Below are 72089 nucleotides of genomic sequence, written 5' to 3' on the forward strand. Positions count from 1 at the left end.
AAATCAGAAAAAAATAATATTTTAAATTGCGTTCTGCAATGACTAGTGCTCGACTGAGTGTAGCTAGGTGGTTAGGTTTTGCTTGTGTTACACCAGTATTCTGTTTGATTTGGATTGGCTAAAGCTGTTAGGGTTGTTAGTTCTCTGTTAGCCGATCCATGGTTGCTTCTCCTTGTATATAACTAGCCATGTTCTCCTTGAGAATATTACGGGTTTTGATCAATAAAATCTATGAGAGTGTTGTCTCTATTTCCCTATCTCTAGCATGGCATCTTTCACATTCGTTTCTTTGGGATTTTGTTGTGTATCTCTTATTGGGTGTTTTTTTTTCTTTTGCTTGCTTCATGGTCGTTTCGTCTTCTTCCTTAGTGGTGGTCCAATAGTTACCTAATTTGGACACTGTAAAGCTTTCATAAAACAATTTTATGTTGGATTAAAATCCATATGTGGGCATATTTATATATGATGTTATCATAAAACATGACTTAATTAAGTGACCAATTAGGTTATAAAGTCATAAGATATTAGAGTGTCATAGAAATAAAAGTGTAGATGCTATTAAAGTTGTATTAATAATTTGATGAGGGACAAAGTTATAAGTACATATAATAATTTATTCTTAAATCAATTATATAAAGGGTTTATGATCCCAAGGAATAGACAATCTCGTATTTTATATTCAAGAGAATTATATATTCTTGAAAGATTACAACCAAAGAAAAATTTAAGTATTTTAACCTATAAATTAAATCATGTATGCTTATGTATTTAGTATTTTATTCTTGATGATTTGAAATAATTACATCTAGTTAATTTTTATATTTAATAATTTTTGGTTCTATCATTTACTCCGGAAGCACCAAGTCTTATTGATCATTGACAGTTTTAGGTTGTTGAAATATGTTTCCTATTATTTGCAGTCTCCTGATGAATTTATCAACACATGTGAGTGGTTGTTGGTTGAGAACCCTCAGTTTCTTGTTCATCGGCAGCATTACAAGCTGCTTGTCTCGTGGCCAGTGGCGAAAATATGTGGTTCTTTAGGGAGCCGCTACACACCCATTAGTGTTAAATTCAGTTTAATTTGTTAACGAGAATAGAAAAAAATAAAAAAATTACATACCTAAAATTTTCAGTATAAAGTATAAAAGATTTTGGATCCCCATTTTTTAATTTCTAGATCCGCTAATGCTCGTGGCTGCTTTCGACTGTTTCATTAATAGTTATCCCATACCTGATTGGCCTCTCGACTACTAGTGATATTTGGGAGGCAGCTCCAAGTTGTTTGAAGCTCACTCGAGTGCCAAGATCTCTACCTTGAGGCATTCTCTTCACTCTCAGAAGATGCACGAACTCTTGGTTAGTGAATTCTTGGCCAAATCAAGCTTATTTATGATAAGCTTTTCGCTGCTGATGTTGTTATCACAGAATAGAAACACGTTAGTGTCATTCTTGCAGGACTTTTTATTGATTTTGAATTTTTTTTGCTATTGCTTCGAAGGAGAAGATGACATTGTCCACTCTAATGGACATACTTCTCAGTTGTAAAACAAGGCATAAGAAGTTTTTCAATAATAGTGCATTGGTTCATGCAAATGTTGCCTCACATAATGAGAATGGTGGTTATGCTGGGAAGAACTCATCTGAGTTTCATCTCTCCTTTGAATCGACAGATGTGTCTCAGATAAATAGTTGTGATGGTGGTTGTGGTCGCGGTCGTGGATGTTTAATAATGAACCACAATGTTAGTTAAGTGGAAAATATGGGCATCTAGTACAAAAGTGTTACTATCGATTTGATCATACGTTTCAAGGGCATTCCTCGAGGAACTCTCGCACCGATGGTAGTCAGAGTGATGATTGATAAACTCTGTTCACGGTAGCTCCGACAATTCTTACTCAGGTGTTGACTCATGTGCTTTATCCAGCTGGATTTTTTGGGGTTGATGGTCTGAGTGTATACAAGCCTTTTGTTATTTCTGTGAGTTCATATGTGACACAAAGTTTAGGCCCATATTCTGCTATGTATTTAAAACCCTTGGCCATGTCTGATTAAGGTTTTAGGGTTTATACCACTTTGGTTTTTCAAGGAATCTCTTTAGGTGGCTCGTTATTCTTTAATTCTCCGTTGGGTGTTGGAACCAGTGGTTTTAGTGCTAAGTTAGAAATTGGAAACGACGGTATTAATGCTTATATTTCCTATAAATCTGCTTACACCTCTCATGGGTTTACTAGTTTTTCTCATCCTACTTCTGCTCCTATTATTTCGACTTCTCATATTCCTTTTGTCTCACAGCAACAGTCTGGTTCTGGGTTCTCAAGTGCTTTTGCTTCCACTATGGATAAAGATGTCTGTTGGTATCCAAATTCTAGTGCTACGCATCACATTACCAACGATCGGGCCAATCTTTAGTCTGACATGCTTTATACAAGTAACAACTCTCTTCTTATGGGTAATGGTGAGGAAGTTTCAATCACTCATATTGAGCGTGGTAAGTTGGTTACTAAGTCTAGGGTTTTGCAGTTAGACAATGTTTTGTGTGTTCCTTCCATAAAGAAAAACTTACTTTCTATCTCACAGTTGACTCGTGAAAACAATGTTTTTGTTGAATTTCATTCATCTGAGTGCCTTGTGAAGGATTCCCAGCCTCATGCTACGTTACTACGCGGGAAGCGCACTTCTGATAGGTTGTATAAGTTTCAACCTCTGTTTTTCGAGGTTTATGATATTGATGGTCAGTGTGTGGAGAACAATATTTCCCAAACTCAAGGGTCTCTGGTATTGTGGCATCAGCGTTTTGGTCACCCATCGTTGGGTGTTCTTAAGAATGTTCTTAGTTCATGTAATATTCATGTTACTGATAATAAGTTACTTGCAGTTTGTGTGTCATGTTTACAGTACAAAGCTCACAAGTTTTCATTTTCTTCTTGTGAAACAGTATAAATTTTTCCTTTCTAGTTGATTGTATCTGATGTTTAGGGACCTACCCCTGTTGTTTCATATGGCTTTTGTTATTATGTCAATTTTATTGATGTGCACTCTCGACATACTTGGCTATACTTAATTCTACATAAATCTAAAGATTTTGGTGGTTTGTTAATTTTTATAAACTTGCTGAGGTTAGTTTGGATGTCAAGTGAAGGCTTTGCAGACTAATGGAGGAGGAGAGTTTCAAGGTATGCATCGTTGGTTAGTAGAGCATGGTGTTCAACATCACTTGTAATGTCCTCACACGTCTGAGCAGAATGGCGGGGCATAGCACAAGCATATGCATTTTGTGGAGATGGGACTTACCTGCTTAGTCTTCCTTATCAATTAAATTCTGGAGTCATGCTTTTATCACTACAACCTTCTTGATTAACAGGTTACCTACTAGGGTTTTAGACAACAAGTCTCCTTTCAAGGTTTTGTATGGTACAAAGCATGATTACTTGTTCTTTAAAGTTTTTGGTTGTTCATGTTATCCTATTTTACGCACCTATAGTCAACATAAGTTAGATTTTCGCTCGAAGTAGTGTGTGTTTCTAGGGTATAGTTTTCACATAAAGAGTGCAAATGTCTTGATGAGAATTATCGTATTTTTATCTCAAGACATGTTATTTTTGACAGTTTATTTTTCCTAGTCAAGAAACTTTTATGCTGTTAAAGTCGCTGATGAAAGACCCTATAATGCCTTGAGAATTGTTTCTTTCAATTCTTCAAGTACAACCAAGCGACACATTCTCATTGAAGAACATGTTGATAGTTTCCCTATGGATCTACCTGGTTCGTTTGAAGAATTGTTAGTCGATTCTATGAGGTAGTGCGTTGGACAACTTGATGGCACTAATGTTCATTTTAAGTCACTAGTTGGTTGTTTCTCTGATGTGGTTGGTAATGACGAGGTGTTCACTACTGCTGATGGTGATCCATGGGTTGTTCCTGATATGGCTACAGTATATGGAACTCATTTGGGTCATGAGGTTGTTCCTACTAGTAATGTATTGGTGACCCCATGGTGACAAGGAGTAAGAATGAGATTCAAAGCCCAAAGTGTTGCTTACCACTCAACAGATTGGGTGTGATGTTGAACCTTACACATTTGATGAAGCCTTTCAAATTCCTTAGTGGAAGGTTGCTACTCAGCTGGAGCATGATGCTTTTAGGAACAACACTTGGTTTCTAGTTAATCTCCCTCCACATCGCAAGGCAGTAGGTTGCAAGTGGATCTTGAAAATCAAAAGGAATGACGATGACACAGTTGCTCGACATAAGGTTCATCTTGTTGCAAAGGTTTTTATAGTAGGCAGGGTTTGATTATCGTAAAACGTTCAGTCCAGTAGTTAAACCAGCAATTGTAAGAACAATTTTGTCCATTGCTATTTCAAAGAAATGATTTCTTAATGGACATTATGGAGAGCTTACAGAGGAGGTCTACATGAAACAATCTCTTAATTTTGAGCTTGGTGATCGAAGACGAGGGTTTGCAAGCTTAACAAGGTGATTTATGGTTTAAAACAAGTTCCTAGAGCTTGGTTTGAGAAATTAAGAGATTTTTTTATCTGTTGGTTTTTTTATCAAATCTGATACCTCTTTGTTTGTCAAGAAGTAGAGGGTCAACTCATCTATCTTTTGGTGTATGGATGATATTATTGTCACATGTAACTCTGGAACTGAAGTTGATAGATTTCTGACTTAAACAAACGTTTTCTTTGAAAGATTTTGGTAAATTGATTTATTTTTTAGGGATTCAGGTTACTTATACAAAGAATGGGTTTTTTGTATCAACACAATTACATCAAGGAACTTTTATGCATGTGCGGTCTTGACAGAGCTCGAAGTTTACCCACTCCTATGGTGTCGAGTTGTAAACTTTATGCGCATAAGGAATCTTCTAAATCTAACTGAATATCGTAGAATTGTGAGTGCTTTGCAGTATGTATTATCACTAGGCCTGACATTACTTTACTGTGAATCGAGTTTGTCAATTTTTACAATCTCCTCTAGATGAACATTGTCGCTGTCAAGAGAATATTGAGGTATCTTCAAGGTACGTTGGATTATGACATGAGTTTACTAATGCTTCTCGATTGTCTATTATTGGTTTTGCAGATGCTAACTGGGATTTTGACGTTGATGATAGACGATCACCTCTGGGTATTGTATATTCCTTGGCAATAACCCTATGTCTTGGGCGTCACGAAACAACAAGTTATTTCTCGGTCCACTACTAAGGCTGAGTATCGGAGTGTAGCATGTGCTGTTACTGAAGTCATCTGGCTTGAGTCTCTACTACAAGAATTGCAAGCAGTTCCGACTGTGAAGTCTTTTTGGTGGTGTGATAATACTAGCTCTGTAGCAGTCTCTTTTAACCCGGTGATGCACTCCAAGTTTAAACATGTGGAGATTGACTTATTTTTGTTCGAGAGAGGGTTGCTTCTGGACAACTTTTGGTTAATGAAGTCCTTGCATGTGAGCAGGTTGCTGACATCTTGACTAAGCCTTTGTCTGGGTTTTTTTGCTCGTCTTCGGAACAGAATAAGGGTTTTGCCTATCCCAGATGCTAGCAAGTATGTTTAATTGTCTTTTGACGGTTTGTCTTGTGTTTCTTTTGTGTGCAAGTTTATAGAAGGTTTTGAAAACCTAGAAAATAGGATGAATGTAATAATAGTGTTCTACTGAGTGCAGCTAGATGGTTAGGCTTTGGTTGTACTACAACAACATTCTGTATGTGGTTGGATTGATTAGAGCTGTTATGGTTTTAGGTCTCTGTTAGTTGATCTATGGATGTTTCTCCTTGTATATTAACCCAGTTCTCTTTGAGAATATTACAGGTTTTGATCAATAAAATCTATGGTGTTGCCTATCTTTTCTTACCTCTAGCACGTTCAACATAAATATTATACTTTTTGTTATATTTTTTATTACGTTTATTTCCGTCATTTTTAACCTTAAATTAAATTCTCGTGCCATACAATTACACTAATAATTTAATTTTGGGGAATACAAAAATAGTTGTGAGAAGAAACATGACTGAAAAATGAAAAGGAAGGAACATGATGTTTTAATGTTAATGTTTGTGAATAACTAATAATTTTCTATCTTGATTTGATGAATTTTGATTGGATTCGGTTGTTTTAAATTTAAATATTATCGGATTGATTTTTTTAAAACATAGTTGGATAAGGTTGAGTTTAAATTTATTATTAAATAAACTTGGTTTGATATAATATTATAATAATACTTTATGTATTCAAAGATAATTAAATAATATTTATTTATATATTTTTAATTAAATTATTATTTTATTTAATAAAATAATTATATATATATTAAGTCAATTCAATTCGATTGAATACGGGTTTGAATTTAAAAATCACGTCAAATTTTAAATCAGATAAAATCTTTTTATATCAAGATTAGACAGAATGTAAATAAAGAAATTTTAATTTTTGGGTCACATTCAAATAACTAAAAATTCAACTTAATCTGACCCGTCCCGTCCCGTCGTGTTCCTTTGTATGATGAAAATGAAAGTAAAATGGAGGATGGTGGTAGGACTGTAAATGAAAGAAATGAAAACTTCTATCTGTTTATGTTACTTTTTTTCGTAATGCCTCATTCGTAGTCTTTGTAAGCAGCCGTGATTAACTTTGTGCTTATAGTTGCATTTTAGAGAATGCAGTTCAAAGTCCTGAAAATGCTCCTTATCCTGTTTTTATTTGCATGCAGGCTGTCAACCTTAGGAGTTCTATAGCTTCTACTACTCAAAGCTTAAAGGTAAGTTGTCGAGTTTACGGAATACATTTAATTGCTAAGAGTTTTAAACTTGTTCTTGCACTTACGGGTTAGATTTGTGTTTTATCAGGCTTACAATAATTGCTACCAAGCCGCCTTACCCGAGATCAAAGAACTTTTGAGGTGTGCCTGTGAGACGCACAGATTACCGCTAGCTCAGGCTTGGGTTTCTTGTATCCAGCAAGGGAAAGAGGGTTGTTGGCATTCGACCGAGAACTATGTTCATTGCGTGTCTACGGTGGATGATGCTTGCTGCGTTGCTGATCCTAATATCCGGGGTTTTCACGAGGCTTGCTCCGAGCATCACTTGTTAAAAGGTCAGGGTGTTGTCGGAGAGCATTCATGACTAACCAGCCGTGCTTCTCGCCCGACATAACTTCCTTTAAGAAGACCGAATATCCTCTTGCTCACCATGCAATAATGTTTAAGTTGCATGCTGCTGTTGCGATACGTTTCAGATGCATTCACGCTGGCAAAGCGGACTTTGTCTTAGAGTTCTTTTTACCCACGCATTGCAGAGATCCTGAGGGACAAAGGAAGATGCTTAATTCGCTATCCATCATCATACAACAAGTATGTCACAGCTTACGGGTTGTGACGGATAAGGAGCTAGAGGAAGAAACCAATTTGGCAGTTAGCGAAGTTATAGCCCCTTCGGATAACATACCTATTAGAGAGGAGCTATTGAAAGAGCGGTACACTCACCGTTCGCAGAAGTTCTCTCGAGAAAGTTTGTCTTGCCTCACTCAGGTGCAACAGAGTTGTGACACTGCCGTGATACTCGAAAAAGAAAAGCCGGGGGCATTATCAGATGAAAAACTATCTGATATGAAGCTGCATCAAGAACTTATTAGCTTAAGTGAAAGTGTAGAATATGGAGATTCCGCTTTTAATGAGATTAGCTTTTCGAGTATGGCTACAGGAAAAACAGGAGAGAAGAGGCTTAGCAAGGCAGAAAAAACAATCACTTTGCAAGTTCTCCGTCAGCATTTTGCTGGAAGCCTAAAAGATGCAGCAAAAGGCCTTGGTGGTAAGTGTTATTCCGTGTTGCTCAAGTTTATTCGGTGAACGTGTTTCAGAAAGTATCCTTGTAATTTGACGACTTCTCTTGTTTTCCTTCAATTTTCAGTGTGTCCCACAACCTTGAAACGAATCTGTAGACAACATGGAATAAAACGCTGGCCATCTCGAAAAATCAAGAAAGTTGGACACTCCTTACAGAAACTCCAACATGTCATTGACTCGGTACAAGGTGCCTCTGGTGCCTTTCATATTGGTAACTGCTATGCAAATTTTCCCGAGTTGGCATATCCAAAATTGGTAGGAAACAATCCATTATGGACCTCACCATGGACCGATAAGCCAAAGCAAATAAGCATACAGCCCGAGGGTGGTAATTTTGTGTCCCAAGCTGCTACTTCAAATTCGCCTTCCTCCTCATGTAGTCAGAGTTCGAGTTCGAGTCCGAGTCAATGCTTTTCGAGTGGAACACATCAACCTTTGAACTTTAACATGTTTGGTAATGAAGAGCTTAAAATAGGAGACAGCTCTAGGAACAGTGAGCTGAAAAGGGTGAAAAATGATGTAGAGTTGCATGCCTTAAATCAAGAACCGAAGCTGTTCCCAAGATCCCAGAGCCTTATATCTCTTAAAGAACAGGTTAACCTTGATAGTCTTCAACCAATGTCGAAGACTCCTAGCCGAATCGCTCGAGATTTAGAAGCTCAAAGGGTAAAGGTCACGTATGGAGATGAGAAGATCCGGTTCCGCATGCAGAGCAAATGGCGGTTTAAAGATTTATTGCAAGAAATTACAAAACGGTTTAACTTGGATGATATAACTAGATTTGATCTGAAGTACATGGATGATGATTCCGAGTGGGTGTTAATAACATGTGACGAAGATTTGGAGGAGTGCATTGATGTATGCGGATCGACGCAGGGCAACACAATTAAACTCTCATTGCATGCCTCTCATCATCATTTGGACCAGTTTTCGGGCACCGGTCCTTGACGAAGGAGTGCATCGATGTATACGACCGTATTCTCTCTCTGATTCGGAGTTGGCTCTTGTCTCGCTTGTATCCGTAACATTTCTTTGATGTTTCCAAGAGCAGAAACCTTAATGCTCCTCAGTGACGGTAACGAAAACGCTTTCGGATGCAGTGGTCTGCCGAAGGAGTTCATTGTGAATACCATGAAAGCAACTTTTCTGTTACCATTGCAATAGCTGCTGACTGCAGACAGTTTGAAATCTCTTTGTGCTCTTTGTTATTTTCTTCCTTCTCAGAATGAGATCTGCTGTATATTTTAGCAATGACAAGGGCAGCAAAAGCTGCTATGTCAAAAAGAATATTGGTAATGGTAATGTAGAAATTTTAGGAAGCGAATAATATTGTGTTTTATTCTTAAACATTATGGGTATATACACAAGTACAAAAGTCTTATACTATACTCTTTTTCCTATTTTCGCTCTTAAATTTTTTTCGGTCAATCAGGTTCTTAACGTTTTCAACATTATACTTTTAGGTGTCTGGACCGTTACTGTTGCTAAATTATGCCGTTAAATGACACGTTTGACACCTATATTGACTGGAAAAAATTTAAGCGTTTAAATGAAACACAATATAATTTAGACACTGATTTTACATAAAATGATATCTTACATGAATTACGTAATATCATATATTAAACATAATTCATATCAACTCTAATATTTAGTCTATAAATATATCGATAATCAATCTAGATTATGTAAAATTACAAGCCCGTGTAAGAAACCTAGAAGGACCAACGCAAGGTACATCTGGAAGTAATAGACCTACAAAACACAAGAGATGAGGGTAAAGATTTAAAAAATCTACAGGACAAAATGAATGGTCCCATAATTAAAAAGTCAGTAAAGGAATAGGTACCACAAAAACTTCCGTCTTTGAGAAGCAAAGAACCAGCACCCCTACTAGCTTTGTCAAAGTGATTCCACTGCAATAATTACATCGGATAACGACGGTAAAGAACGAATAGATGGCTCAAACATGGTGTTTCTTTCTTCATTTATCGCACCCCCAACGTAAAAGACGGAAAGGAGCGGCGGTGGATGGTGTGCTTTATAAGAGAAGGAAACGAACCTGAAGACAGAAGCTCCCATCGTACCCAGAGCTTCCTTTACCCTTTCATCTCTATTCCCGCTGCTTACCTGCACGAGGAACTTAGACTATTATAATGATGAATATGGTAAATATCCACACAGCAAATGGGGGTGGATAAACCATATGATTAAACTAAAAGCTGAACGATACTAACCGAAAATGCATGTGTTATATGCACGCAGAACTCAACAGCAATGCCAACTGACATAACAACGTTAACAACAGAGACCGCATTGAGTTGAATTCCGAGAATGGCCATCACACCCTGAACAGTTTAACTTTGTAAGAGGGTATAACATGCTCAAATAGAAAACCAAAGTAAAACCAGTTCAAACGAAAGAAGTATTAAGGTGACGGTCAGAGAATAGATTACCATGAGATGAACGAGAATCATTGCCAACACCAGCATGAAGATAGCTGAGGTCCACAAACTATATTTGGGGGGAGAATGTCAAAGAGATTAGCATACAGGTAAAACCCTACCGATAAAGACTTTAAATCAAGGAACAAATTAGGAAGCTAACCTGCATGTAATAACTAAACAAACAACACCTGAAAGCAATCAAACAGAAGAAAAACAATACTGTTAGAAATAACTTCAAAATTACAAGCCATTGTAATAATGCCTGCTAAATACCAAGTCAAATACATGTGTAAAATTCAGGTAACACAAAAGACGCAGATCAAAATTAAATAACATCAGCAGATATCTTGCAATCTACCCTTAGGTTTTGGTAATCACTTTTGAATCGTTAATGTGTACCAGAAATGCCTAAAAAATAAGTTCTGGGAAAATGTTTGTACTAATTTATGACACTTGAGTAGGTTTCTGCAAATTACTAACCAATTGCAATTGCAAGGTTGATGAGAGCCGTCTTCCATATATCAAGGTATTGCTCAAAGAAAATATAAAACACGGAATATGGGAAGATTTCCATCTGCACCAGAAAATGTCAGTTAACGAACACATATCATGACGTCAATGGTATGCATCTAAATCTGTAAATATATTCCGAAAAAGTGACTGCTTGCATGAGAAGCTAAATAAGTTCCCATGCAATGCTGGTGTAAGAGAATTAATGAGGACCATAAAGTTGTACAATAAGGAGTAACAATTGTACCATGCAAAAGAAGGGCTAGATAAGGATACCCAATTACGTAGAAAAAAAAAACAGGTTTTCTACTGAAGTACAAATATGAATCAAATCATTTAAAACGGGCAATTACGATTGATATCTTACCTTTAAAGAATCTGAAACTCTTGAAGCAAATTGTCGAGCAGCCCTCATTGAGTTAACATAATCAATCTAAAACAATTGAAAGCCAATTAATGGTGTTGCTATTGGAAATGAAACACTCACACAAACAACTTTTATTGAAACTCAAACAAATATTACAAGAGCACTCTCACTCAAAACCAAGAACTACAACTCACTCTTATAAGACTTTGCTTCTTCACTCACTTAGAAGCTCTTAATTTTTCTTGATGCTTAAAACTAAAATAGGGAGGGGTATTTATACTACTCAAGAACAATCCTACACCACACAAATAAACTAATTTAAACCATTACAAATTCAACAAATACCTAACTCTCACCTAACTAAATTGATGTAAGCAATGACATCATTACTTAAATGATGTAAGCAATGGCATCAATTTAGTTTGGGTTTAGACTCTCATAATGGATCAAGTTTATGATCCAACACCCCCCTTAAACTTGATCTTGTGACCCCTAGTAAGTTCCTTAATCTATGAAGTCTTTACTTTTCAGTGGCTTGGTAAAAATATCGGCAACTTGATCTTGTGACTTCACGTATTCAACTTCCACATCGTTTCTTGCAACACACTCCCTTATATAGTGGTAGCAAATGTCGATGTGCTTGCTTCGATCATGGAATACTGGATTCTTTGATAAGGCAATGGCTGATTTGTTGTCGACACAAACCTTGGTAGGCTCTTCTTGTATCAAACCTATCTCCTTCAATAGATTTCTAAGCCAAATTGCATGACAAACACATGAGGTAGCAGCAACATATTCCGCTTCACAAGTGGACAATATGAATATCAGTTGTTTCTTTGACATCCATGTGAACGCAATATCTCCCATGAAAAATATGAATCCAATAGTGCTCCTTCGATTATCTATGTCTCCACCCCAATCACTGTCACTATATCCAACAAGCTTGTAATAATTAGAAACTGAATAGAACAAGCCAAAGTCAATTGTACCTTTCAGATAGCGAATAATTTTCTTTGCGGCTTTAAAATGGGTGGTTGTTAGAGATTCCATGTAGCGACTAACCAATCCAACTGCGTGAAGAATATCGGGTCTCGTGCAAGTTAGATAGCGTAGACTTCCTATCAAACTTTTGAAGAATGTTGGATCTACACTTTCGTCTTCTTCATGTTTGGTCATCTTGATCCCGTATTCTGTCGGTGTGCTTATTGGCTTACAGTTCTCCATCTTGAACTTCTTCAGTATCTCCTTTGCATAGATTTCCTGTAAAATGAAAATTCCATCCTTTTGTTGCTTAACTTCAATGCCAAGGTAGTACGCCATGAGCCTCATATCTGTCATCTCGAATTCTTTCATCATCACATCTTTGAATTCATTAAACATGCTTTGGTTGCTTCCGGTGAAGATCAAATCGTCCACGTAGAGGCACACGATCAAAATATCTTCATCTTTGATCTTGATATATAAAGCATACTCGTAGGGACATTTGTTGAAGCCATTCTCTTGGAAGTACTTGTCGGTTTGGCTATTCCATGCCCTTGGTGCTTGTTTTAGCCCGTAAAGAGCATTCTTCAACTTCAACACCTTATCTTCGTGCCCTTTGACTTCATAGTCTGATGGTTGCTGAATGTAAACTTCCTCTTCAAGAACTCCATTTATGAAGGCAGACTTTAAATCCATCTTTTGTATCTTCCACTTGTTTTAAGCTGCCAAAGAAATGATTAGTCTGATAGTCTCTAATCGAGCAGCAGGAGCAAATACCTCATCATAGTCAATTCCAGCCTTTTGACTATAGCCTTTAGCAACTAGCCTCGCCTTGTACCTTTCAATCTCTCCTTTGGCATTTTTCTTTGTTTTGTACACCCATTTGACACCTATCACCTTATGTCCATTGGGAAGTGAGGTAAGGTCCCATGTGTCATTTTTCTCGATGGCCTTGATTTCTTCGTCCATTGCATCTCTCCATTTCTTTTCTTGTACCGCTTCTTGAAAGCTCACTGGTTCACAATCGCAAACAGACAAAATAATGTAAGATTATCTTGTCGTTCAGTTACCTCATAGAGATCTCTAAGGCTTCTTGTGCGTTGCACAACTCTTTCACTTTGACTCCCACTTGACGACGACGAAGGTGATGAGTCTCCTTGAGTGGTTGATGTTGGTGAAGTGGGTGGAGTTGCAAGCTCTTGTTGAGATTCATCTAGTTGTTCCTTCATTGTCTGCTCATCTTCTTCAAACTGATGAAAGAAATTGAAGTCATCTGTATGAGACTTAAAATCCTATTCTCTTTCTTCGTTGAAGACCACATCTCGACTAATCACAAACTTCTTATTGTTTGGATTGTACAACTTATAGCCCTTAGAATTAGCATCATAGCCGATGAAAATAAAACTCTCGCTTTTATCATCAAGCTTCGTTATTCTCTCGTCTGTTACATGAACATGGGCTATACTTTCAAAGGTTCTCAAGTGGGAAATGTCAGGCTTTCTTCCACTCTATGCTTCTTGTGGTGTCTTTCCCCATACACTTCTTGTTGGAGATCGGTTTGTCAAGTAAACTGCACACGCTACTGCTTCTGCCCAAAATTCCTTGGGTAGTTTCTTTCTTTTGAGCATGCTTCGTGCCATGTTGAGGATTGTTCTGTTCTTTCTTTCTGCCACACCATTTTACTGGGGGATCTAGGAACTGTCATTGGTCAACGAATTTCATTTGCTTCACAGAACTCTTGAAACTCACTAGAAGTAAATTCTCCACCTCGATCAGATCTCATGGCTTTGATCTTTCTACCGCTTTCTCTCTCCACTGCTGCTTTGAACTTCTTGAAGACTTCAAAAACTTATGACTTCTGTTTCAAGAAATATACCCAGGTTTTTCCTGAAAAATCATCAATGAAGAGAAGGAAGTAGTTACTATTACCGAGAGAGCTTGGCTTAATCAGTCCATACACATCGGTATGGATAAGCTCAAGTGGCTTCTTGGCTCTTGTCTCTGACTCCTTTGGAAAGCTTTTCCTGAATTGTTTCCCGACTAGACACCCTTCACAAAGCTGGTCAGGATGGTTGATGCGAGGTAGTCCCTTCACCATCTCCTTCTTAGATAACAGCTCTAGACCTCCAAAATTGAGATGCCCAAATCGAAGATGCCAAAGACATGATGCATCTTTGTAGCAAGCTTTCAGGCACTTTGCAACATCATTTTGTATGTTGATCAAGAACATTCTATTCTTTGACATCGGCACTTTAGCAATGAAGTTATTCTTATCATCTTTTATAGAAAGATTATAATTATTCATATGAATATCATAACTTTTCTCTACCAGTTGCCCTAAACTTAAGATGTTACTTTTCATATTGGGCATATAGTAGACATTTGAAATAAATTGATGTCTCCCATCTTTCAAACGATAAGAATATTACCTTTCCCTTTCACTGCTATTGTGGAATCATCACCAAATGAAACATTTCCGCTTACTGACTCGTCTAGCTCCACAAACATGTCTTTCCTTCCACACATATGATTGCTTGCACCACTGTCAAGATACCAGGAATTTGCTTGGCCACCATCAGTTTCCTTTCGTGCAAGAAGAAGAGTTTCTTTTTCATCTGTCTTTTCCTTCATGTAATTGGCCTTCTCCTCAATTTTGTTGTTGGGAGCTCTACATTCTGAAGCATAATGCCCAAACTTTTGACAATTATAACATCGAACTTGAGATTTATCATGTCTTGAGTTCGGATTGATTCTTCCACGGCCTCGTGTTGAGCTTTCTCCTTTCTAATAGTTGTTGTTGGAATTGTTGTTGTTGTAATTCCAGCCTCATCCATGACCTCGACTTCCACCTCGTCCATGACCTCTACCTCTGCCTTGGCCACGTTGGTTTCTATAATTGCGTTGGCTTTCATGCATATCCTTGAGTTGCAGCTTGAGGAGTTGCTCAGTAAAATCATGCTTCTTCTTACGCTTCTCTTCGTATTCTTGTAATGATCCTTGGAGTTGCTCGATCGTCATTTCTTCCAAGTCTTTAGTTTCTTCAATCGTCACGACGATGTGCTCAAATTTGGGATCCAACGAACGGAGTATCTTCTCTATTATCCTCACATCTTCTAACTTTTCACCATTTCTTTTTAATTGATTAGAAACAACTACTACTCTTGAGAAATAATCTGAAATAAACTCAGATGCTTTCATGTGTAAATATTCGAATTCACCTCTTAATGTTTGGAGACGAACCTTCTTCACTTGCTCGGATCCTTTGTAAGAGGCTTGCAGCTTCTCTCATGCTTCCTTGCTAGAGCTTTCACTTGAAATCTTTTCAAAACCATCATCATCTAATGCTTGATAGATGAGGTAGAGAGCCTTTTTGTCTCTCTTTCTTAAATCCTTCAAAGTTGTCTTTTGATCTGGTGTAAGAGTAGAAAAAACAACATCATCCACAATCTCGTTATAGCCTTTCTCTATGATATCCCACACATCTTGTGATCCAAGAAGTGTTTTCATTTTGATACTTCAATTATCGTAGTTGTTGTTTGTTGAGTGTCGGAACTTGGAATGGTGCCATACCATTTGCCATATCTATCAATATAATGAGATTTTGTAAAAATCCGATTGTACGGATGAATCCGAAACGCCGAAAAACCTTGGGAGGGACTTGGACAACTCGGTCAAGGGGCTCCAACTCAACTGACTCGGCTCAACTCGGTGATTCAACTCGATTTTCTGGCAGCAGACTTCCGGCGGTGCGTGGCGGTGCGCCATAACTCAGATTGAGAAAATTCTGGCGACGTCGGATTTCTCTCGTCGAGACCTTCGATCTTTCCAACCCGCTCTGATGCCAATTTGTTGGAAATGAAACACTCACACAAACAACTTTTATTGAAACTCAAACAAATATTACAAGAGCACTCTCACTCAAAACCAAGAACTACAACTCACTCCTATAAGACTTTGCTTCTTCACTCACTTAGAAGCTCTTAATTTTCTTGATGCTTAAAACTAAAATGGGGAGGGGTATTTATACTACTCAAGAACAATCCTACACCACACAAATAAACTAATTTAAACCATTACAAATTCAACAAATACCTAACTCTCACCTAACTAAATTGATGTAAGCAATGACATCATTACTTAAATGATGTAAGCAATGACATCAATTTAGTTTGGGTTTAGGCTCCCATAGTGGATCAAGTTTATGATCCAACAGTTGCTTCAATGCGAAATAAGAAAGAGAGGAAATAATTAACAAAAAATTTTTGCACTGACTATTAGTTTCTACCTACTTATTTAGGGGTGTATGGTAAGTGCAAAATGATGATGCCTTGATGATACCATTTGCATAGCCTGATAGAATATAAAACTAGTCACTACCAAATTTAAATATGAATTCATATTATTTACGGATTCTATCTGAAAGTCGAAAAGGTAAGTGAAAATTTTCAACAAATGGTAAATTGGTGTGACTATGAATAGAAGGCTTGTTCACTTTGGAGTTCTACAGTACACTATTAGTGTAAGCACCATGACCACCTTTTGAACAATCAGCAGAAGGTAAAGCATCAAAGAACCATGGAAGTTTCTCCCTAACCTGGGCCGTAGAGGGGCGATCATTATGTAAATCTGAGTGACGGAAGCACTGAAACATCCCATATTCGTTAGTCACAAGAACTGCTTCATTTCACTTAACCCACAAGTGGAGTCGTTGGCAGAGAAACAAGGAGGCTGGAAGAAAGAAAGTTTAATTTCAGTGAACTCAAACATATCCAATTACCGTAAACCCAATTTTGGAAAACCTAATTATGGCATGATACGAGAAACAAGACATTGAACTTATTGATATCTTCTTAGAAATGAAAACTGCTAAGCATAGCTAAGTTGGAACAGAAAAATAGAGACATCTGGTTATTTCACTAAAAACGAGGCACCGTTATCAAAGAGAAACTTGATGAATTTATTGATTTTGGCTGAATATATATTCTTAATAAGTTCATAATCTAGAGTTGAGTGGGTAATCTTAATTAAAAATGACAAGATGAGCTTACCGCTAGCAAATGTTGAGTTTTATGAAAAACTCTTAATGAATTCAAATCCAAAGTTTGGATGATCCTAGTGAGAATGACATTGAATTCACAGACTAAAGAGGTTGAATATTTATTCTTAATGAATTCTTATCCCAGAGTTTGGGTGGTTCATTTATAATGAACTTGAAGAAAGTCATCATACCCTCTGTGAGGTTGAGCTGTTGTATAAATCATTAATCATTTCATAGCCCTCTTAAGGGTGTATTATATTGAGATAAACCTGATGAAATAACCTATGTAAGTGAGAAAGATTAGCAACCTTATATGAAAAAGGTTGGGCTATTTTTCTAGCACACTTACTAGAACCCATAGGTAAGATGGCCAATATATATATATATATTGAGGACTCAGGTGGATGAGGGGGTTAGTTATGTGTTATGAGTATACCCCTATCTTAGAAAATTCAAGACTAGTTTTACTTATCTAAGAGAAGGATTGCTCATCATCACAATGTATTAGTTCAAGATACGTTCACTAGTGTTTAAGCAACTAATTTTACTATTGCTCTTCTGGAAAGATTGTTTTTGAGTTTCAGAATAAATTTTTCGCATTAGTGGGGAAACGTTAGTATGCTTAATCCCACGTCGAGTGAGTAAATACATTGGATTGGATATTAATGTTTACATTCTCCACTCTCTTGTTGAGTGATAGAGAATAATGGGGGCTTCTTGCATACCGCCGCTGGCCATCCGACTCGTCTTAACTCGTGCTCGTGTTTGAGGATGAGGTCGAGGCTCATGGCTCGTGGCAATATGTGTCTTTTACACGTCCGCGTGGGTTCTATATTTTTTAGAGAAATTTCGAAAGAAAGTTTTACAGAACAAAAGAAAGGATTGTGAATGAACATTTGTTTTAATATTTATAAGGTGCCCAAGAGGTCTACTTGAATTCTATAATCTCAGAGGGTAACAACTGATTAAATGATGTATGTATTAATTTATGAAATAATAATTAAAACGGTCAGTTTTTAATATTAATCAAAGAAACGTTTGGATGGACCTGAAATATTTCACAAACTTGTTCAAGATAAGCAACAATCTGTTAATGGGTCGGTTACAAGAGTTACATAAATTTATTTCTGGAGTTTCAAATGGGATGGATTTTATATAATGAAACTGGACATTATGAGGGTAAGGTTAATTGTGTTATTTTAGTAGTTTCATATGATTAATATGAGGAGTTACAAAGATTTAAATTTCTGGAATTAAATTAAAGTTTTAATTCTGATTTTTCTTTTACGTTTTTACCCTGGACGTATCTTATAAATAGAGAGTTCATTTCACTCTCAACTCATTCATAATTCACTCAAACATTTCTCAACTCTTTCAAAGCTTTCTAAGCTTCTGAGTCTTTCCGACGATCAGAGGAGCAGTACCACTAGCAGTCCACTTCGATTTCGGGTGTATAGAATTTGGAGAGACCGTGCTAACCTCGGGGGACGATACACTTATCGGAACAGTTACACACATCGGGTGAATTCATTTATAAGGCAGTAGTTTTTACCATGACACGATTTCGGTTGATTTGATTTATTTATTTATTTATTTTTCAATTAGTGCTAATGGTGTGATTTTACAGTCAATATTACCAACACAAGCTATATGAATGATCTTCATTACCGACTTGATTTGCCCTTGAAATACAAAGGAGTTGTGTTGCTTCCAAATATGCCAGATTAAGACGCCAAAGAGATGCCTCCAATAAAGATTTGTATAGTTCAAAACTACAATATTATCTGTAAGATTGGTTCTAATCCAGTCAAGTAAATTCGAGGAATATAAATTTATCTTGTAGTGGCTTGGGATGAGATAGTTCCAGATCGTGCTTGCCGAGGGGCAGTCCCGGAGAACATGGAGGTTGATTGTAACACCCCGACCCGTATCCGACCCGAACACGAGTACGAGGTGTCACATTGACTTTTCAAAACCTTTACTTGTACACAATAATGAAAATTTCCCACTAATATTAAATAAAACTTCATAATTCATATTATTCCAATAAAAAGGGTTTACAAAACTTATCAGAGCATATACAATTCAAATCTTTTATTTACATGTCAACTACACTTCATATAACAAAATACATATTAATAAAATGGTTTTCTGATCTGATATCCGGAAAAGAGAAGCTGACATGTCTTACTCCTCAATCTTCTCAAAACCTACGTGTGAAACACTCACATGCTAAGTTGATGACTTAGTGAGACATATAAAACGACTACAGAAAACCTTAATTATCTAACAATGCATGAACAATTCACACACTAATATCATGCAAAAATCATTTAACAATTAATATGACCATTGCATACATACATATATTTATACTATCATTATCATCATTCACATTATTATTATTATTAATATTATTTGCATCCATTCCTTTAATCTTGTGATCTTATCCTTAACACTCATGCATATCATATCATACATTCCACAAAGCAAAACACACAACATTACACAAAGTTTCTTATGTTATATCTTTTATTTGCCTACATACACTTGTGAGAACTAAAGATATGTGAGTACATTGAGGTTGTGTACATATGTTGTCACCACAGTTCGTATAAATTCTCACTAGAGGCACATAGAATTTATCCCGAAGGACCACGTAGAAATGTCCTGAAGGACCACATATATGTCCTGAAGGACCACATAGATGTCCCGAAGGACCACTCCTTAAGGGTCACATATATATTCCAAATGAACAAATATGTGTCCCGAAGAACAACATATATGTTCCAACGGATTACATATATATCCCGAAGGACCACGTAGAACCCTCGACTCTTGGCATGCTCCACCCTTCACAATCACTTCATCAATGTTGCCTATGACTTTTGGGTTACTTTGAAAGTCGAGCCATGCCGGACCCCTTGTAATTTCTCGACACTTCACATCTCTAGATCTTTGTCCCATGAAATGACAAGAAAATAGTACTATAATATAATAATTTAACATAATAATAAGATTTTTTTATATGGAACCCAAATTGTTGATGCAGTGAAGACATAATATTAAAGTAAATTAGTAGTCATAATAGTATTACTATAATTGCTATTTTATGGTCCCATGAAAGTTTAGCTGTGTGAGATGGATCAGTGAAATGTGCTATGTAGTATATGAGAAATGATTCGAAGGTTAGAGAGCCTAGTTGCAAGCAGACCTAATTATTGCTTGGTTTGTTTATAGATTAGCTAAATAGGGTTGGTGTGGTACTGTTGTGGTCTTCCTTAGAGAGATCAAATAGATTGTTTACTGCAAAAAGGCATGCATATTAATGCAGTTTCTAGAGATCCAAGTACTGGGATCTTGTGCTTCTCAAAGTTTTTGAGCCTTCAAACTTTTGATCTGCAAAAAGTGTCTCTATGTTCATCGAGTCTCGTCATATTTACGGTAATCTATCAAATAGGTTACTTTTATTTTGGTTTTATTTTATTTTAGTCTCTAAATTGAAAAAATATATTTTGATCAGTTACGTTATCGATTTGTTATAATTTAATCATTGATCTATTAACTTTTGTTACATCGATGATGTGAAATGTTAGGGAAAATGAATAGTTTTTAATTGGACATAGGCTTATTTCTGAGTGTAGAGATCGGTGAATGAGAAGGCATAAAGTTTAATATTTCTAAGATTTTACAAGATATACCTAAAAACTAATTAGAGAGGATGAAGGGAGGGGCAAAGTGGGGCATTTTGGCATCAAGTTCAGGATCGATGGTGGGTCAACAATTTGCAAGTAGAAGAATCAAAGTTTTTAAACTTTGTCTAAAAGAAGCTAAACCGATAGGAGGAAAGAGATGAGTAGAGAAGTTATTTGGTAGTGACGGTGATCGGAGAAGATCATCGAAGCAGTGATGACGGTGGAAGAAAGAGGTTTTGGTTCGACACCATCACTTATCAGATAAGGTGGTTGAAGCAACATTGATAGAGAATGATAGCAGTGAAAGTTAGAAGAGAGGGTTGAAAAAAAATCTAAGATCAAATAATTTAATAAAAAAACCAATTTACTAACATATCGTGTCACTGATATAATTAGAATCGACATCTCAATAGTTAAATTATTACAAATCTATAAATATCCAAAATATATTTGTAAAATTTTAATGATCAAAGATGAAATTATGAAAAATGACATTTACAATAATTTATTCTTATATATATATAAACATAGCTCCTCGAATCCAGTGAATGATACAATCAATCAATCGAATTTTTTATGGCTAAGAACATGCCTAGTCCACGTCCCTCGTCTCACGATCACCATCGCATGAGTTACTCTGTTAACATCACGTCCCATATATATTAGTTGAAGCTCAGTTTTGGTTTAACGGTCCCCTTACTGCAGGAACAACGGCAATACCTTGAAGAGCATTGGTTTATCGCTTCATAATCCGAATGATTTCATCAGTCTGTGTCAAGCTCGACCTTATATATAATCTTTACTCCAAATGTGTACGAGGATATCGCGCACTACCCAAAGCTCAGCCATGATCACCGAGCAAGTCCCCTAACAACCACTCGCCTTGATCGCCCCTAAGTACACCACCACAGGCGGTAACACCATCACTATTAGTAGCGGACTATTAGTAGCGGATCTATTGTATATTTAGGTCGGACAAGTATCCATTAAGAAATTCTATTTTTTTTTACTTATTTATTTTATCAATTGTGATCGCCTATAATTTTATTTGTGCTTACCAACGTATAAAATTTGTGTTATTAACACATATACTCACTCTCAAAAATATTTTAAGATTCATCACTAATCACTAAATCACGCTACATCATCGTTATTTACTTTAATCAAACCAGTTGATAGTCGTTTCCAGGTCAAAGAACTTCTTTCTGTACATATTTACTCCATCCGTAACCTGCTCGAACTGCACACACCTTATCACATTGTCCTTCAACCTCAAGCTTCAATCCAAACTATTGTCTAACTCGATAAAATGGTCATCGAACAACATTTTATTTTCCCAAAGCTCCTAACAGCTAATGGAAATAACTAGAGGTAAGAAACGGGTGATTCATACCGTATCATTTTGCGTCATGTCATTTTGATTAGACTTGATTCGGGTTGGATCTCGGTTGGGTCATTTCCGGTTATGTTTTAATTCGGGTTTATAGTAAGTCGGGTAAGGTCGGATATCGAATAGGGTAAAAATTAGATCGGTTGATTTCCGGTTCGAGTCTAGGGTGCTTAATGAGTTGAGCAGCTCATGAGCAACTCAAACTCGACTAGGTCAAAGTTCGGTAAAAATTCGACTCGGGTTGACTCAACTCGAGACCTTAACGAATTGAGTCTCACAAAGTTCTATTCGATTCGATAAGTAGCTTGTTATTTTTTTATATAATTTTTTAGTAGTTATTTTAAAAAATTATTTCATTCAAAAAAATACTAATTTACTATTAGATAATAAAAAAAGATAAATTATTAATTTATCAATTTTCTAATATTTTAATTTTTGGGCATTGCACCCTGATTTCGAGGAGGTAGTGGGGAAGTCTTGGGCTGAGTCTATGCAAGGGAACCCCATGCAAGTCTTGTTTTGCAAAATGAAGAGATTGAAACCTGAGTTAAAGACTTTTAATAAAAGGTGTTTCTCTAATATCTCTGGGAAGGTTGTTGAAAAAAGAGAACAATTAGAGAAGCAGCAGGTTCTCACCTTATCTGGAAGGAATTTGGATGCTGTGATAGAAGAGAAAAAATTACTCTTGGAGCTTACTGAATTAGAGAAAGCTGAAAGGTTGTTTTATCAGTAGAAAGCTAAAGTGGATTGGCTGCTTGATGGTGATCGGTGCACTAAACTTTTTCACTCCCAAGTTGTTGTCAAAAGGAAGAGAAATACTATAAGAGTGTTGATGGATGAGAGAGGCAATAAGCTTGACACATTTGATTCAATAGCTGAAGAATTGGTGGATCATTTCACAAGGCAAATTGGTACTATAGATGCAAATGTGCAAGGGTGTTCTGGCAGCTTTCTTAGGGACCTGCTGGGTTACACTCTGCCAGCAGGTAAAAATGTTGATTTGATCAAAGATATTACTAATGATGAGATCAAAGTGGCCATTTGGAATCAAGGTAAGGATAAGGCTCCTGGCCCTGATGGATACACAGCTGGATTTTTTCATTCTGCCTGGGACATTGTTGGAGCAAACTTCATAGCTGTTGTGAGGTATTTTTTTGAATCCTCAAAAATATTGCCTGCATTTAACTCCACTGCTATTACTTTAGTTCCTAAGCTACCTAACTCTTGTAAAGCCATGGACTTTAGACCCATATCTTGTTGCTCAGTTTTTTACAAGACTGTTACCGAGATTTTAGTGAGCAGATTGGTTCAATTTATCCCTATGGTGATAGCCCCTAACCAATCAGCCTTTGTGAGGGGGAGGAAAATTGAAGGCAACACCCTCCTAGCTCAGGAGCTTGTTAGAGGGTATGGAAGGGGTTCTATCTCCCCTAGGTATGCCATAAAGGCTGATCTGCAGAAGGCTTTTGACTCACTATGGAAGTTTCTTCTTTCTGTTTTGAAAGGATTAGGGTTGCCTATTTTGTTTAAGAGATTGATAGATGCTTGTGTTATGGACTCTAGATTCTCCATTGTGTTGAATGACAGTCTAGTAGGGTTTTTAGAGGGAGAATATGAGTCAGGCAGGGGGACCCCCTATCCCCTTACCTATTTGTGGCTACTATGAATGTCTTATCAAAAATGCTGGATGTTGTTGCTTCTGGAAAAATATTCAAATTTCATCTAAGTGCAGGAAACTAAACCTAACACACTTATGCTTTGCAGATGATTTACTCATATTTTGCAAAGGTAGATTTGATTCTATTGTAGGGGTGAATTGTGTTTTGGAAAGGTTTTATGAGATGTCAGGGCTGAGGCTCAATGCTGTTAAGACTGAAATTTTCATGGCTGGTGTGAATGATGATCTTAGGACATTGGTCCATGAGTTTACTGGATTCAAACTAGGCTGCCTTCCTGTGAGATACCTAGGGGTGCCTCTTGTCCCTAGGAAATTAACAGTGAAAGATTGTGCCAGTCTAGTGGAGAAAATCAAAGCAAAACTTGGACTTTGGTCCAATAAATGGTTGAGTTATGCAGGCAGATTGCAACTGGTGAAGTCAGTCTTATTTAGCACTGCCAACTACTAGTGTAGGCAACTTGTTCTGCCCACTGCTGTGATTAAAAGGGTGAACCAGCTTTGTGCAAGGTTTTTCTAGAAATGGGGTGATATTCCAGCTAAGGGAGCCCGAGTGAGCTGGGAAAGCATTTGTACCCCTAAGTCTGAGGGAGGCTTAGGCCTTAAGCATTTAGCTTGCTGGAATAAAGCTTGTATTCTGTTATTGGTTAAAGAACTTCTCATGGCTGAAAGTTCTCTTTGGGTCGCCTGGGTGAGGTTATATGTTTTTAAAGGAGTTGACTTCTGGTCTGTTGCAAGCAAGCCTTCCTTTAGTTGGAGTATACGGAAAATTCTAAAGTTAAGGGAGGAAGTGCAACCTTTGTTCTCAGGGATCATGGACTGGGACAAGGTTACAACTCGTTGGCTATGGCAAGAGATTAGGGGAAGGAAAGAGAAGGTGGAATGGCATAAGGTTGTATGGTTTCCTTTGCACATTCCTAAACACTCCCTCATTGCCTGGATGGCTATTCTTGACAGATTGCCTACTGCTGATAGACTTGCTCGAATGGGGATTGGGGTGGAAGATAAATGCAGGTTGTGTGGAACTGAGGCTGAGACCCGTAGCCACATCTTTTTTGGATGCTCCTTCTCAAAGGCTGTTTGGGAGGTGATTACCCGGTTATGTAATGTTGACAGAATGGTGGGGTGCTGGGACGAGGAACTGAATTGGGCCATCTCTCGGTTTAAAGGCAAAACCCTCTTTGTGTCTATATTTAGAATAACTTAGTGTGCATATGTATATTGTATATGGGAGGAAAGAAATCATAGGCAGTTTAAGGGCATTAGTAGAGATGTTGATAGTGTTGTTAGCGGTATTAAAGAAATTGTTAGGCTGAAGTCAACTCGTTGTCATAAAAAAATAGTGCTAACAATAGAAATCTTTGTTTAGATTGGGGGATTAGCAACTCCTAGGAGGTGTTGCTTGTTTTGTGACTTGTTTGATTGTAGCAGTGAGTTTCTATTGCTTCTTGGATAATAATATGAAACTTATCCAAAAAAAATTCCAATAGACAAAAAAATACTAAATTATTAATTAATATTTTACTATACTCAAAAATCAAATAGTATTTATTATTTTAATGTATTTATGGATTGTTACTTTGGAGTTTAAATTTTAAAATTGATTCATACGCTCTCTTTAATTTTCATCAATAGAACAAATGTTTTGAAAAAAATGTTATCATTAACCAAATGCTGAATTTTACTCGATGATTAGTGCTCATAACACCCCTCCCCCCCTCCCCCAAAAAAAAAAAAGATTTCCCTTATTCCTATCCTGGTTTCTCAATTTTTAAATTTATTTAATTAAAGTAGAATTAAAACCAGATTAATAGAAGGCATAAATAATGAAAACTAAATGGGCAATTAATAAGATGGGGGTAAGGAGTAATTCCCCTGGGGTTTTTGAAAGTGGATATGATTCGACACAATGGTACAAGTCCCACAAAGATGAGATAGGAATATCAATAACCCGAATTACATCATCCATGTGACCAATATTAATGTTTCCCTGCTTGGTTGTGGCTAAACTCCAAACTCGGGGGGGGGGGGTAAGAAGGCGACAAACACTCATCTACTCTTTAATGTTTCCCACAATATGGTACTCTATATATCTTTATGTCTGTCTAGCTATATATAATCTTTCCATTTACAATAAATAAATAAAAGGGAATTCATGGAAGTAATGAACAGATAGCCCTTGGATAACAGGATGCACATACATTTACTCGTACATGTACTCGCTTGACGGTAAATATTATGTTCGATCATGTCGACCTTCGGGTAACAACCTATACCGATGTGTTTCGTTCTTGTGACAACAAGGAAGATAATTCTAAATTATGCTATAATCTGAAAACAAAAAATGAGTTGCAGCTTACTTGATCAAAGTTTACTGAATAACTTCAAACAGCGATCAAACGAATTCTGGGGTTGGATCGACGAGGGGTCCCTTTCTCTGGTTGCATCGGTGAGGACTGTGAACCATTGTGGGCATCGACATTCTGTGATTCGGGAGGCCAATTCTGACTCTGAGAAGCCAAATATTCGAGTGCGACGAGGATATCACCGATAAGTGGTCGGAAGTTGGCTTCTTCGTTGAGACACATGGCAGTAATTGCAATTGCATAGTTCAAGCATCGACGAGGATAACATCCTCGAATTAGAGGATCAACCAGTAGGCTGAACTTTTTCTGGTCTTTTAAATACGGACGGGACTGCAACACGATAGGGATAAATTATATAACAGAGAGAACATAGGGGAAGAAGAGGATCGGAACAAAGTCAAACTGGATCAAACCATAAATAAATAGAAGGATAATTTACCCATGACACCAAGTTCTGCTCTCCATGCTTCTTAGTAGAATCTATTGCCTTTCGTCCAGTTATCAACTCCAATAGCACCACACCAAAACAATATATGTCAGATTTAAGAGTTAATTTGCCACTCATGGCATACTCGGGAGCACAATATCCGTATGTTCCCATCACCCTGGTTGAAACATGGGTATTGTCACCCACAGGTCCCAACTTTGCTAAGCCGAAATCCGAGAGTTTAGGGTTGAAATCATTATCCAGCAAAATATTTGCAGACTTCAAGTCACGATAAATGATGGATGGATTGGCCTTGCAGTGTAGATATTCAATTCCTCGAGCAGCACCAACAGCTATCTTTATACGATTGTTCCAGCTCAGAGGCTCTTGTCCTGGTTCTAAACCTGTAGAAACACATTCGATTAGTGGCTTATGAGGAAACATTGCAACAATCAGAAGCATTACTATTGCTTTTACACAACTATATGAAATAATCCCTTTACATACGAGAACGATAATATTAAAAACTATATGGAATAATACGAATAAAAGCAGCACATGACCAAGCATCCAAGTGGGAAGACAAGGTAAAAAATACTTCCCATTTGAGGCCAAATTTTAAATATTTGCATTCTCAAGTGCTAGGCATATTCAACAGTGATTATGATTTTCAACGATGCACGGGCAGCACGGCCATGTATAGCACACATTCTAAGGCTACTCTAACAGGTTTAGATGTTATGCACTCTTGCTTTAAGACGAATATCGCATTTGGTTGAAGCATAAACTGTTGGGACAAATTACGGAAGCTTTACACATAATGCACCGCAAAACAAATAAAAATTCAGCAAAACAAACATTATTAGTAGATTCAAAATTGAATTTCTCCATGCATAGCTTCAAAATCAATAGCGAAAATCTTGAATGAGACCTAGAGCTCTGCATTATTAAAGTACAACACACAATAGCATGACCTTCCATGTTCAATGGAACTCTGTATTTAGTAAACATTACCGAAAAGATGATCTTCCAAACTGCCCATCGGCATGTATTCGTAAACCAAGAGCCTCTGATTCCCAGCGGTGCAATAGCCTATCAAAGTAACGAGGTTCACATGGTGTAACAAGCAGAGCATAAGAACCTCAACAATGAATTCCTGATAGCCCTGAAGACCATCGTGATTAAGTTGTTTCACCGCGACGATCTGGTCGGTTACAAAAAACATAAATGATCCAGCTCAAATTTAAAAGCTACCTAATAAGTAAAATACAGAACAAATTCTAGAAATATACCAAACTGATACATGAATATGAAATGAAAAGAAGCAATCTTTACCTCTCCGGTTTCCAATCGACCTTTGAAAACCCTTCCGAATCCTCCTTCCCCGAGCAAATCGGCTTCTCTGAAATTCTTTGTCGCTGTTGCCAACTCTCGGAATGTGAACCTACGTGCTCCATCGTCTTTGGAGCCTTTTCCTTGTTCACTTCCATTCTTATGATCTGTAACCAAAATTTCAAAACAAGACAAGCAATCAACAACCAATTCCACTGAAACAACACGAAATTCGATGTTAAAATAGTTAACATTACCTTCTAGACATGTTTTCTTCTCTTAGCGCAGGAAACTGGTTAGAAAAACGAAGAACAAATGAACCCAGATAAGCAAATTTATACAGAAAAAGAATAATAGATCACAGGGAAATGAAAAAAAAAACCTGAGGAATCGGCGGAATGGCGAGAAGTAGTTCGACTTCCATTGTCAATGTCGATCCTTGCATCTTTAGATCGAGGATTTAAGCAAGGGAAACAACTCATCTTCTCTCTGCTGACTTCCACAATCAGTGCAATTGAGCAACAAAAAATTTGAACTTTGAACACTCACGATATTAACCAAAATCTTCCATCGGTTCTTTCCTTGAATCGAATTCAACGTTCTGCATGTAAAGTAAACGTTTTTGTTGTTGAAAAAAAGGAACCCGAAAAGGGAAAACGAAGAACAAATACAATTTCGGCTCAGCTGAATGCTTTTCGGATTCTAAACGGCGAAAAAACAGCGCAATGAACTGGGAATCTGTGAATGAAAGGGGACCAGAAAGACAGTAACCACGAAAAATCAACCAATAATTGCAAATACAGAGAGCATAAGTCCGGGAAATGACGAAGGACTATAAAGATAGGAAAACGACAAAAATGGTAATAATGGAAGTGGATTAGAACAAGAAAATTACAAGTACAACAGAGGAGAGAAGAGCGGGGAAAGGGTAAAATAGAGAAAATGAAAATAAGTCCCATGTTTATTGGCAAACAATATTTAGGTTGCTTTTTTTTCCTACTTTATTTTTAATTCATTTTTATTAAAAAACTAAATTACACTAAAAAACACTAATTTATTTATTTAATTTTTAAAAGTAATTTTTATGGAACAAGAACTTTACTCCTCATGATGTTGAATCTATGATTAAAAAAGAAGTGTGAACCCAAAACTTTTAAGTACTAAGTTATATAATTAAATTTTTAATTTTATTAATTATAAAATTAAACTTTAATTTTACATCTAATTATATTATTTTATAATTAAATTAGTAATGTATAATGACATAATTAATGTTTATTAATGTGACCGTTGCATCAAAATGATATCGTTTTGATATAATTTTTTATACTTAAAAGATTCAAAATTTTATCGTATTGTTAGAAAAAAAATTAAAACCATATTATTTTTAGAATCATCAAACCTTAATCAGGATTGAAAGCTCACGTCAAACTACTGGGCCAACTTAAAATTTTTTATAGAAACCTTTAATTTTATTAAAACGATAAAATATACATAATTACAATGTATGTTTATAATCATAAACTAATCATAAAATTAGAATATTTTCATATAACCATTAACACAAAAATTAGTCATTTAGGATTACACAATGACCTTACACAAAAAAGGTTAAAATTTAACCAAAAAAACTTGAACAATATATATATATATATACACACACAAATATATCGGAATGCATTGACAAACAAAATCATAAAATGAGATAAAATTATTGAAAGATCGTCGACAACTCGTAAATTAGAATCGAGCAAAGCGAACAAAATTGTCCAAAGTATAAATGGTGTATCCAAATCTAATTTGAGGGTGTAAAGTAGGAAGATCAACATGATAACACATAAGCATCACTTAATTAGTCATGATGATTTCAAATCTAATCCTGATAAAAATATAAACTAAAACAACGACCAAACGACCGAAAATATACCATAAAAAAAACATACGACAAAGACAGAAAAAAATATATCATAAAAATAAAACTATTAAAAACTAAAAAATTAAAAAATTAAAAAATTGAAAAATAATAAAACAATTTTATTAACAATATTAGACGACCAACACTGAAGTTGATGTCACGTAATCACTTACATTGTAAAGATTAAAAAAAAAGTTTAACGACACAAAGATAGAGAAGAAACTAGGGTAAGTTAGAATTTATTTCGGACCAATTTAAATTTTAAAAATAGTTACGAAACAAATAATATATATTTTAAACTGCAATTAAGATTAATTTTAAAATTTCAAATAATTTAATTATTAAGTATCATTTTCTCATTTTATTTTTCTCTGTTTTAAACATTTTTCTCTCTAATTATTCTCCGATCTTCACCACCGACCCTCAAGTGAAACTAAAGAAATTAAAAAAAGTTGAGGTAGGTTAGTTTAGTCCTAATTTATCGCTCAATAATTATTTTTATTATAATTATTATAATTAATAATTTAAATATTTTAATTTAATCATATTTTAACTACACATCGATTTTGAAAAGTGGAGTTTAGGTTGTTTTATAATTTGGATTTGTTAATAAGAAATGGGAAATTTAAAGGTTGCAGGAAGCATATGAAGCGCGGATTGCCCGTGATGGAGATGGGACCGCCCGTTAGATGGGGACACGCGTTTTCTGTCCTTATTCATTCCTTCAATCACCTGCATGATGACCCATTGTTCTTAATTAAATATATCCACTTTTAGTTTTTCTATCAAGTATGATCATAATTATACGAATCAAACGGGCTCGATGATAAAAAAATTATTGTTATTTCTTGATAACTAAGTTCGAGTATTATGAATGCTAGAGACGTGAGTATTCAAAGTTAAATGATTGTGAATTATATTTAAATAGACAATATCTTATATTTACCCTAGATTGACAAAAAACGTGATCATAATTATATATGATATGAATGCAATTAAAATTAGTAATTATAATTAAATTTATAGTAAATATATACTCATAATTAAATCAAAATTGATTTTATGAAAAATACATACGTGATGAAATTTATATTATATTGAAATATAAAGATTACATTATTTTAAAAAACAAATTAAATAATATTTTAAGAGAGCTTAATAACTTTTTAGTATTATATTAATTTTCAAGATATTATAATTTTTAAAGAGATTAAAATATAAATGTGTTATTTTAAAAAATTAAAATATAATTTTATTGTTGTGTCAGTTGATTTGGTTTCTTGATTTATATAGATGGAAGTTCTTTTTTGATTAGTCTAAATGATTATACGATAATATTTATTTAAAAAATCCAGTCATTTAACAATGAATATCGAACTACCCCGAATCTTAAAAGATAATGATTATTTTCTTAATTATTAAAATCATTTAGTTATAGCATACAAATGAAAGTTAAATAGGAATATTCATATGATGAGATTTAGTTTATTGAAACTATTATTTTTGTGATAGTAGTTGACTAAAGGACAAACTAAAAGGAGCGTTTAGTGTTTGTGGGGTTAGGAAGAATAAGGAACAGTGTCCCTCTCGTGGTCTCAATGTATACAACGCTTAAATGTAAACTTTTTGGGGAATTGGGTACTTTCTCAATTTTAGGGACTTCAGGGAAAAAACAATATTTGATATGATTTTTGTGTAGAAAAGGACAAGAATGCATCATGTCAAGTCCATGTGATATTTCTAAATAAGACAAAATCGTTTCCCTTCTATATTACATCAAACTTGGTGACTAAAATGAACGCATCCTAGAAATTTGGTGACCACTTTTAGAGTTTACCCTTTTATTAATTAAAATTTTCACCTATATTTGTTTATATACAAATATATCAATAAACACCTATTTTTGTCAGGGTTTATTATTATTATTATTATTATTAAAATAAAATTACAGGCCAATCCTGGAGCCCAGTATAACCCAGTATTTAAGACCCATTCAGAGTCCAAATACATTAACTCAATAGACTCAGGCCCAACCCAATAATATGAAATTAGGGTTTTTGAAACCCTAAATTAAATGAAGCTACCGCCTCCAACAGTGAATGCCGAGCAACCTCTGAGCCTTCGAACCGCCAAAGAACGTCATCCCTTACGCCAAACATCACCCAAAACATAAAAAATACAGATCAAATAAATCAGACATCCACTAAAATTAAAATAAATACAAAAATTTCAGTATTGCTATGCCATTATTTGAAACTAGTGGAAAATCTACTTATCTCCAACCCAAAAAAACCAGTATAAATACATGTAACCATTGAAGCAATTTGGGGGGGGGGCAGAGAGATTTGAAGAAAGAAAAAGGAAAAAAGGAAGCATTTTCGAGGAGATTTGCGAAAGAATTAAAGGAAGGAAACTTACACTGGAGATCGAAAAGTCTTAAAGCCGACCGTGGAAGCCCGAAAATGGTCGCGTTCTCTATTTATTTCGAAGGTAAACTCGAAGATTTACGATATTTGGGTTACTTGTAGGCTGAAAGTAGGTGTTTTTCGGGTAGATGATCAAATAAGGAAGCTTTTGGGACCATTTGATCCCTATGCCGTCGTACGCCGCCGCGCCGGCCACCGTGAACCGCCGTGTAGTCCACCGGCGGCGACAAGCAGAGGAACTCCCTGAAGAGGGATTGAGAGCATTTTTATTATGCTCTCTTCATTCGGCTGAAAGGAAGAAAAATGAGAGAAGATTGAAAATTTAGCCTATATTTAGGCTCAAATATGATTGGCAAAACGACGACGTTTTGACCTATCATCTCTGCGTTTAGGGAAACTAGCCATATAGGTCCTCCATACTTTTGTAGTCCTTTATTTAGGTCCTAAAATAAAATGAATAATTATTATTTTGATCCTTTTTATTTTGCATTTATTTTATGTTAGTTATAGTGTTATCATAATATTATTATTTTAGGTTTATTTACATGATTAAGTTCTTATTAAATATTATTTATTTAAATTTAACCATATTAAGTTTTTTTTAGTTGCCGTGTTTTTTTATTCATTCATTTCGATTTATCATATTTCATGTATGTATAGATCTTAGATTTCAATTAGTTTTGACGTCCTTATTAACGTTAAATATTAAATGTATAATGGAACATAATAATCAAATTGAAAATGTCATGAGATTCCATTGTCCTTATTTTCAAAAAACTTTTGCAAGTGGAGCTCCCATTATCATTTAAAACTTTTTAAACAATTTAATTTTATGGGTCAATGTGATTGGAAACTACTTCTATGGCAAGCTTACGTTTTATAATATATATATATATATATATATATATATATATATATATATATATTATTTTTAAAAAATTATGTTGTTCTCACATTATAAATTATATTAATTATTTTCAAACATTAGCTTTTCTTGCTTATTATTTTATTTCATTCTTAAAGATTAAAATATTATTACTATAAATATTTTATTATTAAAATTATTTTTCTTTAAAAAAATTATTATATTATTTTATGCAAAAATTGATATTCAAATTATATTCGATTCGAATTTAAAAAGAATAAATGAGAATGAAATTTTTGAATTTGAATAAGAAATAGATTTCCCGACACAAGATTGCTAATGTCGAGATTTCTTTTCAAATTAAAGAATTTTCTCTAATTAATTAATCAATTTGAAGCAAATTAATTAATATTCAATAAATGGATCATATTCCAACTTAATATTTGATTCAGGATTTCCACCGTTTTGACAATTTGTAAGTAACACAATACTAATTTTGGGCGCTGTGGGGGTGTTAATCATTCCCCACGCGTAACCGACTCCCGAACTCGTTTTAATCGAATCTTTGGTAAACGCATACCAGTTTTTGTCTTAAAAATGATTTTTTTCTTAAAATTGTTTTTAAAAGACATATTTAGGTATTCGACCAACCTAACCCAAAGGTTGATGGCGACTCTATCCAAATTAATTCTAAATTATCTATTTTCCCAAAATTAAAAAAAATTGTAACTGTTTTTTAAAACGAATATTTAATTGTCCCACCCAAAAATGGTTATGACAGCTTAACGACTCTGCTGGGGACGATTTAGAGAGTCAGGTTGTAAGTCGCTTACACATTGTCGTTTGGTGGAAATTATGAGTTAGAGTATTTAGTTAATTTATGATTCATTTATTGAAGTTTGTAATTGCTTCATTTTTCTTATATACTAACATTTTAATTTTTGTTTTCAGATCTGCCCAAGTTTTTGTCGAGTGGTTTCGTTTTCCTTTTGAGTCAAAGGGTTGAATGTTCCTCCTTACACACATAACTGGCATTTGTATAACATAAGCTCTCTTACGAGCTTCATCCCTTTTAAGTTGAGATGAAAGCTTAGCCTACGCGAGATAATTTGTTTCTCCGTATGGGTTTTAGCAAGTAATCTTTAGGGTTCATATACCTTATGTCTACGTGAGATAAATTGTTTCTCCGCATGGACATAAGGGAATGTATCCTCTCGAATTGAACTCGTTCCGCTTGAAACCTGTAATGGGTGAGGATCGAGGGTTTGGCAGCCCAAGGGGGGCACCAAAATCAAGGACAATTCGAGTACCTTTTCCTGATAGAGCCTAAACCATGCATATAGTGAACCATAGAACAATCACCCTAGGTATAGACATACCGAACCTTTATCTGTCAGTAGATACCTAAAATAGGTGTACACAAAGGAGGAGCGTTTCTAAACCTTTATCTTTTACTTTAAATTTGTAGAATATATTTTCTTTTCAAATAAAAGCATGCGAACTAGATACCATGTGGTTAGGATTAATTTCTTGTAAATACATCATTGTGGGTAGAAAGCATGTCTAGGTAGGATTGTTATTTATTTAAAGCATATTCGAGTAGATATCATGATTGGGTATGTGTTATATGTAGATAACATATTTTAATTATCTTGTTAGTACTTCATTTTTCTCTTTTGTTTGTGGCACTAACCTGTTTTGTTTTTTTTTTTGCGTCATTTTTTTTACATTACATATATCGTCATTCTTGCATCTGCATTTACATCTTCGCATTTGCATAATCATCATTAATAAAAGAAAGGTGTTGATTAACCGAGTAATCATCATATTAGAAGAGCGATCATTGAAATGGAAAAGAGTTTTCATAGCAAGGAATAACTCAATCCAGCGGTACGAGCCTGGTCGGAGGAAAAAAAAATTAAAAGGAGACAGTTTGCCTGAAGGTTATATATCGCAGTTATCCACAGATGTCAATATTAATTTCAAGCAAAACGATTTACAAGAATTGATAGAGATCTGGGAAAGATGTAGAATACCGACCAAAGAGAGGTTCTACAAGAAATATGGTGACATAGCTCAATTCCTTTATGTAAAGATAGATGAACCGATGCTCAAGGCTCTGGTTCATTTCTGGAACCCTGCGTACAGCTGTTTCACTTTTAACAGGCAAGATTTGACATCAACAATCGATGAGTATACAGCTCTGTTTAACTTTGAAAATATCCAGGTGGATAAAGTTTATTCCAAACCTCCGAAAGTTCAATCCTTCAAGAATAAATGGTAAAGATTACCGGTACAGGTGAAAATTGGATAGTATAACATATTCAACAAAAAGAAGAAAGCGAATGTTTTCCTTGGCATTGTCTTAAAAAGGTGATACTCGAGCATATAGATGAAGATAAGAGGTTTGACACATTTGCTCTTGCCATGTATGGTTTAGTGATATTTCCAAAGACTTTGTTCTATGTAGAAAGTGTTGTTGCAGATTTCTTTGACACATTGGAGAAGGGTATAAATCCAGCACCAGCAGTTTTGGCAGAAACGTTTAGATCCCTAAACAATTGTCATAGATTGGAATGGGTCGATTCATAGGATGTGCTCAACTACTTACTATATGGATTCGCAGTCACTTCTGGAAAGAAGATAAGGTATCCTATCATCGCTTCTCTACGATATACTCGCCTTTGAAAGAATTTATGAGCAAAGAGTGGTCAGAAGGGTTACCAAGGAAAAAATGGATAACAACTTTTAGTAATTTACAGGATCGGGATATCGCTTGGTGTGTTTTTAGCTTGGATATACTAATATTTTATTTAGATGTGGAGATCTTGATCATGTCCCTTTGCTGTGATTATGGGGAGGAGTCAGCTATGCCCCATTAATGGTTCTCATACAATATAGAGCTCGTCAATTTGTTCCGGTAACTAGTGGCTTGAAGGAATCTGAAATCACTTATCGTGGAGACCATTACAAGAAGAAAGCACGAGATCTATCTCTTGCCTGAAAAAGAACCTTTCGAACAAAAGTTGTGTCTGAAAATGTTATGTATACACCCGACTATGAGGCTTGAAGATTTACAAGGAAGAACGAAAATGTCCCTTTGCCAGATCCAGGAGGAAATATTCCTTAAGAAGAACTTATCAAGGTGGTACCCTCACAAGCTGAGATTCTTACTACTGAGTTTGAAGATGAAAGGAGAAAATGGGACAAAGCAATGGAATAAGCAAGACAAGAAAAGTTCATGATAGATCTTGATAGGGGTCTCCATGCTAAACAATGTGAGTTGTTGAGGAAAGATAAAGAGAAAGTCGATCTCGAGCTGGCTGACTTAAAAAGGGAATATTGTAATCTACAAAAGACAAAGTTGTCTGGACCTGGAAAGACATCACAACAATGGGCTAAAGAGTTGGCAATTGAGAAGCGACAAATTCAAAGACTGAAGGCTAAGAACAAACGCCAACTTAGGAGAATTGAAGCCGAGAAGAAATTACGGGACATATATAAAACTAAGAAAATAAAAATGGCTAAGCAGCTTAAGATTGAAAGTAGTAAAGCTAAGAAATGGAAGGCTGAGAAGAAAGCTAGCTTGAAGGAATGAGAAGCAGAAAAACATCGAGTCCGTGGTTTGGAAGCTGAAATGAATAATATACTAGAAGAACTCGAGGCCAGAGATCAGAGGATTCAAGAATTAGAGGAGGAAAAAGAAAAAAAAAAGAAAATGTGGACTGAGAGACAGGGGTGGAACTGAATTCTTGAAAGAAAACAGGCTGAGATTGGGTCTTGGATGCAAAGATTCCAAACAAAGAGTATGAGAGTGGGGCAATTAACAGAAGAAATGGAAGATTTACAGACCAATTTTGAAGAGGAGATGAATCGGTCTCAAGATATGAATGGCGAGCTAAAAGATCATATATCACATCTTGAGGAGTCCTTATTTCAAATGAAAATGCCACCTGAGTGGATGAACTTGAGGCTTACCCGTGAGGAGAATAACTCTTTACGAGAGCAAGTCAGAGGACTAGAGAGTGAGTTTCAACGCTGCTTGATATATGCAATGGTATGTACTCATCCTGATTTAGCTCATGTTGTTAGTCAAGTTTGTAAGTACATGTCTAAACCTAGTAAGCAATATTGGGAAGCAGTCAAGTGGATCTTTCGCTACTTAAAGGGTAATGTGGGACATGGAATTGTTTTTTGTAGTTAGCGGGATAATTTTTTGGTTGTAGGATATGTGGATTCAGACTATTCAGGTGACTTGGATAATAGAAGATCTACGACAGGGTATGTCTTTACTCTTGGTGGAGGGCCTATTTGTTAGAAGTCTATTTTACAATCTGTTGTGGTACTATCTACAACTGAAGCTAAATACATGGCAGCGGTTGAAGCTGCAAAAAAAGCTTTATGGCTTACTGGTCTAGTGAAGGAGTTGGGTGTTCAGCAAGGTGGAGTTCAGTTGCTTTGCGACAATCAAAGTACTATTCACTTGGCTAAGAATCAGGTATATCGTGCTAGAACTAAGCATATTGATGTACGTTTTCACAAGATCAGAGAGTTGGTTGCATCTGGAGAGATTTTGTTTCAAAAGGTACATACTGATGAGAATACCGCTGATATGTTCACCAAGCCAGTTACGACAGACAAGTTCAAGCATTGCTTGGACTTGTTGAATGTTTCGAGTTGTTAAAGAAGTAAGGTAATCCAACCCACATTGAATGTCTCCTAAGGGGAAGAATATTCGCCAAGGTAGAGATTTGTTAGGTATGACTCATAAATATACCGATAAAGAGGCCCCCGCAGTACGATACAAGGGTTAATTTTGTAATTATGTATCAGATTTATCTATTATAAATAGAGATGTAACATAAACCTTGAGACATTGAATAAAACTTCTAGCGCCGCCTAGGCACCAAGGACGTAAGCACATTATTGAACCTCGTTAAAATTCTTGTGTTCTTTCATTTTTCTTCATCCGATTCTTCAACATTTATCAAGCTGAACTGTCGGTGGTCCTTGGTGGCCTCTTAATAGCTTCGAACCGGGGTGGAGGAACGTTATTGTTGAGATGGATAATAGCACAGTAGTGAAGAACCTTAATTCTCTAGACCAAATGTTCGAAACAGCTCTTACCCGTCGCATCCGCAGGCTTTTAGTGCTTAACTGGAGCGTGAGGATCAACCAAATCAACCAGGAAGCTAATAGCCTTGCTGACCAGCTTGCCCACTCGAGAAGAAACGCCTCTCCAGGCATAATGCTCTTCCAACAAATTCCAAGCGAAGTTCTGAGCATCTTTGATAAGGATAAAGCTAGTATTATTAATGGTCTAAACCACTGATTGTTAGTGGCACCTTTGTAACAAAAAAAAACCCCACAATCATATTTTTACAGGAATGAATCAATAAAAGTTCAAAAAAAGAAAAAAGAAAAGAAGAAGACTTATTACCGAATAAGGAAGAGCCGCTTAAAAATATCAAAAAGGTTGATTAGTGGATAAAATTTTAAAAAGAATAATAGAAATGTTTAGTGGGTGGGATAAAATATTTTATTTTATTTTAAATTTGTTATGGTTGAAATTGACCTCGCAAGCATCGAACACACTTGCATGCAAAACATAAACAAATATAGTGAGATAAGATCACCATTGCAGAGACCAGATTGACAATAGTTTTTGAAATAATCTTTGTATATACAAACGCTAATTCATGTCCCCTCAAAATCTGGATGTTTGGCTGACGTTTATTGCATGAGGGACTATCTGTCGGTCTTCGTTTACAATTGGCTGGTAAGTCTTCGGGCTTATGTTCGATGTGTGGTGATGCTACAGAGACTTGTATGCATGCTTTAAGAGATTGCAATTTGATTCGGACAATATTGTATGCAGCGAGATTCTATGCAGTAATAGTCTTTGGCCCATGGAGCTCATTTGGTAATTGGCTTCATTCTTTGTTACCTGTGCTTACGTTGGATGAGTTCCAGCTACTCTTGGTAGTGCTCTACCATGTGTGGACCCGGAGAAACTTGGTCGTCCATGAAAATCCGATGATCCCTGGGTGGCAGGTGATTGCTTCAAGCAGAACCCTTCTTGCTTCGTTTGATTTGACCAAGGGGTTACTGGATCGCATCGTTTGGATTCTGATGCTCATATGGACAAGTGGTGAAACCATAGGCATCAACTATCAAGATCAATGTGGATGCAGCTTGTTTGCGTGCATCGGGTAAATCGGCCACTGGAGTACAGCTCGTGATCATCATGGACTCGTGCTGACCTGTCATGCTACCCCTTTCTCTGGACCGTGTGATGTTGCAGTGGTGGAAGCAGAAGCGATAACTTTGGAAATAAAGATGGGGATTGAATTGCAGTGTTCGTCGGTGATAATCAAGAGTGATGCGGTGAATGTTGTCTGTCATCTCACTATGACGCAACTTGATATGTCGGGGGTCTAATTATCGCTCGGATATTACAACAATCGGCATGTTCGTGTGCAAGACATTCGTCGTACTGCTAACAAGGCTGCTCTTGGAGTTGCCGGATTTCCTTTATCTCTTTCACCTTCTTTGTATTTTGCTTATGACTCACCTAGTGATGTACTAGTCTATACTTATTAGTTAATGATATCAAAGCATGTCTTGTATAAAAAAAATGTTAATTCATCTATTTTGATTTAATATTTGGTTATTGTATTTTATAAAAATTTATTTATTTATTTATACAAATATATGAAATTTAATTATTGATTTTTGCAATTGCATATAAATCGTTAAACTATTTTAATTTTTTTTAGTTTATTATATATAAATTATTAACTTATGAATTAATAATATTGTACTGTTATCTAATTAGACTAATCTTTTGATTTTCGTAAATATAAAAAATTAAATTTGAATTTAGATTGAATAAAATTAAATCGATCTTTAAATGATAATTAATACTAATAGTTGTTGGAGAGAGAAAGAATGTTTAGGGAAACAAAACTGGATAATTGGTGAAATAAAAACAGATTGAAAGGGAATGATGACGTTAGGATTGGGATTTTGGTTGAGAATATAAAAATCGTAACAATATGCTTAACTCTAGTTTGAGCCAATCAATGCCTCCTCGTAAAGCCCCCACCACCATCACCGTCTTCCTCATTCTCCTCTGCCTCGCTTTCTATTCTCTCCTCCTCTCTCGCTCCGCCATTTTTTCATTCCCCTCCGACCTCCGTTTCCGCCCCCAGAACCTCATCGCTCGCTACAAGGATTCCGATTCTTTTAATCATGTTATTCGAGAAGATATGAACGACCTCACTCGCCGAACTCGACTCGTCACCTCGATTCATGATCCTGTTGATTCGTTTTCTGTTCTTTTGCCCAACTGGGAAGTCCTTGTTCTGGTCTACAATGAAATCCCATTGACGTTGAATCATGCTGATGGTGATTTGTATTGTTTTTTCCTGAGAAACGAGACTTCTCCGACGAATTTCTCCGGTATGTTGTCTTTCGGCGCCACTGCTACGTTCAAGTGCATTCTACCGAACCGGAACCGAATACTTCAACCGTTTCAGCAACCTGTTCAGGCGAGGTTTCCGGCGAAGGAACCAAATGCTACCTCCGCTTCGTCGATGATGCCTCGGTGGTGTACGAGTGTTTCTCAAACGAGACCGGCGTGGTTGTTTTCGTTAAGGGCCTTAACCACCGTCAAGGAATCAAAAGTCCCCGGAGAAATTCAATTGCGTTTTCGGTGATAACATCAAGAACGCCGTTAGAATCGTCGTTACCAGCTCCAAGCAGGAGGTATTCAGATGCCACCATCCCACGATAGCTGCCGCCGAAAGAATCAAAGTCTCCATCGAAATCCGAAGCGAAAAGCTGGTCGTCCCTTCGGTTGCATACTACACTACTCCCCCGAGGCGCACGCCATCAAACTCGAAGCCCAAATCGCTATTGTGCGCCACAACCATGGTTTACAACGTGGCAAAGTTCCTAAGAGAATGGGTCATTGTTAAAACACTTTCGGTTAAGTAGTGGTTAGAGGTGGTTAAGTAGTTAAACGGTTGTAACAATCTTAAACTACAACCTTTAAATAGCTGCTCAACCAGTGTATATCATATCAGTTTTGAATCATAGCTGAATTCTCTTTTTGCTCCATTCGTTCTACGCTTTTTCCATAGTTAACATGGTATCAATCGCCTTTAGATCCTGAATAGGCTTTTGCTGTGCACTATCTTCTATTTCTTGCTTTCTTGTTCTTGTCTCCTTTGGAAGAGAAGTCATGGTGCAAGGCTTGACGATGATGGTTGAGGATGAGTAACTGACAGAAGCTAGCTCTCACACCTTTGCCAATAAAAGAGTCAATGTCTGTCTAACTGGCTCAAACTATCTTCTTTGGAAACAACAAGTAATTCTCACAATCAGATGTCTCAGACTCGAAGGCTTTCTTGATGATTCCATGGTGGTTATAGCAAAACTATCGCTTAATGATGCTAGTGAGCAAGTTGTTAATCCAGCCTATCTACGGTATGTCAAGCAAGATAGTTCCTTGGCTTCTTGGCTTCTTTCCACCGTTAGCACCAACATTCTTCCTCAATTGGTTGGTGTTGAATCTACAGCTGTTGTCTGGAATGCTATCACCAGACTGTATTCAACGTTATCCACCACAAAAATAATGGCTTTACATTGTCGTCTTAGATCAATGAAGAAAGGCTCTCAATCTATGAGAGATTACACCATGGTCATTAAATAAATTTGTGATCTTTTAGCCACGTGTGGCAACCCTATCTCAGACATTGATCACATTACCACCATTCTTAATGGCCTTCCAGTCGAGTATGAGCCAACAGTGGCTGCAATTACTGCGAGCAGAGAACCATTTGCTCTCGACAATGTGGTATCGGTCCTCATTGATATTGAGTATCGCCTTGATGACTCCTCAAGATTCCCAATAGAAGTCAATTTCACATCCTACAACACTAATCAGGGCTCGGACACTCAATAATACAAGAATTGTGGGTCTGCTAAGTCTAACAATACGATTAGTAACAAGTACAAGGGGAGACCCAAACAACAATGTCAACTATGTGGAAAGTTAAACCATCTAGTTGACAGGTGCTGACACAGGTTTAACCAGAATTTCAAAGGCGTAACTGCTCAACAAAGTTCCTCGTCTAAAGTCATGCAGGCGAACATGTGCTCATGTTTCCCTCATGCAATTGACTGTCATTACAGTCATTTTATAAATACCAACGCTGCAGATGAAGAAACAGCTGACACTAAGCCATATGACAATGCACAGGTCAATGCATTAATGGCCAATGGTCCTCTGAGCCATGTTAAATGGTTTCCTGATTCAGGAGCCACTCACCATGTGACTGGCACTACATCTGCACTCTCGAGCAAACAAGCCTACACTGGCAGTGGTAAGGTTCATCTAGGAGATGGTTCCACTATTTCAATTGCACATGTTGGTACAAATATTTTAAAGACTGATTATAGAGATCTCTTGCTTGATCACATTCTGCATGTTCCAAATATTAATAAAAATCTCTTGTTAGTTTCGAGATTCACTCAAGCTAATTCAGTGTTCTTTGAGTTTCACAAAAATACTTGTTATGTTAAGGATGAGAGCACATGAATCGTGCTGGTAGAAGTGAAGTTTGATGGATGACTCTATAGCTTTGATTGTCAAACCTTGCAAGACACAACAACACTGTTGTAAAAAGTGCCAATGAATACTGGTTGTGGCACAAAAGGTTGGGGCATCCAGCAACTAAGGTAGTGATGACAATCCTTAACAAGAGGCTCAGTGTAGATAAGTGTGAAGTATGTGCAGCTTGTCAGATGAGTAAATGCAAAATTCAACCGTTTTCTATGTCACAAACAGTGTATAAACAGTTTGAATTAGTAGAGGTTGATGTATGGGGCCTTTCTCCTATTGTCACTAGTGGCTTCAGATATTTTGTGAGCTTTGTAGACTTGTATTCCAGAAACAATTGGGTTTATCTGTTAAAGAATAAAAGTGAGGTTGTTGTATCCTTTGAAATATTTGTTGCCTTGGTCTCAAATCAATTTAAAACAACCATTCTTGCCTTGCAAACTGACAATGGAGGTGAATTTCGTTTTCTTGAAGCTATCACACGTAAACTTGGCACTCAGCTCAGGAAATCTTTCCCACATACCTCCCAACAAAATGGGGTGGTGGAAAGAAAACACAGGCATATAGTTGAAACTTCATTGACTCTACTAGCTCAAGCCTCAATGCCCCTAACCTTTTGGTCTCATGCAGTCCTTAGTGCAGTGTACCTCATCAATAAAATGCCCTCTAAGTCTCTTGGCAATATTTCTCCCTATCAGAAGTTGTATGAAAAGGTTCCTGATTACAACTTTCTCAAGATCTTTGGATGCCAATGCTTCCCCAACCTTAGGGTGTTCAATACACACAAGTTGGATTTTCGGTCCAAGGCTTGTGTTTTTCTAGGGTATTCACCAATCCATCATGGTTATCAGTGTATGGATGAGCATGGCAGGATCTATGTGTCCAGAAGCGTATTGTTTAATGAACACATCTTTCCATTTGCTCACAAAGCAGTAGCTCATAAGAAAGATAGCGATGAATCTATTCGATCTAGGGTTGTACCAGTTGTTAGCAGCCCACACAAGCAAACCAGGCTTGTGCCAAGGTCAGATACTAACACTGATATCAGCACTGGTCAAGAAGTGGAAGCAAGCAGTGCCAGTCCAACTGCAGCCACAGGAAATGAACTGTACATACATTTTGGAGAGCATTCAGCAAATACTAAACCTGACTCTACTGCCCATGAATCTTCTGTTGATGTCTTCTCTCAACAAGAGCAGTCTGCATCTTCTCAACAAGAACAATATGTCTCTGCTAAGCAAGATCAGTCTGTCTCTACTGAGCAGGTTCAAAGCTCAGGAACTATCCTAGCAACTCGAGTAAGCAATACTCATTCAATGGTAACTCGTAGCAAGCATGAGATCTTTAAGCCCAAAATTTACTCAGTTCAATGCAAAGCAGTGCCTAGTGACATTCGAGTTGCTCTCAAAGATGATGACTGGAGGATGGCTGTAATGGCTGAATATAATGCACTTATTAGCAAGAATACATGGGACATTGTAGAGTTGCCAGCTGGTAGGAAAGCCATTGGCTGCAAATGACTCTTCAAGGTAAAAAAGAATGCTGATGGCTCAGTTGAGAGGTTGAAAGCTAGACTGGTTGCCAAGGGGTAATCTCAAATACCACGCTATGATTTTATGGACACCTTTAGTACAGTGGTTCATTTTTTCACAGTAAATATACTAATCTCACTGGTTGTTTCATATCACTGGAAAATTAGACAGGTGGATGTCAACAATGCCTTTCTAAAAGACGATCTAAGCGAGGATGTATACATGCAGCAGGTTCCTGGCTTTGAAGAACAGTCCAGTGATGGAACTGTCTTAGTGTGCAAGCTGAAGAAGGCACTATATGGATTAAGGCAAGCTCCAAGAAACTGGTTCCTCAAACTAAGAGACTTCTTGCTCAGCTTAAGATTCAAATCCTCGAGGGCATATTCCTCACTATTTGTTCGCCAAGAAGATCATGAAGTGGTGTACATGGTCGTGTACGTGGATGATATTCTCATCACGGGTAGTTCCCAACTCGAGGTTGATTGAATAGTTCATGCTCTGCATGAGAAATTTTCTCTAAAGGACCTCGGGCAACTCAAGTACTTTCTTGGCATAGAAGTACACCGATCGGATAATGGCCTATTCTTCAGTCAAAAGAAGTTTATTACTGAACTGCTACACAAGAATCAAATGTCAAGTGTGAATTCAGCATCCACTAAGAATGATGGGGAAGTGTTACACAAGCCTCAACAGTATAGAAGTGTAGTTGAGGCACTGCAGTACATCTGTCATACAAGGCCATATATCTCATTTGCAGTCAACAAAGCTGCACAGTTCTTGCAAGAGCCCACTGAGGTTCATTGGCTAGCAATCAAGCTTATTCTGAGGTACTTGCGAGGAACACTGGAAACTGGCCTCTGGTTTCCTGCTCAAGCACAAAAACTGGTAACACTCAATGCCTTCTCGGACTTTGATTGGGGAGGAGATGCTGATGACAGAGGCCAATCTCTAGTTACTGTGTGTATAACGGGAACCACCTGCTGGCATAGAGCTCGAAAAAACAACGCGCAGTGTCCAGGTCCACTGCAGAAACTGAATACAGGAGTCTCGCGGATGCCACTTCTAAAGTTGTATGGATTAAGGCTGTGCTGCAAGAGATGCATATTGCACTCCTTGAAGAGCCTAAGTTGTAGTGCGATAATACCAGTGCAGTAGCTATGGCTGTAAACCCCATATTGCATGCAAAAAGCAAGCACATTGAGTTCGATCTGCATTTTGTGCGAGAGAAGGTGGCAGCACATGAAGTGCAAATCAACTATGTACCAACCAGTAGTCAAATTGCAGACATACTAACTAAACCTCTTCCCTTGGTCAAATTTGATTTGTTCAAAAGTAAATTGTGTCTTTGAGCTAAAGGAGGTTTGTAAGAAGCAGGGTGAATGTTAAACCACTTTCACTTAAGTAGTGTTTAGAGCTGGTTAAGTAGTTAAACGGTTGTAACAATCTTGAACTACAACCTTTAAATAGTTGTTCAACTAGTGTATATCATATCAGTTTTGAATCATAGCTGAATTCTCTTTTTGCTCCATTCGTTCTACGCTTTTTCCATAGTTAACAATCATGTACTATTCTGTGATCAGCATCGACAAGTTCATCCTATACGACAATGGCAACAACGACAATATCGAAGTAGTCATAATGATAAAAGAGCTCAAGGAAGAAGGAGATTACAACATCGAAAGAATTTTCTGGGTTTGGCCTAAAACCAAAGAAGTCGGATTCTCTCACGGTGCAATTTATTTCAAAGATTCATGCTCATGGACGATGTATGTCGATGTCGATGAGTTCATATTCTCACCACCATGGCTTAAGAACTCATCTCGACCATCGAAAACAATGCTTAAATCTCTGTTATCAACACCATCCGATCGATCGACCGGTCAAGTTTCAATCAAGTGCAATGATTTCAGGCCGTCGGATCAAAAGAACCCCCCAAAAAAGGGGGGTAACACAGGGATACAACTGTAGACGACAAGCCGAGCAACGCCACAAATCGATCATTTGATTGGATGCGGTCGACCATTAGTTGCTTAACGTGATCCATCACTTTGATTTGAACGACATTTATTACAGTTGGAAAGAGTTGTCTTTGGAGGCGGCGGTGATCAATCATTACAATTTTTTTTACTAGACCGGTGGTGTCGAGTCGATTGAATACTTAAACAATAAAAATTTTAAAATTCGATACTATATTTTTCCAGTATAGAATACAGTACATCGATATTCTTTACAGTTGTTTTTTATTCCTTTTTATGCAAGTAGAGATTGATTTTTTCAGATCAACTTTATTTTGTTACTTTTGGTGGATTCATTGTTTGGAACGTATGAAAAGAATTTGTTTTCTTGAGGGTATTGGTTTAGTCATTGCCTTTATTCCCCTTTGATTCAAATATTAATAAATTGAACAATAGATTTCATTCGTGTTGATTAAGGTGCATGTATAATAGCGAGCAAAATTCAACTCGAATTGGTTTCGAGTTGTAATTTTATTAACTCATTACTCGAAAAAAAAAAATTAAGTTCAAATCGAGTTGTAAAATACAACTCGAATAACTTAAAATTATTTAATAATTAGTGGATTTATTTTTCAAGTTCGAATCGAGTCTTTCGATTTTATTTGATATATGTATACTACATATAAAAAATATGAATAAATATATTTGTCGGAATCAAATAATATTATAATATTATAAAGGATAAAGTATATAAATAATCTCTAAACTTTTAGGATACTTACATTTTCGTCACGCAACTTTTAAAATTTATAATACAGCCATCAAACTTTTAGTTTATTTTTAGTAAGGTCCCTACCGTTAACTGCTGTTTGTGAAATTAACACTGCATCTTCTGTGTTTAATAAAGTAAAGTCTGGTGGGCCGAAACAGGCAATACCTTGCAAGTTAACATTGGCTATTTGAATCAAAGTTTTACAAGCTCTAGCAAGATGAACATCCATACGTCACCCACAAGAAGAAGAAAAACCCAAACTTTTATAGTTTACTGAATTCAGTTTCAACAATTTTGTTCATAAAAATTGACAATAAAGATGAGATTTTTAGTATGAATTAAACATACCTTCATATTACCAGCTCTCTTACCAAATCTCTAAGACAACAACGTCAATGAATCAATAATTCCCTTTGGCTCCGGCGCCAACCAATCAATCTTCTCGAAAGCTTCACTTATCCTCATGCAAGTAAACTTCACTATACTATGCCCAGCCCACACCCTTCCTCCAAAAACAATACATTTTTTTTAAATCAAATAATTTGAGAAAAAGAGTGAACAAAAACGAGAGTTTTTTTAGTGTGAGCAACAGACTGTGGAGGATATCGTGAACTTGATCGGCGATATCGGAAAAGGAAAATGCTTTAGCGACGTCGTTTCGGGAGATACCATTGCAACGAACGAAGTTGGGGGAAATAGAAAAGAGGTCGTTGGGCCACCGGACAAGGGTGGCAAAGCTCTTGAGCTCCACCTGCCTTTTAGGGCAAACTAAAATGGCTCCGAATTCGAGAATGGAGAATCCTTCATCGCGTCGACGTGGGATGGTGGTTTCCAAATCAAAGAAACATATATTTCGACCTGTCGCCGGTCGCTGTTGGATCCATCTCGAAAAAGAAGAAGAAAAAGCAGAAGGGAGTTGTTTCGTACTGTGTAAGTTTTAAGGAATGTGGTATCGGTGTTGTACTTACGCAAAGCATAATTACTATATATTTCTTGGTTTTGCTTGGTTTGAGTTGGAAGAAGAAGAAGAAGAAGAAGAAGAAGAAGAAGAAGAAGAAGAAGAAGAAGAAGAAGAAGAAGAAGAAGAAGAAGAAGAAGAAGAAGAAGAAGAAGAAGAAGAAGAAGAAGAAGAAGAAGAAGAAGAAGAAGAAGAAGAACTAACAACAATTAATGGTAGGGATCTTACTGAAAACGATCTAAAAGTTCAATGATTATATTTCAAGTTTCAAAAGTTGAATGACCAAAATGCAAACGTACTAAAAGTTCATATACTATTTATATACTTTACTCTATATATTATAAATGTTTATAATTAAATGCAAGCTTACTAAAAGTTCATATACTATTTATATACTTACTCTATATATTATAAATGTTTATAATTAAATTTAGTATAAAGTATATAAATAATCCTCAAATGTTTAGGACACTTGCATTTTGATCACTCAACTTTTGAAACTTGCAATACAATCATCAAGCTTTTAGTTCGTTTTTATTTTTGTCTCTATCGTTGTCTTCTGTTAGTTTTTGCTGACATGACAGTTAATACTTCGTTGACTTTCTTTTTTTGCTAATGTGGCAGTTAACACTCCTCCTCCGTTACCTTTCATTAGTTTTAAGCATGGTTAAGAGGACAAAACAATACTCCTAATTAAATTACAATAAACACAGTAATTAATCCAGTAATCAAACTCCAGATACTAAAAAACCAAAGTTAAGCAAAATCCCATAATGCTCAGTTAAGCAAAATCCCGTAATGTTCTTCACTGGCTTGTCGAGTATCTTGTGTTCCAAATACTTCTCAATTTCCTCAGCTGTTCTTCCTCGAATTTTCCCAACAATCAAACTCCACCTGGTACATACAAATGTTAAAGATATATAAATGCATTATGAAAATATTTACAAAATTTACCTTTCTCCAACTAAATTGAACATCCTGATTATCAGCGTTTTCTCATCATTTGAGAACTCCAATTTAGAATCTTGTTTACTATTCTCCTCTGGTGAAGAAAAAAAGTAACGAAGAAGAAGAATAAAATCTCAAACAACAATGAAATATAAAAAAAAATGGCTTAGGGTTCTTACCTATGGTGTCCATGGATGCATTTTCACTAGAAGAATGTTCTGATTCAACCAGTTATTAATTTCAGTTGTAGCAGAAGAGAAATTATGAGTTTGGGTATGTTTGAGACATGCATTTAAATACTGTTTTCGAGGGACTAAATAGAGAGAATTTTGGTTGAAAAGGTTCCAGTTTTTTTTGTTTGTAATAGAAGAAGGAGCGGGTATAAACACTGTTCTAGCCATGGATAAATCTAAAGGTTTGGATGTAAAACCGTTGCGTATTTGGTTGAAGAAGAAGAAGGGTTAATTGTCACGTCAACGAAAAAAGAAGGTTAACGGAGGGTTAACTGTCATGTCAGCAAAAACTAACGAAATGTAACGACAATGACAGAAATGAAAACTAACTAAAAGTTCGATGAGTGTATTGCAAGTTTCAAAAATTAGATGACCAAAATGCATGCACCCTAAAAGTTCAATGACTATTTATATACTTTACCCTTAAATTTAAACAGAAACTCGAAAAATCGACTCGACCCAAATTTTATAAACTCGTCTCGACTCTAAAAAATTTCAAGTCAACTATAAATTGTAAAATATGACTTGTCAATTCGAATAACTTGAAATTTTTTGACTTAACTCGACTCTATCAAAGGCTCACATTTGATGTAAAATGTTGGGTGAAGTGATAAAGTATATAGTATATTGAAATATAAATTCGAATTTCATAGATGATATTAGTGGAGTTGATTAAATGTATTAAAATATGTCCTTTTACATGTAAAAGGGAAGAATGTTGAGTCCAGTGGAATTCATATGTATACACCATATGAGAAAGGAATGTTGGTTTGCATGGTGTTCAACTTTTTTTAATTAATATTTTTTCCCTTAATTTTATTTAAGATGAATTACTTATTTGATATTTTGTTTACTTTTACGTTTTTTGTTTCGATCATTCCATTTACTTTTTAGAAAAAAATATATATCTAATGTATATTTATATTTATTTTTCATATTTTATTATTAAAAAAGTAACGACAACTGATAAAATATTTTTTTTAATTTTTCATGTCATTTTCTATCGCTTAATAATTGTTAAATGGGATGGAAGTTTTGGGTTATATAGGATACGAGTGAGAACCTAAAATCAAGTGAACAGAAGAGAAAGAGGAGGAGAAAAAAGAAAGAAAGAATCACATTCGATTCGAAGGTGTTTTTTATTATTTTATTCATATATTAGTATAGATGATTTTTTTTATTGTTGTTGTTTAAATTAGTCAGTTAATTTAGATTATTTTTACATTAAAATGTTCTTGTTTAAATTAATGTTTAGATTAATTTAATGTTGTTAAAAGGTTATTTTTTCTATAGATACGTTTAAATGGCAGAACAAAATCAACTACTTCATCTTATCACTCAACATGAGTAGTGGTGTTATTATTATTTAATTTAATAAAATGTTATATTTTATTTGAGAATAAATTATTATTAAATGGTAAAAGTTTATTTTATGATTAATTAATTAGTTTCATGAATTAATTAATTGTAGGAAGATGAGCAGTGAATCTTCCGTCATTGGCTCAATATTCCAAAAAAAGTCACACCCTTTGATTGAATATAACTTGCAACAGGTTGGATTTTACTATGTAACATTTGTTTGAGAGTACAAATTAGTCATAGGTTTAATCAGTGCGTTGATTGAACGTTAGAGACCAGAGACCACATACGTTTTATTTTTCGTGTGAAGAATGTACGATAATTCTAAAGGATGTAGTCATGCAACTCGGGGTTCCAACAAATGAGATGCCAATGGTGCATGATCATGATTACAAGGTGGATCAACTTTGCAATGCGTTATTTGGGAAGCCGATAGTAAAACCATATTTAAAAGGCCATCGTTTGAGGCTATCGTGGTTGGAGAATCAATTTTCGCTTGATGGAAATATTATCAAGGAATAAGTTTTATATGCAAATCGAGTATATATACTGGAGTTGATTATGGAGTTTTGATGCCAGATAAATTGGGTAATTTAGTTCACACTCAATATCTCTCGTTTTTGGGAAATCTTCAAAATATTCATCAATATAGTTGGGGATCAGCAATATTAGCATTCTTGTATCGTGAGATGTGTAAAGCGTCATTAATCGTAAATGATATTGTCACAGTGAAAATCGATGGATGTCTGATGTTGCTACAATCATGGGCTTGGCACATACATTCATTTTTAACACCGATTAGTCGAACAACGATTGATTTTTCTCTTACCATAATATAATATTTCTATTTGGTTTTGATTTAAAATGTTAATTAGAATTTTATTTATTTTGATTAAAAATAATTAACAAATATTTTTTAATTGATTTACATATGAAGGTATAAAATACCAAGAACAGAGTTGGTGCATAATAATATTAAAACATTTAGGTTGAATATCAACATTAGAGGCAAAAAAGATGTATATATATAATTTGATTAATTGATTTTTTTTATTATTATATTATGTTGCCTTAGGTTATTCTTACCTAAAATTTTAATTTTTTATATAATCCATTTTAAAATTTATTTTACAGTTTATTTAGATGTCGTACATATGTGATGAAATTTCTTCGTGTGTGTCGTAAAATGTTTGAGATGGTTGTCAATATTGGTGTTCTATTACACCATTGATCCATTTTGCTTTTGTTGAGTTCCAGTCTTCGGATAGAGTGTTGAGACAGTTTGACTTCCACCAGCCTTTTCTACAACTTCCATAAGATCATGAGGAACTCCACAAATTAGATGTAAAGGGTAAACATGATGAGAATTGGGTTCAGAAGCATGCATACTTCATTAATATTTGTAACAACATAGGCTCATTCTTGCCAACTCTTACTTCCATTCAAGATGTTGACTTTGATTTTCAGACTTTTGCTTACCTTAACTATTATTGGGATAATGAAAAAAATGTATTTAACAACATAGAGTGAAAGGCAACAATTTCAAAAATATAAGAAAAACTATGGTAAAATCAAAACATCTATACCGAGTGGGAGTGAGAGTTAATCCTACCATGAAGCAGAAATATCACATGTAGATAATAGTTCAATACAAATGTTTGATGATTCTGATGTTCTGACATGCGTACCCTAGTTTATGCAGCCTTAGTCACCCCAGTTTCCCATGTTTGAATCAATGATTTTGAGCACATGACATCTATAATGTCAAATAATATTATTTTTCATACTACGTTTTCACCAGAGATGAGAGAAAAGAGTGGTGGACATATATTAACACCATATCAGATGCCCTCGGTGAATGAGGAGGTTGACTACCAGACCCTAGAGCAACCACAACGTCCATAATGCAATCAGCGTCTGCCTCGACATTATCATTTCAAAACACTTTAGCACCGACAAGAATTATAGACGTAAATGTTTGACCTTCTTCTCATTCGTTGCGCGTATGCTTGACACAAGAAAAGTATGACCAATTCAGTCGAAGTTATGAACAAGCATTGAGGTTGTCAATCACTCGTTTGTTTCCACCACTGTAAGAGCCAAAGTTTGACCTCTATTTATGAGACACTCATCTCTCTCCCTTTATCATACTAAACTTTAACCAACCTAAAGTACGTCTCTTTCACCATACTTGCTATTTGGAGATGATGTGTACCTTTTAGTACTAAATTAATGTCCTCAACAATGTTTTTTGTCATGTGTCCGTATCACCGACCACCATCGTATGTTTACAACCATTTTTCATGTGGAATTCTTGATATGATCGAGTCATTCATTTTTCGAACAACTTCCCAGTGAGTCGCCCATCTTTGAATTACTCTGGTTCAAGCACGCTTAACTACAGAGTTCTGAAGCGAATGGTTAATATTCATTCTTAAAACCAATTAGTGATAAGTAAGTGGGTCATTTTAACCTCATATCTTTGTAGTGGGTGATCACTAGTTTCCCCCAAGCCAAGGTGGATTCTTGTGGGGCACCCCCCACAGTTCACCACGGCATTGCAGAGCCCTGCATCTATAGCGTGTTGCGGGCTGGCCTAGGGGCTTCGCAAGGCACACGTGGGCCTTGGCAGGTTGGGCTGTCACGCACCTAGGGGATTCGAACTTGCAACCTGCTCTGATACCACTTGTTAGGATCGACTCATTCATTTTTCGAACAACTTCCCAGTGGGTCAACCATCCTTGGATTACTCTGGTTCAAGCACACTTAACTATAGAGTTCTGAAGCGAATGATCACCATTCCTTCTTAAAATCAATGGTGATAAGTAGATCATTTTAACCTCATATCTTTGTAGCGGGTGATCATTGGTTTCCCCCAAGCCAAGGTGGATTCTTATGAGGCACCCTTACAATTCACCACGGCATTTCAGAGCCTCGCATCTATAGCGTGCTGTAGGCTGGCCTAAGGGCTTCGTAAGGCACACGTAGGTCTCGGCAGGTTGGGTTATCACGCACCAGATATCAGACCCATACACGATAGAATCCCTAAGGGTGATCGTTGGACCCCATAACCCAACCATTCTCGAAGCCCAGTTCCAAACACACTTAACATTAACCACCTTCAAATTCCCCAACCTCTTATCAAAATTTGGTTGGCATAATTTGTATCATGTTTCATAATATATATTGTGTTAAACAACAATTAAAAAACACATAACTGGATACAAACATATTGAAAATAAAATAAAGTGTTATAAAACTGATCGATATTGTTCTTACCAATATAATCGATACAAAATGTGGGATATACGTGCAGAAGTATCCAATGACTTCCTAATCGTTCAATTACCGCCAAAATGTTCATTCCTCTATCGAATATCAAACAGTCAATTACGAATGATGTATGCTTCTCGCCCTATACTCTGCTAATGTAGATGTCATATCAATTTCATTTCCATTAATGCAATAAAATTGTTTATCTACATGTATGTTGGATCCCCAAACTCACTTCTGAAAATCATTTGAGATAAATTTCCAGCCACATTTCTTGTTGACCCATAAACATCATATATGTTATGCACCTCAACAAATAACACAATAACTGCAAAATTTGTTGACTCGTGTAATTCAATCATGGTTTTAATATCATCTTCTTCAAATGGTACTAGAGCATATCTAATTGGATTGAGACATACCATAAACATATACTTCAAACCATCAACTGTAGCTCGAATTTTTCTTTTTATCCTCTACTTCATTTCTACAAATGTGATGTCCCCTTTTTGAACATCATATTTATAGGTCTTTCAGACTGAAAAACAACTTCTATCTCATTTTTCATAATATTTCCCTTATAATGGACAATCGTGAAAAAATTGTTGCTAATTTTCTCTACAAATTTAAAATTTGTATTTAAGAAAAAAATACAAGTACATATACAATGATCGTAAAATAATTCAAATAAAAAAATTTCACACTTACTTGATTGTTTCTCTAGAAAATTTCGTAAGAAAATGCTTCTTCTATGAATTGCTCCCTTTTTCTATTGCTCTCCTTTTCAATCTCTTATTTTTTGAACAAGCTCCCTGATACGTACAATAATATAGCTGAGAAAAAAAATTTATGTTAAAGTTGTATCTAGTTCAGTTGATAGGGTGGTTATAGGAATTGAATCTTATCAAATCCAAGTTAATAGTCTAGTCCTGCTCCCCTGCTCGCCTAGTCTGAATCTTTGCTCGATAGGGCTGGTTATATGGAGGTGGAAGATGCATTATAATCCATACGACACACCATAGGGGACGCATGGAGTACATATCGTCTCCCTTTTGTCGCTAGGGGCCCAGTGCAACATACATATGCACTTAACATAACACATTGGTGCAATTAATCTGAAACAAATATTATTTAAAAAATTTACCTATCAAATGTTATTAACCTTTATAATAATTACTTACATTACCACAAATCAATCATCCCTACTATACATATGATCCAAACGATATGCATTCCAATCAAGTACAAATTATTTTCCCTCCTAAAACACTTAGGTGGCGTTTGGTTCGTTGGAATGTTTCTGAGGGAATTAAAATCTGTGAAGGAATTGAAATCTTTCAGGAATTGGGTGGTCCGCTACTAGTGAACCGGCCAGAACCGTTGAACCGTTCAAACCGAACCGGCTGAAAACTGGAAAAAAACCGCCAATTTTTTTTTAATTAAACCAAACGACGTCGTTTGTTAAACGAGCCAAGTAGAACTCGAGTATTGGTGAGCTCGACTCGAACTTGAAAACTTTAAAAGTAAGCTCAACTCGACTCAAACTCACGAGCTAAAAATTATCAAGTTCAACTCGAACTCGAAATATAATATTGAAACTTGAACTCGAAAAGGGTTGAATTCGAAAAGGGTTGAACTCAAAAAAAATTAGAAGCTCGATTGAAGCCTAAAATTCGAGCTTGAAATTCGAGCTTGATTGAAGTGAAAGAATAGTTCACTCAATGCTCACCAAAAGGCTCTATGATTTTGAATGTCAAATTACCTCTATTATTTATAGAAGTTAGTTGGGATGCTCTTCTATTTTCTTAGCCATGTGAGATTGTTTTGTTCTCATATTTTTACTCTTTAGACTTTTGGGATGCTCTTCTATATTTTTTAGCCATGTTGGATTGTTTTTTAAAAATAAATTAAACCAAACAATATCATTTTGTTATGATTTTTTAGTCCCAAATTTATTTTTAATTATAGTTATATAATTATATTATTATTAATATGTTTTACCTTAAATATTATGTTGTAGTTAATTTGAATAATTTTGTTTCACTTGATTTTATGGTTTTTAACTTATATATATTATGACTTGCTTTGAATATGATTTGTGATATAAAAAATATTTTTTATTAAATATTTTTAATATTTTTATTTAATTTTTTAAATAATTATGACGTCGTCCGGTTATTCTGGCCGGTCAGACCAATGAACCGATAGCATGATCGGTTTGCTAACCGACCCGATTCTGAAAACCATGATGTTTCTCATGCTTGCTTGAGGACAGGATGAGTCAACTCATTTCAATGCGTTGGGATTGGGGAAATTTTTTGAAACTTGGCAAACCATGCAAGTATCATGCCATTTTATTTTAACTATTTTACGATTAAATTATGATTATTCAAATTATTCAAGTTAAATCTTCGATATGTACATTTAGTTGCCCTCAACTGAATCTGAATGTAGTTCAGAAAGATGCACAATTTTGTAAAATTCGATTCCATCTTAATTTACACCTCCTTTGTAGATTTATTTTGAAAATGAAAAATAAAACTGATATCCATGATAAAATTTGAATGCATAGATCATTTTTCTTTGTATTTTGGTTTCAGCCTATGGAGTTTAGAAAATGTATAGTTCCAAGTTAATCACAAACTATACAGTATACACAAATCATCAAGTATGAACTATAAAAGAACAGGTTAGAGATATATGATATCACCCTACTTTTTCCAGTTTCTTTCATTTGTGATGTGTTATTCATATTTTTTCTTTTTATTTTTGTTAATCGACGGCGACACTAATTTTGATGTTGGTTATTCACTGTTGATATTGTCTTTTTTATTATTTTATATTACATCTTTATTTTTTGTGTTTTAAATTTTAAATAATTTTTTAATAGAACATTTTCATATATTTTTATGACACGTTTTTTTCTGTCTTTTGACAAGTTTTCGATCGTTTGGTCGTTATTTTCTATTTTATCTTTTTAAATGGTTGATTCGACATCGCTACGACTGATCAAAATAACATTTATATGTTATCATACTGGTTTTCCTTAGTTTGAACTCTATTGAATTTGGATACTTAATTTGCGTTCGTGGATAGTTTTTTCACATCGCTCAACTCTGATTTACGATTTTCTTAGTGATCTTTCAATAGTTTGATTACATTTTATGGTTCGTTTGCTAATACGATCATGTCTTTTATATTTATCTTTATTGGAGTTTCAATTAAGTTTTTAAATATTTCCTTATATGATCCTTATATAATCTTATGTAGCTAATTTGATGTCAATAATTTTAAGAAAATATTCTAATTATGTGGTTAATTTATAATTATGATAATAAATCTCCATTATAATTCAAGATATTTTTTTTAATAAAATTAATTACTTCTGTAAAAAAAATAGAAAGCTCGTTAAATGACATCAATAATTAAAGGGAATGTTATTATCTCTAGAGGTCTTGGATTCAGACAAACTACATCTACGAACGTGTATATCTACAAACTCTATGCATAATCAATCACTAAGAAAAATTATAAACAAATATTATTTTATAATCATCTTAAACTATTCAAAAGAAACAAAAACAAAACAGGTTAGACGTGAAATATAAATCTGTAAATTTTTAACCTTATGAAAAATAATTTCGCATATCAATCTGTACAAAATGTTCCCTACAATATGATCTTAAGAACCAACTGCTACTCAATGAACCTTCCAATGAAGAATGTGGTAAGTTCCATTGAATCTATCCAGGGAGCGAAGATCTAATACTGCAATTACCTTTGCGACAAATCATTTGGAAATAATGGATTGGTGACTAATTATATCAGAGTTGCAATGCTAAATCTGGTCGCTGGGGTGAACCAATTGGCAAACTAGAACTAGGTGAACCCGGTGCCGGGAATCTCACATTAAGATCGGGAGGAAACGGAAGGAAATCTTGTTCGTTATCGGGTTTCTGCTGAAGCCGGGCATTAGTAATAACCCCATGTGACACCATAACCATTGCATTTTCAGAACTATCGGCAAATTTAATCGGTTTTGGCATCCGCCACATGGTGGAGCTGCTACCTGAAACCATGCCCTGTGGTTGAAAAGGCACTGAAGTATTTTCTGACATGGGCTGCACTACCAATCTGGGTTGAGGGGAATGATCACTAATAGAACCTTTGATACCTGAGTGCAGTAAAGATCTTTGCTGGAACTGATGAGCTGGTGTGTATGTCGAGTCGTTTTGAGAGATTGGCCCTCTGACAGTTTCTGGCTCTGCATCTTCTTTACCTTGCAAAGGAGATCTACTTGCAGCAATAGAGGTTGAACCAGAAGCAGTTGGAAGTAAAAGTCTGCTGGAATAGTTATCAGATAGAGAGTTTGAAGATACCTGCTTCTTGGAAAACGACAATCGCGGCTGCTCAATCTTGTTTTCTCCTACCCATCCGGGACCGAACTTCACTCCTCTTGGCAAAACACTTTCGATTTTCTTTGAAGCTATTCCAAACAAGGGTCCAAGATCTGCAGCAAAACGTGCCAAGCTTGTAGCATAACCATTTTCAGCACTCAAGCCAACCTGATACACATTGGAAAAGGGGGAAAACTTCACAATTTACACATAAAATTGAGGGACAAAAGTCATTGTTGAATGAGGTTGCCATGACTATATAGGCAATTTAGCATTCTAATCTGCCCATTCTCTGCATTGTTTTATATTTTCCTTTTATAAATGCCCCTATTGGTTAGATGTATGAATATATACTGTTTATTATGCAATAAAGTAATTTTAGGATTCCCAGACCCGTGCTTAACAACTTAAGATTGATCGAACATGCCATTTATACAATTAATTAGATCAATCTTTTAAGTGATGCATTAATTACTGCTATTCAAGCATACACACATAAACACACCGGAATTAGTTGTTTTAGTTCCCATCCAAGATGGGAAAGATTGGCTGCTGTGTCCAGAAGCGCATGAAGGGTTGTAGGTGTCACGCCTGTTCTCATCTACTGCAAAATGTTTCTTCCCATACTTCGTCACAGCCCTCACAACAGAAGCTGCAGCGTGATAAAAATAGCTCAATGCTAATATAAAATATGTTTAAAACAAGAATGAACTTAAAAGTTAAAAAACAAGGCTATACAGGTCATTGTATGAACATCAAACCTGGAAATTCGTTCTCCAATTCGGACAACCAGCTGGCATAATTGTCATGCTATGAGAACCCCAGGAGGGCCTGATAAATGGATCAGCATAGCGGGGCTTCTGTGAACTTGGTACTTTCCTCAAATTGTAAGTGTTAGAATGTCTGGAAGCATCTGTTCCAGTAGCTAGAGCAGCATCAGAGGAAAACTCAGAACCAACGCAATCAAAAGACGGTGACTCCAATGTCTTTTTGAGGCTCTTTCCAGGTGGTCTTCCTTCCTCACAACTTTTGGTTGAGGTTCACCTTCATCACTATCTTGCCTCAAATTCTCAAAGTCCTTCTTAGCTAGCTCTTGGATAGAACGTGCCTAACCAACGAGTCCAGTTTTTTAAAGAACCTAAACCAGAGCGTCATAATATCAAAGGAATTAATATATTTGTTGAGATCTAAGCCAAACCTGTTTAAAGTAAATTGTATCTGATGCATTATATTCCATTGCATTCGAGCATAGGAAAACATCTTTCTGCATAAATCAAACTCGAAAGTTACAATTTCAGTCATAGCAACATCATATCACATATGCAGGAAACTATATCACTACAACAAAACTTATAGTGTTCCCAAAAATCTATAGACTCCCCACAGGATAAGTCAAGAGCAACTCATACCGACTTCAAATCATTTCAACAGGATGTCAACTTCTCAGTTAACCTAAACAAGAAAAAAACAAACTCACAGCATATAAAGTTGTCTTCTAGGGATGAATAAGCTGTTGTGATCCAAAACTAATCAGAACAAGTTCTGCAATCAAATTCCAGATCATGGACAATCATTGGCAGTACCAATAACTTCTTTATCATATAAACTTAAAAAAATGTAAAAAGGCCAGGGAGAACAATGATCCCACATCCTCAATCCAAATAAAAAATCAATCAGACTAACAGACCAAAATGCTATACACAACTGGACTTAAAATGAAGAACGAAAACATTATCACAGTTAATATCACTACAGTATTCTCAAAAGGCATAGTATGCATCAATTGGCAGCCAAAAATTTCATTTCGTGAGTACAATATTTCTAGGTGAACATGAACCTAGATAATTTCATATCAACTTAAAAATTATTTAGAAACACAATCAAACAACTTAATGATCCTGCCTTGTCCGAATTGTCCCAGGTAGAAAGAAATGAATTGGTTATCCATATGATCAACTCAGCAAAGAGAAGCATTGCCGCAGCACAAAAAGAGAAAAAAAATGAAGAAGAGAGAAGAGAAGGCATGAAATACAACCTCAAATTGTTCCAAGGTTGTATAAGCTCCTCATCAAGCTTTTTCCTGACTGTCGAAAAGTCCATTGGGTGTGCAATGATCTCACGGTAATCAGGAAGCTGCATCAAGATCAATCCAGCATTATGTCATGAACTGGAAATCCACTCATCAGTAATCTACATTTATACAAGAATGAAAAATAAAATACACCTCTTCAGGATTCACCGGCTCAGAGAAAACCCGTAAGTGTCCTTCCTGAAAGTAGATTAAGCAAACAATCAAAACCCAGTGAAAGTATGATAGGATAAAAAAGAGGAAAAAAATCCAGTGAACAAATATACACATACTTTTGAAGCCTGTCAAGAATGAACACCAACAACTTTTTGTCTGGCAAAGGTGTCGTGGGGCCAGACTCCACCGGCGACCCTGGTTACATATAAATGACAAATAATTTTAGTTAATTGCCAAAAACCCATTAACCAACACTTTTTAAGACTTTCCCAGAAATTCCTTTTCATGAAAATCGAGATTGGTTTTATACATGAAGAGCGTCTGTCGCTTTCAATAACCTTTTTCCCTGCAAACATGATAAACTCTCTTATCAATCAAAAACGTATTTATTTAACTAACAAGATAGAACTAGAGCTAGAGCTATTTGCCTTGGTCATCGAAGAATCAGAGAGTAAAGTTACAGTAAAAGCTACAACAACTCAGAAAGTACAAGAGCACCAAAAGAAAACAGACACACAGACATTGAATTATTATTTATTAAAGAAAAGAAAAGACAAATTGAAGCTTTTCAGACATGATTGGTATGCGTGTATATCATTTTGCACATATATAAAGTCAGATTAAATACAAGAAAATAAAGAATAAAATAATTATGGAAAATTCGTAAATTAGGAAATAAAGAAAAATAACTGTGTTCAACACTATTTCAAGTTCTCCAAATATCAAAAAGTTGAACTAAATTTCCAATACAGAAAAAAAAAGCACATGACTTGGTCAAAACTCGTCCATCATCTTCGATCAGCCATAAAAATTCAGTTGACGCGCGAAACCCAAAAGTTCAATTTCAAAATAAAATAAAATGGGCAGACATATTCAAAACAAAGTGGGTAAAATCTCTCTTTTTCAGTTTCGAAAAAAACATTACTCTCGAAAACCCCACGAAAACCTATTTCAACGCCCAACATTTTATATTAGTGTATAATTAGTCACCATTTGATCAGATCCGGGCCGATGGTGACGACTTTGCGCCGCTTGAGTGACGCCTCCTGATCTTCACCATCAGCATTCGAATCGGGACTGTAGGAGGCCGAATCGGGCGTGGATGGGATGGGATAATGCTGATGGTTACGAGAAGAATTGAGGCCGAGCAAGCTGTGCTTCTTCTGTGGCGCTCGTCATCATCGTCTCCTCCGTCAGTCGAGTCGGGAAAGGGGATCCGCCGTCGATATTGTGGTTCGGCGAGTGGACCGGCGGGTTGAATTGAGGGGGGAATTAGGGGTTTTGTGTAGCGGAATCGATTGGTGGTGGCTCCGCTCTTGGAGTTGCTGTGTTTGAGGGAGCGTTTTGGAGTTCTAAAAGAGAGGGTCTGCCCTTTTCTTCTTCTTCGTCATTGTTGTTTCTGCTGCCCTCTCTCACCTCCCATTGCCTTTTTTATTCTCGTTCTTTTTATTTCAGCTAAACTGCCTTATTTATTTGTTTATTTGTTTTTAACAATAATATATTGGGGGATGAAGCGTGGCGGGGAAGTCACGTGAAACGGTGGATGTGAACACCCACTTTATCTTTCTTTCTTTTTCTTTTCATTTTTTTTTTCTTTCTCTATCGCTTATAACATTGTTTTTCCTTTAATTGCCTAGTAATTTTTGTTGATTCATCATCGTTCGATCTACTGTGATCGACATCGTCGGCATCGTTGGAGTCCTCTCGTCATCCTTGTTCTGTTGGTGTCTTCGCTTTGCCGTTGCCTTTGTTGTAGCCGTTTGCGAGGGTGAGGATAGGGAAGTTTCGATTTTGTAAAATCCTCATCTCCCTCCGCCACGAACCAACCTCAGGGATTCTTTGTGCTTAAAAGTTAATTCTGTAAATTAGTAAAATGTCGACGAGTATATTCGTTGCACGTGCCGCACACGTCACCCCTTATGCGTATGCGTTGTCCGTAACTAGGGAAAATCTTTTAAACTAGTCTGAGTTGAACCAATTTAGTCAAGTCGAACTGGGTCTAATCTGATCCACCGTGACATGGCCTGTTGACTGTTGACTATCGACTTTAACCGTTAATTCTTTTTAAAACCTCTCTTGACATTTTTCGATGTCCTCAATTCATTTTTACAATTTATTTTAACCCAAAAGTTTTGTTTACCAGTTTGTTAATTATTTTTTGGACTTTTCTGTTGTAACTGCTATTTAAAAATTATCTTATTTGTGATTAATTATTTATGAAGGTGATCTGATCCCTCCCGAATGTTCGTCCGTAAACTCAGATTCGTCTCATCCTATTCATATAAATCTGGATGGTTCTATTAGAGTTAAGTTACTTAACTGCAGAATCATAAAAACCTTATGATTATAAATTGTTTTGGTATTTAATAGTGTTTCAAATTTGTAGGTTCTAACGCTCATGGACTTAGTACTACTGAACATAGATAATATGTTGTGTAGTGCTACAAACTTCCTAGAGGTGTTTACCTTCAGGTAACCTCACCAAAACCATGTCTTGTTCTTCTGTAGGGCATCGAATTCATCTTGCATTGCAGCCTTCCAGTTATCTGATTGCATGGCTTCATGCACACTTGTTGGCTCCTCATTTTCAAAATAAACTCGTGTAGGTTTTCGGTTTAAAAACCCCACACTTACTCCTTGTTAGCATTGGGTGATGGTTTTGTGCCAATCCAAGACACCAGGTGCCTAACACCCTCACTAGGCTCACTGTTACAACGTGTATGTTGGAACAAAGGTCTGCTGGTCCCCCCAATTTCAGCAGCATCGGGTACACTTTCAGTCAATAAAGTACATTTTCACATATAACTGGCGGCGAACCTGAGACACGAGGTGTCTCCCACATTTCAGACTGCTGACCGTAAGAATTAGTACCAATTACACTGCCTTGCATGGCTCTGCTACAGTACATCGTGTACATGGTTCTGTAATTTCAAGGATCCATAACAACTTGAATTTCTTGTGAACGTTGACTTGTATTTCCAACAGCTTTATCACCATCACCTGCACAGGGAAACACTGATGGATTAAAGACACATGTCTAGATATAAAAACTCAACCATCTCGAGCAAGACACAGAAAAACCTTATACCGAGGGCTCACTCCCAAATAGTGCAAGGCTGAGACTGAAGGACAGTTTATTTCTTTGAAAGGGTCTCAAATGTGGAAAACACAAACTCTAAACACTTTCATCCCTTTTTAATTGATTATTACCAAAGAATTTTTCTTAGTTGGCAACCGATTAATAAGGTGAACGGCAAAAACTGTATATGACCAATATAAAATCGGAAATAGAAGCCTGAGCCAACAAGATAAGCGCTTACTCGACAATATGACGGTGTTTTCACTCAACTACACCGTTCTGTTATGAGGTATGAGGGCATGTTAATCGATGGGTTAGTCCTTCTTGACTAACATCATTGTGAAGCTTCGAAACTCTCCACCCAGTCACTCTGCACATCCTTGATGGTTGACCAAACTGCGTTTCTACCATTTTATGAAACAATTGAAACGCCGAGACTGTTTGGCCTTTATCTTTAAGCAAATAGCCATATATGTCTAGTAGTCTCAACAAAGCTAACGTAATACTTATAACCATGGAGGACAGATGGAGGCCCCCAAAGGTCTGTGAAAACAAGTTGAAATGGTGCAGTATATGAGTGTTGGATTGAGGAAAAGGTAACCTATGACTACGCCCCATATGACAAGCTACGCACATTTTATTCACATTGGATGAAATTGTTGCATCAAGTTCTTTGGCTATAACATCTAATGTATATATGGAAGGATGACCTAGGCGTCTATGCCACAGTACATCTCTCGAAACAGACAACTCAGCAGCTGCAAAATTTACTTCAGCTCGATCACATTCATCTTTGTTGCTGTCCATTGTAAACACATAAAGATCATTGCTTTCTTTCCCTCGCAGCAACACTTTCCCAGTCACTTCATCTCGAACACAACAATTATTGCCATGAAATTCAAGAAACACTAGAATGTCCCTAGCAAGCTTTGAGACGGAAAGCAAATTCTTGCTTATACAAGGTACATGTAGCAAATCATTAAGTTTAATAGCTCGAGAAGATGATGACAATATCGACTGACCAACCTGTCGTAACCGTTTTTCGTCCGGGCACGAAATTTTTTATTTGGCGGGAAAAGTGATGTGAATAAATATTTTTTTTTAAATAATTTGCGAGTCGCCATCGACCTTTTGGGTCAGGTAGGTCGAATACCTAAGAATTATCTTTTAACAGAGTTTTTAAGAAAACACAGTTAAAAGATGAGTTGATCTGCGTTAACCAAAAATTCTTTCTTTTTATAAAAAAGGGATTCGTGGTCGGTTACGTTTAGGGAATGATTAGCACCCCTACAACACGCCAAAATTGGTACTTTTTAATTAAAATTGTCTCTATATTAGAAATTTAAAAATTCAAAAAAAAATATTTAATTTAATTATACTATAATTTTAAGTAAATATATAACTAAATATATTTATAAAAATATTTATTTAGAAATATCAGAAAAGGACTCTAGGTGCCTTAAGAAGTTCTTTTCTTCGATACAAAAAAAATATTAAAATTTTAATAATTTAAATAAAACTAAATTATAATTTTTATAATGTTTAATTATTTAAAATATCAGAATATGACATCCAGTTGTTTTAAGACTGCCATTTTCTTTGATATTGAAAATAAATAAAAATTATTATTTAAAAGAATGTAGATATATTTATATGAATAAGATAATAATAATTATAAAAATAATAATTTAAACATATAAATTAAAATATAAATAACAATGAGTAAAATAAATAAAATTTAAAAAATATAAAAGTAATAAAACTATAATTAAAATTGGTTACTAAATTATGACATATCAAGATTAAAAGCTCTAGTTTAAAATATTATGAAAACTATGTGTTACTAATGTAATTAATCCTTAATTAATTAATTAGAGGTCAAAATAAAAGTTATTAAAGTTGTAAGGACTAAATACGGTATTTACCCTAAATATATAAGTATACAGGCTGGACTAAATTATAAACTAAATAAATTGAAAGACCGAATTAAAAGGTTCAAGATTTGATTTCAGTGACCAAAATGAAAAGTTACAAAACTGTAGTGGCAGCGGGTATAGTTTACCACGCAAGAAATTACCGATACCCCTTCCCCAAAACGGGCGTTTTGGGGGAAGGGTTTAAAAATCCTTAAGGCGGGCCCTTATTAAGGCCGGCTTAAGGGCCAGCTTCTCACTTTCATCTTTCCTCTTCTCTCTCTAGCTGAGAGAGAAGAGAAACTCTCGCCTCTCTCTAATTTTCTGTCGCGGCCGCCACCACCAACGGCGTCGATCACCACCGCCGGCCGCCACCGCCGGTGGCCGGAATTCTCAAATTACCCTAGAGTGTAGATCTCGACTAAGGCCGAATATGGCCTTCACTTGTCCTAAAACGCTTTAGATCGTTCTATATCTAAAATAAATCGAAGGTTTTACCTTCGGTTTACAACGATTTCGGTGGTTCCAACGGTTTAGAGGCTTTTATGATGGTAAGATGCTAATTTTCCTCTTCTTTCTGATTATTGGGTGTCGATTTGTTCTCGTATTCTGCTCTCTGTTTGGTTCACTGTTCTTGCCGTGGTTTTTTGTTGTGTGTTGGTTGCCCCTCTGTTTGGTTTCTCCTCTTCTCTCTTTTTTTTGTTTTGCAGGATCGGTGGCTTTTAGCCACCACGAGCCATGCTCGGACCGACTAGAGGGGGAAGTTCGGTGAGTCACGAGCTATGTGTGACTCACCCCATAGCCGCGACATGTGGGGGCAGCTGGCCTTTGAAAGCTTCTGGTGGACGGCGGCTTCGTGGCTGTAGCGCTGCAGCTGGAACGTCTGGAAGCAACGGCGGCGGCCGTGTGGTCCCTAGGGTTATGATACCCTAGGGTTTCAAGCTGGAGAGCTTTGGACCGTTGGATCTTGCCAGATCCAACGGTGGAGATCATTGGCGGCTGGGGCATGAGATGAGAAACCCTAGTTGGGTTTAGGGTTACTGTTTGGGCTTTGTAATAGGTTTAGGGTTATGGGCTTCTAATGTATTTGGGCTTGTAATAATTATTTAATAATAATATAATAATAAAATATTAATAATAATAAATTTAATAATAATAAAATTAAATGAAAAAAATGATGTCTACAGCTGCCCCTCTTTGCTCATCCTTGTGTTAACAAGAATAGAGCAAAGACGAAAAAGACAATAATTTTTTCATTTGGCTTCTTTGAGCAGGATGGAAATGTTTGAAAACATCATGCACTGAAGGGCTTACGATGACCCGAAGGCTTTGAAACATCAAAAAGCTCCCGAAGGCTTTTGGAAAACATCATGCACTGTAGGACTTACAGATTACCCAAGGCTTTAAAAACATCAAAAAGCTCTGAAGGCTTTTTGGAAACATCATGCACTGAAGGGCTTACAGATGACCCGAAGGCTTCGAAAACATCAAAAAGCTCCCGAAGGCTTTTGGAAACATCATGCACTGAAGGACTTACAGATGACCCTGCTTTGAAAACATCAAAAAGCTCCCGAAGGCTTTTGGAAACATCATGCTTGAAGGACTTACAGATGACCCTAAGGCTTTGAAAACATCAAAAAGCTCCCGAAGGCTTTTTGGAAACATCATGCACTGAAGGACTTACAGATGACCCTAAGGCTTTGAAACATCAAAAGCTCCCGAAGGCTTTTGGAAACATCATGAAGGACTTACAGATGACCCTAAGGCTTGAAAACATCAAAAAGCTCCGAAGGCTTTTTGGAAACATCATGCACTGAAGGACTTACAGATGACCCTAAGGCTTGAAAACATCAAAAAGCTCCCGAAGGCTTTTTGGAAACATCATGCACTGAAGGACTTACAGATTACCCTAAGGCTTTGAAAACATCAAAAGCTCCCGAAGGCTTTTTGGAAACATCATGCACTGAAGGACTTACAGATGACCCTAAGGCTTTGAAAACATCAAAAGATCCCGAAGGCTTTTTGGAAACATCATGCACTGAAGGACTTACAGATGTGGGAAATAGTTTATTAAGTAAAAAAACTAAGGAAATCGTTTTCTTACTTTTCAACAATTTCATTTTTAGAAAAGATTGAATGAGAAATTATGGAAATCATTTTCTCATTATTTTTCAAAATAACAACGTCAAAAAGATCCCAAAGGCTTTTTGGAAACATCATGCACTGCAGGACTTACAGATGTGGGAAATAGTTACTAAGTAAAAAAACTAAGGAAATCGTTTTTCTTTTCAACAATTTCATTTTTAGAAAAGATTGAATGAGAAACTATGGAAATCGTTTTCTCATTATTTTTCAAAATAACAACGTCAAAAAGATCCCAAAGGCTTTTTGGAAACATCATGCACTGCAGGACTTACAGATGTGGGAAATAGTTTACTAAGTAAAAAAACTAAGGAAATCGTTTTCTTACTTTTCAACAATTTCATTTTAGAAAAGATAAAATGAGAAACTAAGAAAATCGTTTTCTCATTCTGTTTTTTTGAAATAACATGTTGATTGGGTAACATGACCCAATCTGAAGATAATGCTCATTTTGTGGATTGCGTCAATCTCTCTTCAGATGTTTGCATGATTTCTGTATTTGTGGTTTTGAATACCTTCTTTGTAAGGTATTTCTTACCATAAATCTTTTTGTTCTTCCGAAGATCTGTAAAACTTCATGTTTGAATGCACTCAGATGTATCAATGTAATGCATTGTCTATTGTGTAAATGATGTTTTTATGAATGCATGAATGTTGATGCAATCTTCATTTGACTTCAAAGTGGTGAACTCAGTCTTCCTTCAGTTCATCATTTATTGCCAGGATTGCATCTGGATGTCAGTGTAGAGCTTGCATTTCTACAGAATCATGATCAACTTGTATCTTATGTCTTCTTTGCTTCATGAAAGTCTCTGAAGAAATGTTTCATTTGGAACTCTTGCCGTAGTCAAACTATGACCTTGATGTCCCATTTGTCTTGGATAAAACCAATTTTTCTTTGCTTGGACTTTGTAGAAATCCATAAAGCTTTCATCTTTGAAAAGAGAATATGTTATCTTTTAAAAAGAGAATCTATCGTGACTCAGCAGGGATAATTAGAGAGTAGAGTCTGTTCTAATTTGACTCTTGAAACAATCAGGAGAATTTATCTCAATTCCTTTCATGTTTCCACATTTAATTGGTTCTCGAACAAGGTAACTTGGACTATATCATGTTGAGATGCTTAACAACAATCTGTCATTCAACCTTAGTCAGCTCTAGTTTCTTGTTGTTAAAATTTCTGCTTCCTTTCTGTGGAAAGAAATCTTCATCATATCTCATTTCTAATCTTGGGGTTGAAGAAGACAAACTTTATCTTGGATCAATAAAGGAAAACCATATGATAAAAACATTGGTTCAGCACCATAATCACTGGTTCATAAAACATTTGATAATACATTCATCTTTTCCTGTGGTTTCTGCTCAGATGTTTGTAAACATTTGACAACACATTCATCATTTCTTGTGGTTTTTGCTCAGACGTTCATAAAGCGTTTGACAACACATTCATCATTTTCTGTGGTTTCTGCCAAGATTTCTTAATCATTGAAGCTCTTTGCCTAGTGTTCAAAGCTTTTGAATGATGTCATAAGACCCATTTGAGAGCAAAACTCAATGGAGATTCAAGTGTGATATTAGTATGACCAAAAAGTTGGTCAAATTCACAAAATGTACTAGTGTCGAATTGAATAGGAGATACCAAATGATCACGTTTTCATATCGGGCAAAGGCAAATATAATACTGATAACGTTTTCTTCTGTAATGAGCGTTATAAGAATTAGAAACATATCAGCTATAGGGGCCATGTACAGGAAGAGGTTCATGGAATTCTTGCCGCTGGGAATGAAACACCCATGATAAAAACCAAAATAGATGAAAACTCAGTTCACCCTGGCTAGCAATGATGATCCCAATAACAACGGGAATAACAGTAATATAAGGGAGGTCGAGTCTCCCTTTTCAATGTCATCAAGTAAGCAAAAAAACTGATGTGAAAAACAACTTAATCTCAAATTATGGTTGAAACTAACTACTAGGAATCTCAAAGAAATATTTCCCAATCATCACCGACACACAAAAGGCCAAATTTAGATTTTGAGGTCTCGAGGAAATGATCATTGGATCGAATGGTCTACAAAGGGACCATCTTTATTCATGCGATTGTGATGTAGCTTAACAAGGAACACGCTATCATGTGACACATGGTAAGAAGATTGGGTATTTGAAAACATATTTGCTGAGTAGATATTTTTCAACAACATGATCATAATGTAACTGCCTGATGAACGAAGCAATTATGTATAGTCAGCTTCATGTCATTGTTCACCATTTTCTTCTTCATACCTTTCTGTCTCATTGGAAAAATCTGTTCAAGTCATGATCTTGACACATGATGATGTGGGCCTTCAGCATGCCCCAACATTTGCTGATACGATCGTTCAAAAAATGCATAAACAGTCCTAATTCTGATGAAATGGGCTTTCAGCATGCCCCGATATTTGCTTCTTGTTAATCTGAGCCTTCAAAATGCCCACATGGATCTGAAGGAACCTTTAAAATGCCCCAACATTTGCTGATACAGATGTTAGTTAAGAAGATTGGGTATTTGAAAACATATTTGCTGAGTAGATATTTTTTCAACAACATGATCATAATGTAACTGCCTGATGAACGAAGCAATTATGTATAGTCAGCTTCATTGTCATTGTTTCACCATTTTCATTCTTCATACCTTTCTGTCTCATTGGAAATATCTGTTCAAGTCAATGATCTTGACACATGATGATGTGGGCCTTCAGCATGCCCCAACATTTGCTGATACGATCGTTCAAAAATGCATAAACAGTCCTAATTCTGATTGAAATGGGCTTTCAGCATGCCCCGATATTTGCTTCTTGTTAATCTGAGCCTTCAAAATGCCCACATGGATCTGTCTGAAGGAACCTTTAAAATGCCCCAACATTTGCTGATACAGATGTTAAAAGTGTGCTCAACATTACTTCTTGTTGAGATGAGCCTCCAAAAATGCCCAAATATTCATATTGTTGTGAGCCTTCAAAATGCCTCAATATTCTATTTTTGGTTGAAATTGGCCTTTAATATGTCCCTCTAGATCTGTCTAAATTGGGCTTTCTAGATGCCTCAATTTTCTATTTCTGGTTTACTCTCGACGTCTGTTTGACTTGAATATCATGATCCTTACAAGGTTCAATTTTGACAATACACTGTGGTGGATACTTTTGTCTTTATTCGTGCTCCAAATATGTTTATCCTGAATACTCTCATTCTGGTGTCACTAAACAATAATATTGTCAAGTAACTGGAGAAATTCTCTTGATATTGTCACAAACTTAAGAAGTACTCAATCATTCTGACAGAAACGTCTGAGATATGTGTCTTCTGAATGAGGTGACCATTTTCTGTATCTGGAGGGATTTAGTCGGACAGAGTAGTAAAAATAGCTTGGTAATCCGTTCCAGGCTGACACAGTGGCTTATCATCTTTCAGTGAAGGCCATCTCTGAAATATACTTTTCTGTGGGAGAGAAACCAATTTATGCAAACAGTAATCTGATGCAATGGCAAGACTACATATACAATGGTACAAGCTCATCAAAAATCCGCACCCATGCAACATGTTGATCCTGATAACAACTCATATGATTATGAAGCGATCTTTCAGGATGATTTCACAGATATTGATAGTTCTTATGATATCGAGGAAATCATGAATTCTGATTCTGATGAGGAGAGTAAACTGTTATACTTGACAAAAATGGGATTCTCAGAGGCTGAGGCTTCAATAACCATGGAGAGATATGGTTCAGATTCATCAATTGCAGAATTGACAGATTTTATATGTGCTGATCAAATGATGCACTTCTTATGGTAGAAGATAGGAAGTCATTATACAATGATCCCAATTACAAGCAAAGGCGAAACTTGGGCTATGATTTGTCGAAAGGAAGAAGCAAGGAAGCTTGAAAAGAGCTTCTTAATGAAGATGATCATGCAGTTCATCTTTCAATTCCAATGATCGGTTCTGGGGTTCTTACCGAATCAGATCAGATAACTCAAAGAACACTTCCAGAAGATGTTATTGAGTCTTCTTATTTCTACTATGAGCAAATTCATCTTTCAAATCCAATGATTAGTTTTGGGGTTCATACCAAACCATATCAGATAACTCAAAGAACACTTCCAGAAGATGCTATTGAGTCTTCTTATTTCTACTATGAGCAAATTCATCTTTCAAATCCAATGATTGGTTTTTGGGGTTCATACCAAACCAGATCAAATAACTCAAAGAACACTTCTAGAAGATGCTATTGAGTCTTCTTATTTCTAGTATGAGCACATGGCACTTGCTCCAGTTAATGTTTGGACTGGAATATCACAATACTTATTCGATGTAGAGCCAGAATTTGTAGATTCGAAGC

At 36.0% G+C, this 72089-nt stretch overlaps 3 protein-coding genes and 2 pseudogenes across 4 annotated transcripts; 2 read left to right on the forward strand and 3 right to left on the reverse strand.

The window, feature by feature from the left end:
- Positions 1-6628: 6628 nt before the first annotated feature.
- Positions 6629-8931, forward strand: LOC120145898 (annotated as a pseudogene).
- Positions 8932-9492: 561 nt separating this feature from the next.
- Positions 9493-11316, reverse strand: LOC120145981 (NPC intracellular cholesterol transporter 1-like). The gene is made up of 8 exons (XM_039159661.1): positions 11167-11316; positions 10770-10863; positions 10450-10477; positions 10299-10356; positions 10080-10190; positions 9905-9972; positions 9692-9758; positions 9493-9597 (listed from the first exon to the last, which is right to left on the reverse strand). The coding sequence occupies exons 1-8, from the start codon at positions 11212-11214 to the stop codon at positions 9517-9519; spliced, it is 555 nt and encodes a 184-aa protein (XP_039015592.1). The 5' UTR covers positions 11215-11316; the 3' UTR covers positions 9493-9516.
- Positions 11317-26103: 14787 nt separating this feature from the next.
- Positions 26104-28900, reverse strand: LOC120145856 (probable serine/threonine-protein kinase PBL21). 2 transcript variants are annotated; one of them, XM_039159582.1, is made up of 6 exons: positions 28733-28900; positions 28453-28575; positions 28074-28237; positions 27753-27942; positions 26751-27136; positions 26104-26641 (listed from the first exon to the last, which is right to left on the reverse strand). In XM_039159582.1, exons 2-6 carry the CDS (start codon positions 28550-28552, stop codon positions 26330-26332), a joined length of 1152 nt encoding a protein of 383 aa, XP_039015513.1. In that variant the 5' UTR covers positions 28553-28575; positions 28733-28900; the 3' UTR covers positions 26104-26329. The 2 variants fall into 2 exon arrangements, with proteins under 2 accessions (XP_039015513.1, XP_039015512.1); XM_039159581.1 differs by having other exon boundaries at positions 26751-27142.
- Positions 28901-40361: 11461 nt separating this feature from the next.
- Positions 40362-46567, forward strand: LOC120145909 (annotated as a pseudogene).
- An 11014-nt stretch (positions 46568-57581) lies between these two features.
- LOC120145910 lies at positions 57582-58565 on the reverse strand. Its single transcript, XM_039159620.1, has 2 exons — positions 58557-58565; positions 57582-58526 (listed from the first exon to the last, which is right to left on the reverse strand). Exons 1-2 carry the CDS (start codon positions 58563-58565, stop codon positions 57759-57761), a joined length of 777 nt encoding a protein of 258 aa, XP_039015551.1. The 3' UTR covers positions 57582-57758.
- Between the last annotated feature and the right edge of the window lie 13524 nt (positions 58566-72089).

Source organism: Hibiscus syriacus, unplaced genomic scaffold (assembly GCF_006381635.1).
Source record: "Hibiscus syriacus cultivar Baekdansim isolate YM2019G1 unplaced genomic scaffold, ASM638163v2 tig00110895_pilon, whole genome shotgun sequence".
NCBI lineage: Eukaryota > Viridiplantae > Streptophyta > Magnoliopsida > Malvales > Malvaceae > Hibiscus > Hibiscus syriacus.

What these genes read in the sequence shown, in the direction of transcription:
- LOC120145981 (XM_039159661.1), bottom strand. Translation starts at nt 11,214, where the DNA reads ATGAGGGCTGCTCGACAATTTGCTTCAAGAGTTTCAGATTCTTTAAAG. An exon ending in ATGGGAGCTTCTGTCTTCAG is followed by an intron (nt 9,759 to 9,904) that starts GTTCGTTTCCTT and finishes TAATTATTGCAG; the next exon opens with TGGAATCACTTTGACAAAGC. An exon ending in CAAAGACGGAAGTTTTTGTG is followed by an intron (nt 9,598 to 9,691) that starts GTACCTATTCCT and finishes TGTGTTTTGTAG; the next exon opens with GTCTATTACTTCCAGATGTA.
- LOC120145856 (XM_039159581.1), bottom strand. Translation starts at nt 28,552, where the DNA reads ATGAGTTGTTTCCCTTGCTTAAATCCTCGATCTAAAGATGCAAGGATC. An exon ending in CCATTCCGCCGATTCCTCAG is followed by an intron (nt 28,238 to 28,452) that starts GTTTTTTTTTTC and finishes TTTTGGTTACAG; the next exon opens with ATCATAAGAATGGAAGTGAA. An exon ending in AGCAGAACTTGGTGTCATGG is followed by an intron (nt 26,642 to 26,750) that starts GTAAATTATCCT and finishes ATCGTGTTGCAG; the next exon opens with TCCCGTCCGTATTTAAAAGA.